Consider the following 72,089-nt stretch of genomic DNA (forward strand, 5'->3'; position numbering starts at 1 on the left):
CGGAGGCCATGGAATGCCCAGGTGGCACAAACCCCCCCCCCCCCCCAAATGACCCCATTTTGGAAAGTAGACACCCCAAGCTATTTGCTGAGAGGCATGGTGAGTATTTTGCAGCTCTCATTTGTTTTTGAAAATGAAGAAAGACAAGAAAAAAACATTTTTTTTTTCTTTTTTCAATTTTCAAAACTTTGTGACAAAAAGTGAGGTCTGCAAAATACTCACTATACCTCTCAGCAAATAGCTTTGGGTGTCTACTTTCCAAAATGGGGTCATTTGGGGGGGTTTTGTGCCACCTGGGCATTCCATGGCCTCTGAAACTGTGATAGGCAGTGAAGAGTGAAATCAAAAATTCACGCCCTTAGAAAGCCTGAAGGCGGTGCTTGGTTTTCGGGGTCCCGTACGCGGCTAGGCTCCCAAAAAGCCTCACACATGTGGTATCCCCGTACTCAGGAGAAGCAGCAGAATGTATTTTGGGGTGTAATTTCACATATTTCCATGGCATGTTTGAGCAATATATCATTTAGTGACAACTTTGTGCAAAAAAAAAAAAAAAAATTGTCTCTTTCCCGCAACTTGTGTCGCAATATAAAATATTCCATGGACTCGACATGCCTCTCAGCAAATAGCTTGGGGTGTCTACTTTACAAAATGGGGTCATTTAGGGGGGTTTTGAACTGTCCTGGCATTTTATGCACAACATTTAGAAGCTTATGTCACACATCACCCACTCTTCTAACCACTTGAAGACAAAGCCCTTTCTGACACTTATTGTTTACATGAAAAAGTTTTTTTTTTTTGCAAAAAAATTACTTTGAACCCCCAAACATTATATATTTTTTTTAAAGCAAATGCCCTACAGATTAAAATGGTGGGTGTTTCATTTTTTTTTTTCACACAGTATTTGCGCAGCGATTTTTCAAACGCATTTTTTTGGGAAAAAACACACTTTTTTAAATTTTAATGCACTAAAACACACTATATTGCCCAAATGTTTGATGAAATAAAAAAGATGATCCTAGGCCGAGTACATGGATACCAAACATGACATGCTTTAAAATTGCGCACAAACGTGCAGTGGCAACAAAATAAATAAATTTTTAAAAGCCTTTAAAAGCCTTTACAGGTTACCACTTTAGATTTACAGAGGAGGTCTACTGCAAAAATTACTGCCCTCGATCTGACCTTCGCGGTGATACCTCACATGCATGGTGCAATTGCTGTTTACATTTGACGACAGACCGCTGCTTGCGTTCGCCTTAGCGCGAGAGTAGGGGGCGACAGGGGTGCTTTTTTTTTTTTTTTTTTTTATTATTTTTTTGCTTTTTTTATCTTATTTTTAAACTGTTCCTTTCATTTTTTTTTTTTTTTTAATCATTTTTATTGTTATCTCGGGGAATGTAAATATCCCCTATGATAGCAATAGGTAGTGACTGGTACTCTTTTTTGAAAAAATTGGGGTCTATTAGACCCTAGATCTCTCCTCTGCTCTCAAAGCATCTGACCACACCAAGATCGGTGTGATAAAATGCTTCCCCAATTTCCCAATGGCGCTATTTACATCCGGCGAAATCTAAGTCATAAAATGCTCGTAGCTTCCGGTTTCTTAGGCCATAGAGATGTTTGGAGCCACTCTGGTCTCTGATCAGCTCTATGGTCAGCTGGCTGAATCACCGGCTGCATTCTCAGGTTCCCTGTTGAGACAGGAGAGCCAGAGAAAAACACGGAAGACGGTGGGGGGGGGCATTCCCTCCCATTGCTTGTAAAAGCAGTCTAGAGGCTAATTAGCTGCTAGGATTGCTTTTACATGAAAGCCGACCGCTGGCTAAAAAGAATGATACCAAGATGATACCTAAACCTGCAGGCATCATTCTGGTATAACCACTCAAATTCGTGAATGGCGTACCTGAAGACAAAAAAATGGTTAATAAAGCACAGTAAACGGTAAAGTATAAAAAATTGCATACCTGAAAAGCAAACATGATAAAACATAATAACAATAAAACATTGCAGAATAGAATACAGTAAAAAAGAGCAGAACAATAGAGAGAGAATAGAGAGAGAGAGAACAATGAAACGACAACTATTTTTTTTTATTTTTGTTTGTGTTTTTTTTTTTTTACACTTTTTTTTGTAACTGTAACTTTTATAACTGTAACCGGTTCCAGGTTCGGGTCTCTCAAAATGCGATGGCATCTTGGGAGACCCTGTGAAAGTGTGTCTAGTCTGTGCAATGCTGTACCCTACGCTAATACTAATGGTAGCGTTCAAAACATTCACCAATGCAAAGACCAGGATTGTCAGGACAGGAGGGACAATAATAGCGGGTGTCACGTCTATATCCGCGCTTGCTGCAGACACAACATCTTTTTTGGGGGGGTTCGTTGGGTAGGGGTACTCGGGAGGACATATAAATGCCTCTCATGCAGCCGACTGCATTTGGTTGGGGATGTAAATGGGGGAAGTACGGGCGCTGCAGAAGCGGTGGGTTCCCAATTAGGATTGGCGAATGCAGCAGGAAGGGCATTATGGGCACGACGGGCCCGTGTTTGTCTTTTTGGTGGCAGTGGGACACTACTTGTGCTTGCCACCTCACCAGCTTGAACTGCACTTATGGGACTCGCCACGTCACCAAGTGTTACTGCAGTGCTGGTTTGACTACGACCGGGGTGTACTAGGCCGCTGGTGCTTGCCAGTTCACCAAAACGCTACAAAAAAAAGTGACAGTGATCGATCGATACTGCACTTGGGTGGGCTGGGCCGGGCGGAGGGGCAAAACGCAGGTGCTAGCAGGTATCTGGGCTGATCCCACTAACACTGCGTTTTTGGGAACCCTAAACTGCTGGGGACGCTAGTATAGATCTGATCGGATCAGATATTGATCCGATCAGATACTATACCACTAAGGGAGGCGTATGCTGCGTGTGTGGGTGTTAGCGGTACTGGCGCTAACCTGACGCTGCCTGGGGCTGGTGCTTGCCAGTTCACCAAAATGCTACCAAAAAAACTGTTAGCGATCGCAGGGATCAGGCCTGACTCTGCGAACGCTGCAGTTATGCTTTTAGTGTTTTGTAAGTGACAGTGATCGATCGATACTGCACTTGGGTGGGCTGGGTTGGGCCGGGCGGAGGGGAAAAACGCAGGTGCTAGCAGGTATCTGGGCTGATCCCGCTAACACTGCGTTTTTGGGAACCCTAAACTGCTGGGGACGCTAGTATAGATCTGATCGGATCAGATATTGATGCGTTCAGATACTATACCACTAAGGGAGGTGTACGGTGCGTGTACGGTGCGTGCGTGGGTGTTCGCGGTACTGGCGCTAATCTGACGCTGCCTGGGGCGACGCAGATCACCGCCGGGCAATCAGGGGGCTAAACCTTTATTCGGTAATAAACGGCGGGTGCCCTGACACTATAAAAAATAAACGAACTAACCAGCGTCACCCGTAACAGTTATACGGTGATCAGTGGTGAAAGGGTTAACTAGGGGGCAATCAAGGGGTTAAAACATTTATTAGATAGTATATGGGGGTCCCTGTCGCTATAAAACGCTGACAGCGAACCTAAATATTTACGTTCCTAACTAGCGTCACCAGTGACACTAATACAGCGATCAGAAAAATGATCGCTTAGCGACACTGGCGACAGGGGGTGATCAAGGGGTTAAAACTTTATATGGGGGGGTTAGGGGGGTACCCTAGACCTACAGGGGGCCTAACACTCACTGTCCTACCACTGCTAGCTGTCACAAACTGACACTATGCAGTAGTCAGGAAAAAAATAAAAAAATAAAAAAAATAAAACCTGCTTGGTGTCAGTTTGTGACTGGGGGGGTGATTGGGGGGGATCGGGGGGGCGATCGGGGGGGATCGGGGGTGTTTAGTGTGCCTGGTATGTTCTACTGTGTTGTGTGTGAGTGTTGGTGCACTTACATGTCGTCTCTCCTCGGCGCTGGAACGGAAACTGCCCAGCCGAGGAGAGATGACATCACATCCTCTGCCTCTGTGTACTATAGGTACAGAGGCAGGGGATGTTTCTCATTGGCTGGGAGCGATCGCGAGGGGGGGGCCACGATCGGATGATCTCCCCCTCGTCTCTCATCGCTTCCAACCAAATGCCGACCGCCGATGGCACCGGGGGGGGGGTCCGATTGGACCCCCCGCCCGCGGGAAGGCAATCACGTACCAGGTACGTGATTTTGCCTGCCCGTGCCGCTCTGCTCACGTATATAGGCGTGAGGCGGTCGGCAAGTGGTTAAAACATGTCCCCCAGGGCAGGACCCGGACCCCTATAACCATTGCATGCCCAATTACTTGCATACAGTATAAGCCTTCAAAATGGGCACTTTTGATTTTTGATGTTCAGGTCCCATTGACTTTAATGGGGTTCGTTATTCGGGTCCGAACTTTCGCGGTGTTTGAAAGTTCTGGTGAAAACTGAACAGGGGTCTGTTCGGTCCATGCCTAGTCCCAAATAATAAAGTGCATGTGCATGTGCATCAAAAAGTAATGAGATGTAAAGATCACATGCTCAAAAAAACAGTTTTTGAAAGTTGTGAACACAATTGTTTCCACCATCCAGGCATCCACCAGGAGTGTGCCCTAGCAGCTCTAGACAACAGGTCTAGTGGCGCTTTGGTATACAAATCCTTAATTGCAGTTTACGTTCCACTCTCCTCTCCTCTCCTCGCCTGCATTGAAATCCACAGCTGGTCTGACAAGGCTTTAATATATAGATCCTTTATGGCAAATCACATTCCACTCCACTCTCCTCTCGTAAAAGCGCCACTAGACCTGTTGTGGTCTTTGTTTAGGGTGAGCTGCTAGCATATAAACAAGGAAAAATAAAACATTCCAAATTGTGCTTCACCAATGGGATATTAGGGTTAGTCACTCCTTGATTTCTACCTCTCTGAACTCCATATCAGATCTCATGGATACCACTCACTTCTCTCCACACCACGCCCCAACACCAATTAAAGAAAAACCTTAGACACAGTAGGGAGCAATGATGAAAATTCAGCTACAGTGACCCCCTGTGGTGGGATAACTATTACACGACATAACTGAACCAGAACTTACAGCAGACTTGCAGAATGTTTGCAAAGAAAGTTGATCTGGAGTCATGTAATGCAGACTTGCTGCAATTGTGCAACAAACTTGTGAAGCTTGGCAAGTCTAGCAATAGCTTAGGAAGTCATTTTCAAACTTGCAACACAATTACTTGCTATCAGGGCAGGTACAAGGGGTGAGCGGGAGGGGTGGCTGCCCTGGGCGGCATGTGGGAGGAGTGTGGGAGGGGGCGCTGGGTTTCCGGCAGCAGCATGCAGAGCAATCTGGGCAGAAAATATTTAGGTTTTGGCTTCACTCAGTTCTACAGCCTGCCCAAAAAGTGGGCTGAGGATGCATCCATACATATTGCTTACCTCCTCTCTACAGCGGCAACCACATCCTGGCACAGAGGGAGAAGAATTCTCTCTCCCGGGCTTGATTTCTCATCAGTCTGGCTGGCTGGATCGGGCTGTGACACTGAGAGCTCCTCTACAGGTGGACAGAGCAAGATGATAACACAACAGTGTAGTCCCGATCATTGCTTACCGCCCCCTGCATACATCACACAACTCTCCCAACATGAAGATCTCACAGGATGGATGTCAGTTTTCCTCCATATGAGCCCTCACTGCTCTGCCTTCCAAACTGTACCTGGCCCTGCTGTAAACCTGCCCTGTACTTTGCAGAGCAGATTTACTTAATAAAAAGAACAATTCTTGTGAATATAGTGGGACTTTTCAGTTGTTAATGTTCTCTGCTTGTGTATGGGGAGGGGATCCAGTGCTTAACTAACTCCCCCAAGCTGTTTCCCATCCTGAACAAAGGATATGTCTCACTAACAGCAGTGTACTTACTATATCATTTGCCTGATATAAGCTGGGTGCAATGAAAAAAAATACCTGTACCTATTAGCCCAGCCTCCTGTCAGTCTATTTAGCCCTCCTCTGCTCTGTCAGCCCCACATTCCCAGCAAAGAGCTGAGGTGTTAGCATAAAGCTCTGTACATGTGCAGACTGGGGATAAAGGCTGGGGAAACATTATTTCAGCAAGCTGCAAATGCCATAGACGTTGTTGGGAATCAGAGCCTCCTGCGTGCCAGAGTCTCCTGCGTGTCAGAGTCTCCTGCATGTCAGAGCCCCTCTGTGTGTCAGAGCCCCTCTGTGTGTCAGAGCCCCCCTGAGTGTCAGAGCCCCCTTGCATGTCAGAGCCCCCTGTGTATCAGAGCCCCCCTGTGTATCAGAGCGTGTCCTCCTCATTTTCTTTCCCAAGTTGACTTTAGACAGCAGAGCAGAAAGTAGAGGAGTCCAGTCTGCTGAAGTGTGGAGAATGTGTGATCCTGTTTTTCATAGGCTAGTGAGTTTGGCTTCAACTTGTTAGTGTTGCTAAATCTGCTAGTACATCTAACACTACCCTCCTTCCCAGACTGACCATGCTGCTATCGGCTGTGCCTTCTGTGCTCCTTTATCCAGATTGGGGGCACTCTAATACAGGATGTGTGCCACTGGCTAGATCACCAGGTTAAAACAGAGGGAAAAAGCCTAAAATAAAACGAATGCAGACACCACATCTAATGGTTGTTAAGCTGCAATATATAACATCTTGGGTTTTATACCAGTCCTCAGTTCATGCACACTAAAATATTGTAGATATTCTGAACAAGCACTAAGAGAAGTGGACCCTCCCTACCCTAAAAAAAACTTTAGATCTTCTGAACCCCATTTCCACAATCATAAAAAAGTATTTTTTTCTTTTTTTGTATTCTTGAGCTCTGCATCACTTGCTACTGAACCCTTGCACTGTAAATCTTTTTAAGCCATACTCAATAGTCAGCAAAGTGAAAGCCACACCCAATTGTTGCCGCTCAACGCACTTTATCCTCTAGAAGCCGGGCCCAACTTATGATCCTGCACACAAGCCCACTGCTTTTATAAAATACCCCTGTTGCTGATTCCTATACTCTGTACATTATTTATGCTCTTGACCCTTGCACTTTGTAATTTATCCAGTCCTGACTTTGCATTCTATAGGTAGGTATAATGATCAAGTGTGGTTATCAGACCAGACAGAAGATGATTGGTCATACCCAACCTGGGGGGGCGCGCAATTTGGTATGTTCGTCCTGGGAGCTGGGTGACCTTGCCCAGCACTGCTTGATATCTGGGATACTCAGGTGGATAATACTAGTCCTAAGTGATATTAAACTGTGGTAATAAATATTTTTGTAACATACGCAATTAATAAACACATAAATCAAAGTGCTTAAAGTGGGGGTCCACCTAAACCGCCAAAAAAAAAAATATTAAAAGCCAGCAGCTACAAATACTGCAGCTGCTGACTTTTAATACATGGCCACTTACCTGTCCCAGGATCCAGCGATGTCGGCAGGCGACGCCGAGAACCCGCTCGGTTCTCGGCAGCTGCCGCCGCCATCCTAGGTGAGGGAATCAGGAAGTGAAGCGTTGCGGCTTCACTTCCCGGTTCCCTACTGCGCATGCGCGAGTCGCGCTGCGCGTCCCAAGTGGTCCCCGCTCTCTCCTGGGAGCTGTGTGTTTCCCAGGAGACAGCACGGAGGGACAGGAAGAGGCATAGACTCCCATGGGAGTCTATGCTGGAAGTGGGTGCAAATACCTGTCTTAGACAGGTATCTGCACCCCCCCTCCCCCCTGAAAGGTGTCAAATGTGACACCGGAGGGGGGGAGGGTTCCGAAAAGCGGAAGTTCCATTTTTGTGTGGAACTCCGCTTTAAAAAACATAAAGTGCATCAAATAGTTAAAAGCAGTGGCATCACTAGGGGGTGGCTACTGGGGCTATAGCCCCGAATCTGGGGCCCATAGCCCCCGAGTCTCTTACCTAGGGTTGGCTCCAGGGTCCATCTGCTCAGCTGGTGGCCAGGGGAGGAACATGACTAGTTAATGTTATCAGGCACAAGGTCTTATCTATATTTAGCAGTTCCAACAATTTAATCATTGTCCCGACGTCCACTTCTGTACCAATCTGCCGAAGAACTGTAATTGTCGGGAACAGCAGCCCCCCATGTAAGGGGGGCTCTCTGGGGGGACCCTGATGTAATGAGAGGGGCTTTGCTGTAAGTGGGGATCCACACTCAGATATGTAACAATATTTTATATATATATACACACACATACATACACAAAGTTACATACACACAGTTACATACACACACATGTATATTATATACATGTGTATGCCCACCCAAGCGTGTGATTTTCTTTACTTTTCTGCTATGGGCTCTAGCCCCAGATCTTTTGTAGACCTAGCAACGCCCCTGGTTAAAAGTATTTCAAATAAAGTTAATTGTGTTCTTATACATGATTATTCTTGACTCTTCAGTATGACAAATCATTTATACTATCACCACCATTAGCATTTGCACTCAATGTGCTCTGATGGAATATCACTCACCAGACTGTCTTGACCTCTTTAACTAAAAAGAAGGTCAATACTTGTTTGAATTCCGGGTTTCTATAGTTCCTCACAGATGTAACACAGTTGTCATGGATCCAATACTTGACTCCTCCACTCTGTTATGCCACCATAAACCAAAAGAAATTATATAGAGTGATGCCACTCAAGCCTTGGACCCAGTGTGCGTTCCACCTGCCAGTATGGGACCGGATGATCGGTAGGGTGACCACATTTCCAAACTGCCATTCAGGGACACCCACCTCGCCCCCCCCCAAAAAAATTCCAAAAATTAGCCTGTGCTGTAACGAATCACAGTGCAGTCGGGGTGGCGGGTGCGCGCTCTACCCAGAAGCAGTGGCGGCTCGTCCATTAGGGGTGCCCGAGCGTCACCCCCTCTCTCCACGCCACCCCTATATGCTTAATGGATAGATGCATGAATCTATCCACGGCTGCCGCGGCCATCTCCTATTCATGCGTCCGACCCCTTTCAGGGCACCGGGTGCATGAATTACAGCTCGGGTCACAAAGAATGCAACCGGAGCCCACCCAGGTGTGTTACAACAGCAAATGAATATTCGCTGTTGAAACACTGATTCTCAATCCGGCTAATTAAAAGCAGATGTGAGACCTGTTTACCGATTGGCCGAAAAGAGAAGACTCCCGATTGGCCGCCGAGGAGGGGAGAGGAAACGAAAGCTGCCACCATGGAAAAAGCAGGAGAACGGGAGGCTGCCGAGCAGGGGAAGCTGCCGACGATGGGGTAAGTGCTACCAACCGACGAGGGGGGGGTGGCATACTGTTTACCGTTCCCCCCCAAAAAAATTTTCCACCAAAAAAGGCCGCCGCATCGCCACTTTACTCACTGACAGTACTTGTCCTGGCCGGCCAAGACCTGTTTTACCTTGTTCCACCGCTGGCTCTACACTGATTAAACACAAAAGGTGGGAATTATTATTTCTCTAATCACAAGCAGGGGAGGGGTATTGTGCCTCTCCAGACATTCCCGGCCAGTACAAGTACTGTCAGTGAGTAAAGCGGCGATGTGACGGCCTTTTTTTGGGGCATCAGATCGCCCCAGGGGGAGCTGTGTCAGTTTCATTCCGGGACACTGCATTATACTGGAATGAAGGTTCCCGGGACAGACCTGCAAAATCCGGGACTGTCCCAGGCAATCCGGGACACGTGGTAACCCTAATGTTCGGGACCAGATGATCAGGACCAGTCATCATCAGGTTAATATTTTATGCAATCTGTAGCAGTTCATTATTTGTTGGATATTTGAAACACCTCCCACAATTAACATCCTCTAAAGCACCATCCCAGATAGCAACAATAACTTGCCACACATTTGTGGCAATATTGAATTGTAAGTCTTGTGAACTTGTTGCACATCTTCCCTGGCAAGTTGTGTACATTTGCAGAGTACTTGAAGCACAAGTTCTAGTTGACACTTTTTCAATTTGTAGCAAATAATTTGCATGGTAAGTGTCTAGCAAGAGCAAAGTTGCAGTGGTAAGTCTACAGCAAGAGCCCCGCAAGTCTATAGCCAGAGTTATGCAAGTCTCCATTTTTGGCAAGAAAAAAGAAGCAAGCAGCACAAATCTATAATCCCACAATCTGGTGATAGTGAACCTACTGCTATTAACCTAATCCTTTACTGTACACATGTAAAATACATTCAATCCAACAATCATATAATGATAAACTCTGTGTCATTGCATAAAATAATTCATCTATCATACAAAAATTATTTATTTGTTTCTATGAAACAAACAATTAAAGTGCAAATGCTGTTAAAAAAAAAAGTGCAAAAGAAAAAACTGTGTGCTGACACAGTAAACAAAAAGTGCTTAGTGCAAGAAAATATTATTCATTAGTAAAGTGCATGCATCAAAAATTCAAAATATTTGCTGTCCATTTTGCAATTCCAGGAAAAATCCAAGATTATCACTTTCTTGGATTTTTCCTGGGATTGCAAAATGGACTGCAAATATTTTGAACACATATTAATTTTTCATGCATGCACTTTACTAATAAATTATATTTTCTTACACTAAGCACTTTTTGTTCACTGTGTCAGCACACAGTTTTTTTCTTTTGCTTTTTTTTTTTAACAACAGCTTTGCACTTGGTTTGTTTCATAGAAAGATAGATGAATTATTTTATGCAATGACACAGAGTTTATCATTATACATGATTGTTGGATTGAATGCATTTCACATATGTACAGTAATGCCCTGTACACACGATAGGATTTTCTGATGGAAAATGTGTGATAGGACCTTGTTGTCGGAAATTCCGACCGTGTGTAGGCTCCATCACACATTTTCCATAGGAATTTCTGACACACAAAGTTTGAGAGCTGGCTATAAAATTTTCCGACAACAAAATTCGTAAAATCCAAAATTCCGATCGTGTGTACACAATTCCGACGCACAAAGTGCCACACATGCTCGGAATCAAGCAGAAGAGCAGCACTGGCTATTGAATTTCATTTTTCTCAGCTCGTCGTACGTGTTGTATATCACCGCGTTCTTGACACTCAGAATTTCCGACCAACTCTGTGTGACCGTGTGTATGCAAGAGAAGTTTGAGCCCACATCCGTCAGAAAAAATCCCATGGATTTTGTTGTCGGAAAATCCTATCGTGTGTACAGGGCATTAGGGATTAGGTTAATAGCAGTAGGTTCACTGTCACCAGATTGTGGGATTATAGATTTGCACTGCTTGCTTCATTTTTCTTGCCAATTAACTGGTGATCATAGGCATGCGCAGGGGGTGTGCCAGGTGTGCTTGGACACATCCTAATCACCCCAAGTGCATTAGCATTATCTCTCTGTGTGCAGGCAGGGAGATGGGAAATATCTCCCTCTGACCAGTTCTGCCATTCATCAAGTGCTACCATACTTCTTTCACTGTACTGGTTCAACCATAAGAGTGTGTGTCTGTATGTGCATGTATATATCACACACACACATATATACACACACACGTGTGTTTGATCTTTGAGGTGCGCACCCTAATGCAATAGGCTACACACACCTATGCTGGTAATTCATTGGTACTTAGGTGGCAGCAATCTTATTTAATCCCTCAATCTTCCATTAATCGCTTTGGCACTAGTTTTTCTTGACGTTTGTCCAAGTGTTTGTTTTTATCGGGTCTTTTCACTAATAAGTGGAGAGGTGAATTGTCAGAAAAATTGCAAAATCTAAGCCAAAGTGGCTGAATTTGAAAAAAAAAAAAAAAAAAAAAAAGCTCTCATTGAAATATTTTTAGTTCAGCTTTTTTGGCCTATATTTTACCATTTCCCTAAAAAATGTACCTTGGTTCACTGAATAGTGAATTAAGACAAAACTGATCTTTATAAAAACATTTATTAAAATATTTGGGTAAAATCAATACATAACACTTATGCCCCGTACACACGGTCGGATTTTCTGACGGAAAATGTGTGATAGGATCTTGTTGTCGGAAATTCCGACCATGTGTAGGCTCCATCACACATTTTCCATCGGATTTTCCAACACACAAAGTTTGAGAGCAGGCTATAAAATTTTCAGACAACAAAATCCGTTGTCGGAATTTCCGATCGTGTGTACACAAATCCGATGCACAAAGTGCCACGCATGCTCAGAATAAATAAAGAGATGAAAGCTATTGGCCACTGCCCCGTTTAAAGCCCCGACATACGTGTTTTACGTCACCGCGTTCAGAACGATCGGATTTTCCGACAACTTTGTGTAACCGTGTGTATGCAAGACAAGTTTGAGCCAACATCCGTCGGAAAAAATCCTAGGATTTTGTTGTCGGAATGTTCGATCAATGTCTGACCGTATGTACGGGGCATTAAGCCTCGTACACAAGATTGGATTGTTGGCCAACAAAACCGTGGAATTTTGTCTGAAGGGCGTTGGCCCAAACTTGTCTTGCATACACACGGTCACACAATAGTTGGCCAACAATTATGAACGTAGTGAAGTACTAGATGTACTACGTGGTTTTTCAGCTCTTTAGCACCACCCTTTGGGCTCCTTCTGCTAATTTCATGTTTGTAGAAGTTTGGTGAGTGTTGATTTGCGCTTTTCTTTTCCCGTTTTTCATTTAGCGCTTTTCAGTTTGCGCTTTTCATTTTGTGCTTTTCAGTTTGTTTTTGAAAGGCCTTTTGTCAACCAGACATGTTGCAGAATCGGAGGAGATAACATGTTATTTATTAGTCTGATTGTGTGTACGCTTTAGTTATTTTGTTTATTAGGGTGAACATTTAACAAAACATAAAAAAGAACATTTATAATATGAAAAAGACAGGGCCATAGATAATTTTTTTTCTGGGGGGGGTTCAGGTCTTTTAAACTCAAAGGCATCATTTACACTTTTATGTTGGTGGAGGAACGGTAAAAACATGTGACAGCGGAGTGGGGCCATGAGGCTTTGCAATGCAGCGCAGCAAAAATTATCCCCATTCAACTGAATAGAACGCAATGCACGCAGTTGTGGTGCGGTAGTGTACTCATTAGTACAGCAAGCTCCTCCTAAGCTTCATAGTTTTTTTTTGTTCAGCCTGCTGGGTTGAACTAAAAAAAATTACTGTGTGAACCAGGCTTTAGATCTCATTCATATGTTCTAAATGGCAATGGAATGGCAAATATACCATGAAAACCTTTAGCCAGGAACCCAGATGTTCCAATTTTTGTCAGCTGCTCAGCCTGTTCCCTTGAGTGATGGGCTGAAAAGAGCCACTGCTGTTATCATGTATCTGCACATCCAGTGGTCCCCATGTTTAAGCTCCGGGGGACAAAGCAAAACACATTGGGGTGTGGCCTGGTGGGAACCCGGGCTGAGGTAGTCTCTCTCGTCACTGCTACATTACCATAGGACTTTGTGGATGTGCGGCAACAGGGTTTTTTATTTCTCTATTCCCTTCAGTGACTACAAGAGCTGGGATGAGCTCCATTCCTTGTCCTGTAGCACATTCGGTATCATCTACATCACTCCCCACATCAATTAAGCCTGAGCGACACACTAACAAACTGTGGGTCACAGTGGTTACCTGCTGTTGGGGACAAATTTCTCACCCTGGATGCAGAGAGATTTTATCCAAGGGCAAAAATGTATCCCTACCTGCAGGTAACCACTGGATGTGCAGATACAGGTGGATACATGTTTACAGCAGCAGACAGCCTTGGCTCTTTTCAGCCCATTACTCAGGTGTACAGGATGAGCAGATATTGGAACATCTGAGATTCCGGGTGCAAATATTTGCAGCAGACTTGCTGCACCATGGTCATGTAGGATGTATGATTGAGAGACCCAAGACTGGATTTTAGCTAACCTTACTGTGCAAGTTGAGCAGGTGCAAGGGGCAACATATTGTGGTAGGCAGTTTATTTAATCCTTAAAAACCTGTGTCCTAAGAAATTTTATGAAATGTTTTAAGAGATTAAAAATATACAGTTGCAATAAAAAGTGTGAACCCTTTTGGAATGATATGTATTTCTGCACATATTGGTCATAAAATGTGATCTGATCTTCATCTAAGTCACAACAATAGACAATCACAGTCTGCTTAAACTAATAACACACAAATAATTAAATGTTACCATGTTTTTATTGAACATACCATGTAAACATTCACAGTGCAGGTGGAAAAAGTATAAACCCCTAGACTAATGAGATCTCCAAGGGCTAATTGGAGTGAGGTGTCAGCCAACTGGAGTCCAATCAATGAGATGGGATTGGAGGTGTTGGTTACAGCTGCCCTGCCCTATAAAAAACACACACCAGTTCTGGGTTTGCTTTTCACAAGAAGCATTACCTGATGTGAATGATGCCTCGCACAAAAGAGCTCTCAGAAGACCTACGATTAAGAATTGTTGACTTGCATAAAGCTGGAAAGGGTTATAATTGTATCTCCAAAAGCCTTGCTGTTCATCAGTCCACGGTAAAACAAATTGTCTTTAAATGGAGAAAGTTCAGCACTGCTGCTACTTTCCCTAGGAGTGGGCATCCTGTAAAGATGACTGCAAGACCACAGCGCAGACTGCTCAATGAGGTGAAGAAGAATTCTAGAGTGTCAGCTAAAGACTTACAAAAGTCTCTGACATATGCTAACATCCCTGTTAGCGAATCTACGATACGTAAAACACTAAACAAGAATGGATTTCATGGGAGGATACCACAGAGGAAGCCACTGCTGTCCAAAAAAAACATTGCTGCACGTTTACAGTTTGCACAAGAGCACCTGGATGTTCCACAGCAGTACTGGCAAAATATTCTGTGGACAGATGAAACCAAAGTTCAGTTGTTTGGAAGAAACACACAACACTATGTGTGGAGAAAAAGAGGCACAGCACACCAACATTAAAACCTCATCCCAACTATGAAGTATGGTGGTGGGGGCATCATGGTTTGGGGCTGCTTTGCTGCGTCAGGGCCTGGACAGATTTCTATCATCGAAGGAAAAATGAATTCGCAAGTTTATCAAGACATTTTGCAGGAGAACTTAAGTCCACCAGCTGAAGCTCAACAGATGATGGGTGTTGCAACAGGACAACGACCCAAAGCATAGAAGTAAATCAACAGAATGGCTTAAACAGAAGAAAATACGCCTTCTGGAGTGGCCCAGTCAGAGTCCTGACCTCAACCCAATTGAGATGCTGTGCCATGACCTCAAGAAAGCGATTCACACCAGACATCCCAAGAATATTGCTGAACTGAAACAGTTCTGTAAAGAGGAATGGTCAAGAATTACTCCTGACCGTTGTGCACGTCTGATCTGCAACTACAGGAAAAGTTTGGTTGAAGTTATTGCTGCCAAAGGAAGTGCAACCAGTTATTAAATCCAAGGTTCACATACTTTTTCCACCTGCACTGTGAATGTTTACATGATGTGTTTAATAAAAACATGGTAACATTTAATTCTTTGTGTGTTATTAGTTTAAGAAGACTGTGATTGTCTATTGTTGTGACTTAGATGAAGATCAGATCACATTTTATGACCAATTTGTGCAGAAATCCATATCATTCCAAAAGGGTTCACATACTTTTTATTGCAACTGTATATACTGTATATTGTGTACTGCCTACCACAGGATGGTGCCCTTTGCTCCTGGTCAATATGGTTGGCTTTTATTCAGTCTTAAACTGTAGTAAACCCAGCTTTTGAACTCATACTTACAAGTAAGGTTAATTGGCTTCTGTCCAAAATTGGCCCTAGTATATGAATGTGAGTTGGGGACCTTGGATTGTGGGCTCCTTGAGGGTAGGGACCGATGTGAGTGTGCAATGTATGTGTGGAGCGCAGCGTAAATTGACGGCACTATATGGGTATCTTAAATAGGGTTAAATAGGGATAATTGTAGACACGCACCCACACTCACTCAGGTTGAATTGGATGGACTGGTGTCTTTATTCAACCTTACTAACTATGTAACTATGTAATCTCCTGTAAACTTCTCTACAAGAAAACTCCCCCTTCTCCAAAAGTAAACCCACCCCCCTTTCCTTAACCCCCCACCAAAAGAAACTCCCCCAGGCTGGTATTCTCACTTTCAAAATAGACAATTGATGCCTCCCCACTTACCAGACCTCAGAATCAGCACGGCACAGAAGCAGGAAAACTTCTGCATTCCCAGTCTCCTTTCGGCTGTGTCATATGATACCTCAAGGTGTCCAGGAGTTCCCTCAACCATGCACTGTCAATTGCCTGCATCTGAGACCTCGCAGTAATTTCATGCTTTTCAGGGGGACCCCTTATTAAACTGAGGGAATGGGGCACAATAGAAGGGGGGCTGGCTGCTGCAATCTGAAACTCTGATTGCTTCTACTGAGCTAAAGCTGAGGCTAAACAGCAGGGACACTGTCTGGGCATTTCGCTAGGATGCTCTGGGGGGGGTGTTGAACTCCCCTGACCCCCCCCCCTTATTTATGCCCCTGAAAAAAGATCATTCTCAAAACAATAAAAATGATACAATAAAGAAAAACACACAAAACAAAAATTGCAGTAATATGTGATAATATGCAATGCTATGTGAAACAGTGATAAAGGGCACTAATTCAAGAAGCTAAACAGCAAAAAGACAAATATGCATAAATGACTATCCCTAATTTAAAAAAAAAATACAATAATATGTGATAGTATGTGAAACAATGATAAAAGTGCCTGAATCAACTATATAATTTAAAATAAGTCCCAAATAATAAAGTGCATGTGCATTAATATTTAACTGAACCAGAACTTGCAGCAGACTTGCAGAATGTTTGCAAAGAAAGTTGATCTGGAGTCATGCAATGCAGACTTGCTGCAATTGTGCAACAAACTTGTGAAGCTTGGCAAGTCTAGCAAGATCTTAGCAAGTCATTTTTAAACTTGCAGCACAATTACTTGCTATCTGGGATACCGGCTCCAATTACCCAAGCAGATGGATTATAACAATAAAAATTTCATAAAACATGTAGTATACAGTGCCTTGAAAAAGTATTCATACCCCTTGAAATTTTCCACATTTTTTTATGTTACAACTAAAAACGTAAATGTATTTTATTGGGATTTTATGCGATAGACCAACACAAAGTGGCACAAAATTGTGATGTGGAAGGAAAATGATAAATGGTTCAACATTTTTTACAAATACATATCTGAAAAGTGTGGCATGCATTTCTATTCAGCCCCTCTGAGTCAATACTTTGTAGAACCACCTTTAGCTGCAAATACAGCTACAAGTTATTTTCGGGTATGTTTCTACCAGCTTTGCACATTTAGAGAGTGACATTTTTGCCCATTCTTCTTTGCAAAATAACTCAAGCTTTGTCAGATTGGATGGAGAGCGTCTGTGAACAGCAATTTTCAAGTCTTGCCACAGATTCTCAATTAGATTTAGGTTTGGACTTTGACTGGGCCATTCTAAGACATGAATACTAGGGATGAGCCGAACACCCCCCGGTTCGGTTCGCACCAGAACCTGCGAACGGACCGAAAGTTCGCACGAACGTTAGAACCCCATTGACGTCTATGGGACTCGAACGTTCGAAATCAAAAGTGCTCATTTTAAAGGCTAATTTGCATGGTATTGTCCTAAAAAGGGCTTGGGGACCCGGGTCCTATCCCAGGGGACATGTATCAATGCAAAAAAAACTTTTAAAAACGGCCGTTTTTTCGGGAGCAGTGATTTTAATGATGCTTAAAGTAAAAAAAAAAGTGAAATATTCCTTTAAATATCGTACCTGGGGGGTGTCTATAGTATGCCTGTAAAGTGACGCGTGTTTCCCGTGTTTAGAACAGTCCCTGCACCAAATGTAATTTTTAAAGGAAAAAATCTCATTTAAAACTGCTTGCGGGTTTAATGTAATGTCTGGTCATGGCAATATGGATGAAAATCAGTGAGACAAACGGCATGGGTACCCCCCAGTCCATTACCAGGCCCTTTGGGTCTTGTATGGATATTAAGGGGAACCCCGCACCCAAATTAAAATAAGGAAAGGTGTGGGGCCACCAGGCCCTATATACTCTGAACAGCAGTATACAGGCGGTGCAAACAAGACAGGGACTGTAGGTTTGTTGTTAAGTAGAATCTGTTTGTAATTTTGAACGGGTACATTTTTAACGTGTTTAGCTCCAGCCAAAAAATCTTTTTTAAGCTTTTTGGAAAACATAGGGAAGGGCTATCACCCCTGTGACATTTGTTTTGCTGTCTTTCCTCCTCTTCAGAAGATTTCACCTCACTTTTTGTCCCAATGAAAAATGTTTTTTGAAAATTTGGGTTTTTTGGTGGAACAAGGATTGGAAAGCATCAGTGGAAAGGAGAATTTTTTTTCCCATATTAACTCTTACAGGAGAGAATTTCCCTTCCTAGGGGTAGATTTCATCTCACTTCCTGTTGTCTCCTTCCGTTTGCAAGTAGGAGTCGTTTGTAAGTTAGATGTTTGAAAGTAGGGTCCTGCCCTATATACTCAGCAGAAATTTGGGCCTTAGGTGTTGCTGTGGCCACAACACTGTAAGCCCTCACAGGGCCCTGCTGTGAAATATTAGATCAAGAATTGTAATTACATGCCCCTGTTGAACAGGAGCTGAAAAATTAGGCCTTAGGCACTGGTGCTGGTGCCACAACACTGCAACCCCTTACAGACACTCTAGTTGGAACGCAGGAACGAGCCCTGCTGCAAAGTATTGCATCAAAAATTGTAATTACACGCCCCTGTTAGACAGGGGCAGAAAAATTGGGCCTTAGGCACTGGTGCTGGTGCCACAACACTGCAACCCCTCACAGACACTCTAGTTGGAACGCAGGAACGAGCCCTGCTGCAAAGTATTGCATCAAAAATTTAGGGTCGTCGTCCTGTTGAAAGGTGAACCTCTGCCCCAGTCTCAAGTCTTTTGCAGACTCTAACAGGTTTTCTTCTAATGCCGCGTGCACACGAGCGGACTTTACGGCAGTATTACCGGATTTCGTCGGACAATTCGATCGTGTGTGGGCTCCAGCGGACTTTGTTTTCTCAAAAGTTGGACGGACTTAGATTTGAAACATGTTTCAAATCTATCCGACGGACTCGAGTCCGGTCGAAAAGTCTGCTCGTCTGTATGCTAGTTCGACAGACAAAAAGCCACGCTAGGGCAGCTATCGGCTACTGGCTATGAACTTTCTTGTTTTAGTCCGGTCGTACGTCATCACGTACGAATTTGTCGGACTTTGTTTGATTGTGTGTAGGCAAGTCCGTTCATTCAGAAAGTCCGTCGTAAAGTCCGTCGAAAAGTCCGCCGGGCAAAGTCTGCCGTAAAGTCCGCTCGTGTTTACGCGGCATAAGATTGCCCTGCATCTAGCTCCATCCATCTTCCCATCAACTCTGACCAGCTTCCCTGTCCCTGCTGAAGAAAAGCATCCCCACAACATTATGCTGCCACCACCATGTTTCACGGTGGGGATGGTGTGTTTAGGGTGATTTTGCATTTTGCTTTTAGGCTAAAAAGTTACATTTTGGTCTCATCTGACCAGAGCACATTCTTTCACATGTTTGCTGTGTTCCCCACATGGCTTCTTGCAAACTGCCAACGGGACTTCTTATGGCTTTCTTTCAACAATGACGTTCTTCTTGCCGCTCTTCCATAAAGGTCAGATTTGTTTAGCCTAATAGTTGTCCTGTGGACAGATTCTCCCACCTGAGCTGTGGATCTCTGCAGCTCCTCCAGCGTTACCATGGGCCTCTTGGCTGCTTCTCTGATTAATGCTCTCCTTGCCCAGCCTGTCAGTTTAGGTGGATGGCCATGTCTTGGTAGGTTTGCAGTTGTGCCATACTGATGATGGATTGAACAGTGCTCCATGAGATGTTCAAAGTTTGGGATATTTTTTTATAACATAACCCTGCTTTAAACTTCTCCACAACTTTATCCCTGACTTTTCTGGTGTGTTCCTTGGCTTTCATGATGCTGTTTGTTTACTAAGGTTCTCTAACAAACTTCTGAGGGCTTCACAGAATGGCTGTATTGATATTGAGATTAAATTACACACAGGTGGACTCTATTCACTAATTAGGTGACTTATGAAGGCAATTGGTTCCACTAGATTTTAGTTAGGGGTATCAAAGAAAAGAGGGCTGAATACAAGATGGCCGCACTTTCCAGATATTTTTTAAAAAATTTGAAAAACATTTATCGTTTTCCTTCCACTTCACAATTATGTGCCACTTTGTGTTGGTCTATCACATAAAATCCCAATAAAATACATTTACATTTTTGGTTGTAACATGACGAAATGTGGAAAATGTCATACATATTTTGTATGCATTAAATAAGTATTTGTATTTGGACAGTAGTTGAATAAGGGGCCAAAAAAATGATCGTGCACAGGTTACTTGTCCGATTGCCTGCATTGCCGAACTATGTGTTCAAAAGATTTTGTTGAAATATCTATCAGCATTCTGCACACTTAAGGTGTGTCAGATGCATGGTCCCCTGCTGTGTGGTTTGGTTCCTTCTGCTGGCCCATGTTTCCTGTAGTAATTAATTGGCTGGTAGAAGAAACCACATAGCACAGCAGGGAACACCAACATTCCACACTGCCAACAGTGTCAAATACAGAAAGTCTTAGAGCAAGCTTCACCCGAGCCAAGTTTGGTGGTATGGGCAGCAGGGCAAGTAAATAATAAAGGTTTGCTTAGAATCGAGACCTGTATTTCATGTTTTAAAGATAGCCAAAGAGCAACTAAAATTGCCTGTAGGCATTAGGTGGCCATTGGGATGCCTTCAGACCTGCAACTTAATATGCTAGGGGGGGGAATAGACTGGTGGAGCTGGACTCAGTAATTTCGATTCCACCCAAATAAGGAGAGTGCTAGAAGAGTCTGCTGGAGGTAAATTTGCAAATCCAACAAAGAGATAGTTATGTTCCTTTATCTCTGAAGGTTTGACAGTATTTTACACAATTATCAGAATGTCATATGTAGATGACAATAACCCTGCAATTTGTCCATTTTCTAATCGAAATCGATACATTTTTATAACTTTGTTATCATTTACAGTTTTTCACATCCTACTCTTGTTAATGAATAACAGTGGGAAATAGGTGTAAAACATGTCCCTTTAGGTATATATATTGGGACAGCAGAAGCTCATCAGTACAGAAGACCAGAGAGGCACCATGTACACCTTCTTCATTCTTCTGCTCACCATCTGGCGGGCTCAAGCTGTCACTTTGGTAAGTCCTAACAGAGATTAAACTATATTAACCACTGCCATCATTTTAGGGAAAGGTTTTTTGCAAAAGCATTGTATTATTTTCTTTATTCTTTAGGAAACACAAACAGCAGTTCATATGCAAAATGTGCAGCCAATGTAATTGATTTTCATCTTAAGTTTTTTCTCAGTAAACATATTTAAGGAAGGACTGTAGCCTTGCATTTAATAAAAATATGTGCTGCAACACTTAAAGCTGAATTCCAGGCAAACAGCTAAATGGGAAAATGAAATATTTAGAAAGGAACAGTTTTACCTGTCAAAGGATTTGTATTTCTGTCCACTCAGTCCTGAGATTTACACATCTCTGAAAAACAGCACTGCTCTATCTGGCAAGGCAAAAGACCTGCTTTTTCTCTCCTAAAGTTTATGATCACTTACAGGTCTTGTCCCTCATGCAGGCTGTGGCTGCTTTCATCATAGTGGGATGAGAAGATCGGGCAGAGGGCAAGCCTGTAGTTTGTCAATCAGCAGCTGGCCATACCAAGCACTACTGCATTGGCAGAACTGACTATGCTGCTGAATCCCTTCCACTTGGGCTGCAGTGTCTGGGAGGGGAAGCATGTGAGATAAAAATGAAGGAAGATTTGATTGACTCAAGAGATCTGTTTTCAATTTATGGGGCTGTCACACAAGAGCCTTTAGATATATTTTAAGAGTTGGCATACACCGGCATTTGTGCTTTTCTCTTACATCAATTTGTGAATCTTTTTTCACAGCTATGGAAGGCAATATCATAATTTTTCATTGTAGTATGTATGCAATATATTGCTTTTGGTTTTTGCCTTCCTACAAAGTCAATACAAAGGTATCTCAGAGTCATATTAAAATTTGAAGGCAAATGTACCTTTAATTTACCTGAAATGTTACCATTTGTCTGTGCTTGATTTACTTCTAATCCTAAAGCTCCTTTACACTATCATGTACATCCACTAATTATTGCAATTAAAAATCCCTGTATATTGACAGCATTAGAAAATATTTCAAGATGAATGAAATAATTCTCTGGCTATAGTGTTCAGCTGGTTAGATACATTCTGTATTAGAGCTCATGTAACGTTTTCAGGTATTTTTTCTTTATATTCCTGTGCCATGATAATTAGGATTTCAACAGATTTTCACTTGGAATTGCCTCAGTGCAAAGGTTATGACTGTTTATCCATTTCTGAGAATTTAGGTGCAGTGCATAGAACTCTTTTTTTTTAAGGCTGAACACCAGGGACACAAAAAAATGCCCCTGCAATGGGTTTCCTCACACACACACACTAAAAGGCATAAGTGCTCTTTTTCTCTTTTTCTGCCTAGGGTAACAGTGAAAAGCGCCTACTTTATTCTTGATCCCTCGACAGCCACCACTCACCTCTTTGCTATGGCTTGTGGAAGGATCCCCTGACGTCTTCAGTTACAATGCCAGACTGATGGTCCTGCATTGTAGGTGATGATGGCTCAGCTGTGTAAAGTGCTGAAGAGCAGAGGCTGTGGGGGATCGGTTGCATGGAAGGAGAAGCCCGTAAGATCGAGGATTAATATAGGTAAATGTGCTTTTTACTGGTACTCTAGGCAAAAATTAGTATGTGACTCTTGTGTGAGGGGAGCCCCACTGGAAGAGCAAATTTTGTAATTTCCCTGGATTTCACCTTTACATTTAGTTGGAACATGTTCTACTGCAAACCATTTATTCTCTCATCTCTATGCATTTTGCCTGCACTGAAAATACATGACAAAGCATCTGGTGTGAACTAAAAGGCAATACCAGTGTATTTAATATATTGTTGTAGTTAGTTGAGATAGAAATATTAGAACCCCTTCTAATGATTCTATTTTATTACTTTTTGTGTTTATCTGTCAGAGCAATGTATGGATTAGTAATGTGTATGTTTGTCTTTTACAAGACGCAGAGTTTGATCTCTGAATCTGGATCTGGATTCCTAGATGAGAATGGAGTCTGTTACTGCACCGTCAACCTCCCAGATACCACCTTCCCGGCTGACCGCTTTGAGAAGCTGGAGATATCAAACCGTAACCTGACAATCACTGTGGAGAAGGAAATTACTAAGGTATGAATACCATATCTGCTATATATAAGGAGAGACTATAGATTAAACACCTCAATACAGGGCACTTACAACCCCTTCCTGCCCAGGCCATTTATCAGCTTTCAGCGCTGTCACACTTTGAATGACAATTGCGCAGTCATGCTACACTGTAAACATGTAAAATTTTTATCATTTTCTTCACACAAATAGAGCTTTCTTTTGGTGGTATTTAATCACTCCTGGGTTTTTTATTTTTTCCTAAAAGAAAAAAGACCAAAAATTTTGAAAAAAAAAAGTTTTTCTTAGTTTCTGTCAGTAAATTTTGTAAATAAGTAATTTTTCTCCTTCACCGATGGGCGCTGATGAGGCAGCACTGATGGGCACTGATAAGCTGCACTGATGGGCACTGATGAGGTGGCACTTATGGGAACTGATGAGGCGGCACTTATGGGCACTGATTAGGTGGCACTGATGATGAGGCACGAATATGCCGCACTTATGGGCACTGATAGGTGGCACTGATATGTGGCACTGATGAACACTGATAGGCGGCACTGATGGGTGGCACTGGTGGGCACTGGGCACAGATAGGCGGCACTGATGCACACAGGTAGGGGGCACTGGTGGGCAAGGATAGGCAGCACGGATGGGCGGCACAGATGGGCGGCACTGATGGGCATTGATGGGTGGCATTTATGGGTGGCATTGATGAGCAGCAGTGATGAGCATTGATGGGCAGCAGTGATGGGCATTGATGGGCAGCACTGATAGCCAGCACTGACTGGCATCACTAATGGCCACTGATTGCTGGCACTTGTGGGCACTGATTGCTGGCACTTGTGGGCACAGATTGGTGGCAATTGTGGGCACTGGTTGGCACTGATTGCTGGCAGTGGTGGGCACACACTTCTGGCACTAGTGGGCACTTAATTGTAATCAGGGCACTGATGATCAGTGCCCTGATTACATCCCTAGCTGTCCCCTGTGAGGAGATGCCACTGATTGGCTCTCCTCACACTCTGTCAGTGTGAGGCAAGGAGCACCGATTAAAGGCATCTCAGTGTTTACATGTGACCAGCTGTGATTGGACACAGTCGATCGCATGGTTAAAGAGCCGCGGCCACGATCACCGCAATGCGCGCCCCCGGAGGTGCATGAGTGCGGTCTCTCTGGAAGGGCATCATATGACATCCACCCAGAATGAGAGCCGCACCGCCCAGCCATCATTTGACGGCGGGCGGGAAGTGGCTAACATACCTCATAACTTTCTGAGATGAGAAACGACACACCCCTACAATGCACCATGCCATGAAGAATTGTTATGCAAAAAATTATTGGTTAACCCACAAGTGATTATTTTCACCACTGATTTTTCTTTATGCCAGCATTTAAAATGAACATTTGCAGTAATTTAGTGTTTGGATATACAGTAAGGTTTGCTACAATATAACACTTCTAGCACATTTATTTATAAAGGTCTATACATCAGACCAAAAGGAGGGACACATGAGGAAGAAAGAGGGACAGGGGAACGTGGTTCCAAAAGTGGGACAGTCCCTCCGAAATCAGAGACAGTTGGGAGATATGGATTAGCAACTCTAGAAAGTCCACAGGAATTTATAGAGGACATTTTCAGCCTAATTCTTATTTATAAAAATGGTGAAGAAAACCTGCGCTAATGAGCAAGACACAGTAAATAAAAATTGCTTAAATTCACAAAATGCAGCTGCAACAAAATACTTCAAATATCCATAAAGTAAAAAACATATAAATTAAAATTTGTGCGCTAGCGAAATATATAATGAGGTAGTACAATTAGGAAGCTCCTTGGGGTAATACCCGGAGCTACAATGTGTTTAAATCCCAACACAGAGAAATGACAAAACAGCAAATAAAGATTGTGCATTAAATCATATCTCCATAGAAAACAACAAATAAAGATTGTGCATTAAATCATATCTCCATAGAAAATAAAAAAATAAAGAAATATGAAAAAATTATTAAAAAGAGGTGAAAGTTCTGAAGATGCGATTGATCGTTTAATCATTTAAAGGACACCACATTCAGTCCATGAAAAACAAGTTAGCAAAAACCAAAATATGTAAAGAAGAAAAAAAGCCGTTCCTTTGGTGTGTCACATCAAGGTAGAAAGGTGAAAAGGTGCAGAAACACTTCCAAGCCACCATTGATTGCAGGAGAGGAGTAATGGATGTGCCCTTACCCCATTTGTTGGACCTCCTCTATGGCGAGGTCATACGGGCTTGCAGATATAACCCTCTGCAGGGACAGATAGAATATTGATGTCCGGGTCTTGTTTACGAGCAGCACCGACTCCGAGCTGATCCGACTGCTGCAGCATCAGAAGGGAGACTCAGGGTTCGGAGGATCCATAAGTAAGAAAAGAAGGGGAAAACTCCAATGGTGTAGTAATAATATTAGGGATTTATTAATTAAATAAACCGAAGGTATGTATACAAAAGTTCCAGTATACAAATCATTAAATCTAAAAAGCCGGCATAAAAACAAAGGCTGAACGCCCGTGCAAACAAGGAACACGTGATGGCAAGCACTGCGAGGCCACACCCTACATGTTTCATCATACGTGACGTCTTCTAGCGTGCCCCGTAGAAGACGTCACGTTTGACGAAACATGTAGGGCGTGGCCTCGCAGTGCTTGCCATCACGTGTTCCTTGTTTGCACGGGCGTTCAGCCTTTGTTTTTATGCCGGCTTTTTAGATTTAATGATTTTTATACTGGAACTTTTGTATACATACCTTCGGTTTATTTAATTAATAAATCCCTAATATTATTACTACACCATTGGAGTTTTCCCCTTCTTTTCTTACTTATGGATCCTCCGAACCCTGAGTCTCCCTTCTGATGCTGCAGCAGTCGGATCAGCTCGGAGTCGGTGGTGCTCGTAAACAAGACCCGGACATCAATATTCTATCTGTCCCTGCAGAGGGTTATATCTGCAAGCCCGTATGACCTCGCCATAGAGGAGGTCCAACAAATGGGGTAAGGGCACATCCATTACTCCTCTCCTGCAATCAATGGTGGCTTGGAAGTGTTTCTGCACCTTTTCACCTTTCTACCTTGATGTGACACACCAAAGGAACGGCTTTTTTTCTTCTTCACATATTTTGGTTTTTGCTAACTTGTTTTTCATGGACTGAATGTGGTGTCCTTTAAATGATTGAGCGATCAATCGCATCTTCAGAACTTTCACCTCTTTTTAATAATTTTTTCATATTTCTTTATTTTTTTATTTTCTATGGAGATATGATTTAATGCACAATCTTTATTTGTTGTTTTCTATGGAGATATGATTTAATGCACAATCTTTATTTGCTGTTTTGTCATTTCTCTGTGTTGGGATTTAAACACATTGTAGCTCCGGGTATTACCCCAAGGAGCTTCCTAATTGTACTACCTCATTATATATTTCGCTAGCGCACAAATTTTAATTGATATAATTCTTATTTATGTAACTTTAAAGAATTTTTAAAAAGCACATATAATTGTTTGTCCGAATACAATTTTGATGGGAATTTAACATGTTTTTCTTTTACATTCAGTACATCATATACAGGCTTATAGATTCTCCATGTAGGGGTTTCATGCTAAGTAACTGCTGGGTGAAAAGTGACTTACAGAATAAGCTACGTAGACAATAAAACATTTTCCAAAATTCATGAAGCTACATGAGGCATCTTGACAATAATCTCACAATACTTTTCGCAAGAACAGAAACTCGTATTCAAAACATTTAATTCACATACCAAAAGAATGCATAGGATTTTTTACATGAAAAAATTATTTATTTGTTGTGTATCAGCGTTCTATTTCTTTAAGCATTGTTTTAGCTCCTCCTAAAATGGCTCTAGTCTCTGATCTCTTCAATAGATGCCTCACAGAATCTCTCTCTATGTATAGTTACATAGTTAGTCAGGCTGAAAAAAGATACTAGTCCTTCCAGTAAGTTGAACCAATACAGCATCACCAATCAGGTTCAAAATTTCATGGAAGGTTTGAATGTAATTGGTGGCCATGAGGCTTTCTGCCTAGACTATGCAGGAGGGGGGTACAATTATTTTTTCAAAGACATAAAGGAAGCTAAATTGAACGTAGGTAATCAATGTTCTACTTATTGTCATGATCTTGGTCTGAAATTCGTTTCTTCAGTATTCTGAGCCACTGATCCTGATCAATATGGATGTAAGGTGCGTATACATATTTCTGGGTAACTCTTCCTACAATCTGGATAAAGGGTGCCAGCTGTTGGGTGAAGGTGGCATTGTGCAGAGACTGAAAAGAAAATTATTCTAAGGTGTGAAGGGACTTTGAGGCCACCATGTGACCATGAACTGGTCTCTTCTTTCTGGGGAGAACCCAGCTGTTGGACAAGTACTCTTGACATCTTAAGAGAGAGATCTTCAAAGATTTTATTTAGCATCAATAGTAGATTGCAAGACCAACTAGAAAGCAGCTGATGTGACAAGCTTGTGCCTGATCCAGTAAGATATGTCAACAGCACACACTACAAGCGCCCAGTAAATAACTTTGCACTTTATCTCAATATTGTGGGTGTGCTGATGACATAACTTATCCATGTACTATACCAAGACTAGCTGGGAAATGTTGCAGCACCCTGATCACCGTCAATACCAGTATGGTATAAGTTAATGTCCTGTCACTCTGCCTTGATTGGGTATTAGTACAGTTTAAAAGAAAGCAAAGACATGACTTTGTATTTAATTCAGCAGAGCCATAAAAGTACTTGTGCAGGTGGGATGTGAAGTGTAAGTGAGCGTGGTCAGGGAATTGGAAGAGGACCAGAGTACAGTGTCAGATTGCCACCATAAATTCTAAGGTGGCTGCATTGAGTGGATGATGTCTCTCTCATCTCTGGCACCTGAGAAAGTAGTAATGAATGGGAAAAAGAAGGCAAGAGACCTCCAGTGAGATTCTGAGACCAATGTGTAAAGGAAGAGGGGCACTGGCTATTTGTGACTCTGAAGCTTCTGGTTTGGACTCTGAAGTGATCAGACAAAGTTGTGGATATACTTAAGCTTAAAGCTTTGATTTTATTTTTATAAAAATAACAAACATGTCTAGACTTACCTGCTCTGTGCAATGGTTTTTGCACAGAGCAGCCCCGATCCTCTTCTTCTGGAGTCCCCCACGGGTGCTTAAGGCTCCTCCTCTACTTTCCATGGGAGCACCCGTGCGTGCTTGCCCCTGAGTCCCCGCTGCTGTGTCCACTGCCCCCAGCTCCCATGTCACAGCTTTTTATTGACCGCAGCAGGAGCCAATGGTTCCTGCTGCTATCAATCTATCCAATGAGGAGAGCGACAGCAACTGGAGCATGCATAGAATGTATTAAGGTGAAAAACTTTGAGACTTTACAACCACTTAAAATGTTTGTGATGATTCCATTCACTGCATCTAAGGCCCTTTGAGGTCAGCCCCTGCCGGCCATCTCTTACAGCCACTGCCTTTCCTTATCTGCATACTTGCTCTACTTAGGTGACTTAAAGTATTGAAGAGGCAGCTAGACAATAAGGATTTTGAGAAAAGTTCAGCAATGGCAGGCTCCATAGTACCTCCATAGTGCTCACATTACAAGAGGCAGTGTTATTTTTCCATCTGATCACTGAGCAGGATCCTGGCTGTAGGAAGGAAATCGTGACTCCTCACAATTCTACTTTTATCTCAAATATCTTCAGTCCTGATAAATTCCTAAAGCTTTACCTTTTTCAGTCACCTAAATATAAAAGTCCCATCTAGGAGCAGATACTACAAGGTCCCTCCTATCCTCCTATGACATTTGCTCATCAATATTTCCTCCTCAAAAGCACTCTTATTATACAGGGCAAAACCTGAAATACGTAAACTTAGCTTCTTAGAAGAGGTGATCCCTAGATTTAGGTGGTGTGGCATTTTGACTGAATCTCATACATTTGGATATCCAGAACAGAATTAAAATTTCAGTGTTATTTTTTGGTTTGCCAATATAGGTGTAATGTGACCTCCAAAGGACCAGTCAGAGACTATAGAAAAAATCTCCTCTTATATAGAAATAGATTGTTGCTTAAAGGAAAAGTGTAGTAAAAATAGAGTGTGGGAGGTATAGCATCAGCAATTTACAGCGGTGAACTGCAGTGAGCAACATTGCAGGTTGTCAAGGCTGTTGCCGCCTGCCAGGGCCAAACTTTGAGCAAATTCTTATGCCCCGTACACACGATCGGACTTTCAGACAACAAAACCGTGGATTTTTTTCCGAAGGATGTTGGCTCAAACTTGTCTTGCATACACACGGTCACACAAATGTTGGCCCAAAATTCTGAACGTGAGAACGCGGTGACGTACAACACGTACGACGAGCCGAGAAAAAGGAAGTTCAATTGCCAGTGCGGTGCCTTCTGCTTGATTCAGAGCATGCGTGAACTTTTGTGCTATGGACTTGTGTACACACTTCTGGAAATTTGAGAACCTGCTCTCAAACATTTGTTGGCGGAAAGTCCGACAGCAAATGTTCTATGGAGCATACACACGGTCGGACTTTCCGACAACAAGCTCACATCCAACATTTGTTGTCGGAAAGTCCGATCACGTGTATGTGGCATTACTATTTCTGGTACAGTCCTTGGAATGCGTGGCTCATGCTGTTTGTGCGCCTATACCTTATTTGCTAGTTACTTTCCTGCCCCAGGGCTACTGCCTCCTGCTGGGCCTAGACTGTGAGTGATATGTTATTATCTCTGGCAAAATCTTTGACATTGAAAGTGGCGTAAACTATCTATTATACTGCTTCTGGCCATATTCCCACTATCTGTTGTCAGAGCTTGCCAAAGCTTCCAAGCAGCCAAAAAAACATTGGTATACATTATTTCCAGGGATGCTATGATCTGCTTTTTGCCAATTTTTAAAAATTTTTTACAACATCATCTTGTGAGGCAGCTGTCATGGACTCCCAGACCAATTTGCACAATTCAACGTCATTTGTTGCTCTGTATTGCACCCTTTTTGAAACCTGGTTCCTAATGATATCAGTGGGACTTACGCTTTGGAAGTTCAAATTTTCGGAGGCTTGCAATTTATTAACCTTTTCCCATCTGCGCTATAGCCGAATAACGGCTACAGCGCAAACCTACAATGCCAGGAAGCCATCAATAGACGTCCTCCCCTTTGCACGCTGTTATCACCGAGTCATTGAGATCCCGGCCCCTTACCATGTGATCAGCTGTCAGCCAATGACAGCTGATCACGTGATGTAAACAGAAGATCAGTAATCTTTTTTTTTCTCCTCACGCTATTAGCGTGAGGAGAAAAAAAAAGACCGATCCCCGGCTTCTGTGTAAGGGACATTGGTCCCGAAGAGGAAGAGGCACAGCCGCCTCATCTGTGCCACCCAGTACCGCCTGCCAGTGCCACCTGCCAGTGCCCACACAGTGCATATCAGTGCCCACCAGTGTAAATCAGTGCCACCAATCAGTGCCAACTATCAATGCCCAGGAATGTCACCTACCAATGCTCACCAGTGGTACCAATCAATGCCTCATCAGTACCACTTAGCAGTGCTGCCTATCAGTGTCACCTACCAGTGCCCATCACTGTCCATCACTACCACCCATCAGTGCCCATCACTGCCACCTATCAGTGCCAGCTATCAGTGCCCTTCAGTGCCACCAATCAATGCCCTTCAGTGCCTGTCAGTGCCACTCCTTAGTGCCCGTTAGTGCCACCCCTCAGTGCCACCTCTCAGTGCCCACCGGTGCCGCCCATCAGTGCCCAAAAGTGCCGCTTATAAGTGCCCATCAGTGCCGCCTTATCAGTGCCTATCAATGCAGTCTATCGGTGCCCATCAGTGCAGCCTATCAGTGCCCATCAGTGCAGCCTTTTCAGCGTACATCAATGAAGGAGAAAAATTACCTGTTTGCAAAATCGTATAAGAAAATATAAAACGGTTTTGTATTTTCTTTCAAAATTTTCGGTCTTTTTTCATTTTTTTAACAAAAAAAAAATCCCAGAGGTGATCAAATACCACCAAAAGAAAGCTCTATTTGTGTGTAAAAAATGATAAAATTTAATTTGAGTACAGTGTTACATGACCGCGCAATTATCATTCAAAATGTGACAGCGCTGAAAGCTGAATATTGGTCTGGGCAGGAGGGGGGTTTAAGTACCCAGTAAGCAAGTGGTTAAAAAGTTTGGTCAAATCAGAAACGAGCATAGTTCACTCATCCTTGCTAATCAAGGGAAGCAAGTTTCAGAGCCATAAAGAAGAGGGTTCACGTTACAATTTTTGAAGTCTTACTGTATATAGCAAATTGTAATTTATGTTTGTTGCTCTTTTATTTACTCTACCAAATAAGTGAGACACGACTAGATAAATAGGGTTTTACTGATTTACTGAATTTACTGAAAAAAATAATAAGCCACTGGTAGGATCATTTTCATTACAATATTTGCATACATCTCTCTTGGGTATGATTTAACATAACCAGGGGAGTTTTGGACTGGGAAATAAGAGGTTGAAGGGATATATTGGGCTGATGGTCCTGAGGGGAGGTACTTCACTATTCAGTCAGAGTGGGAACCACAATCAGTGACACATGCTGGACATTATGTAGCTAATTTTTCCCTGTTTAGACCTGTGATCACAGCATCTGGCAGAGGGAATTCTACCAACACTGATTCACTTTGCAGTTTTGATATTTCATGGGATCAAATACCCAACACCACAAAGGAAGCTAATCCTGAAAGCTGTGGAAAGATGGGTCAATGAACATTTATGAATATTAACCTTTCACCATGTCCACTATTCACTGGTACACACATTATGACACACTTTGTCTGATAGATATTCCTCAGTCTACTGAAATCTAGCATTAAAGGGCCAATTAGTTAAAGTTGCCTCCCAGGCCAAAGGTTCTCAGTCCTCCCTTAAAGAAAAGTAGGTCCAAAGCTTTTTTGGCTTACTTCTCCTTTTACCCATTTTCAGCTGACAACGAGCTAAAGCCCGAACTCTGGAAAGATTCCAACCATATTGTCAGGATCTGCCCAGATGCCTGATCGGCAACTGGCTCAGCTTCTCAGCATGCCATCGATAGCTTGACCCAGCTGCTCTTGCCCCTCCACACCCTGGTGCTCCAGTGAGCCTTGGAGGGGCAGAGCAGAGAGACTTGACTGACAGTCATTGCTTTCTGCTCACTGATAGGGATGAGCCGAACACCCTCTGGTTCGGTTCGCACCAGACCCTGTGAACGGACCGAAAGTTCGCACGAACGTTAGAATCCCATTGACGTCTATGGGACTCGAACGTTCGAAATCAAAAGTGCTCATTTTAAAGGCTAATTTGCATGGTATTGTCCTAAAAAGGGTTTGGGGACCCGGGTCCTACCCCAGGGGACATGTATCAATGCAAAAAAAACTTTTAAAAACGGCCGTTTTTTCAGGAGCAGTGATTTTAATGATGCTTAAAGTAAAAAAAAAAAAAGTGAAATATTCCTTTAAATATCGTACCTGGGGGGTGTCTATAGTATTCCTGTAAAGTGGCGCGTGTTTCCCGTGTTTAGAACAGTCCCTGCACCAAATGTCATTTTTAAAGGAAAAAATCTCATTTAAAACTGCTTGCGGGTTTAATGTAATGTCCGGTCCTGGCAATATGGATGAAAATCAGTGAGACAAACACCATGGGTACCCCCCAGTCCATTACCAGGCCCTTTGGGTCTTGTATGGATATTAAGGGGAACCCCGCACCCAAATTAAAATAAGGAAAGGTGTGGGGCCACCAGACCCTATATACTCTGAACAGCAGTATACAGGCAGTGCAAACAAGACAGGGACTGTAGGTTTGTTGTTAAGTAAAATCTGTTTGTCATTTTGAACGGGTACATTTTTAACGTGTTTAGCTCCAGCCAAAAAATCTTTTTTAAGCTTTTTGGAAAACATAGGGAAGGGTTATCACCTCTGTAACATTTGTTTTGCTGTCTTTCCTCCTCTTTAGAAGATTTCACCTCACTTTTTGTCCCAATGACAAATGCTTTTTGAGAATTTTTTTTTTTTTTGTGGAACAAGGATTGGAAAGCATGGAAAGCATCAGTGGAAAGGAGAAATGTTTTTCCCATATTAACTCTTACAGGAGAGAATTTCCCTTCCTAGGGGTAGATTTCATCTCACTTCCTGTTGTCTCCTTCCGTTTGCAAGTAGGAGTCGTTTGTAAGTTAGATTTTGAAAGTAGGGTCCTGCCCTATATACTCAGCAGAGATTTGGGCCTTAGGTGTTGTTGTGGCCACAACACTGTAAGCCCTCACAGGGCCCTGCTGTGAAATATTAGATCAAGAATTGTAATTACATGCCCCTGTTGAACAGGGGCAGAAAAACTGGGCCTTTGGTGGTGGTGGTGGTGGTGCTGGTGCCACAACACTGTAAGTCCTCACTCGCTCTTGGTGGGTGCAGAAATGGGCCCTGCTGTGAAATATTAGATCAAGAATTGTAATTACATGCCCCTGTTGAACAGGGGCAGAAAAACTGGGCCTTTGGTGGTGGTGGTGCTGGTGCCACAACACTGTAAGTCCTCACTCGCTCTTGGTGGGTGCAGAAATGGGCCCTGCTGCAAAGTATTGCATCAAAAATTGTAATTACACGCCCCTGTTAAACAGGGGCAGAAAAATTGGGCCTTAGGCACTGGTGCTGGTGCCACAACACTGCAACCCCTCACAGACACTCTAGTTGGAACGCAGGAACGAGCCCTGCTGCAAAGTATTGCATCAAAAATTGTAATTACACGCCCCTGTTAAACAGGGGCTGAAAAATTGTGCCTTAGGCACTGGTGGTGGCGCCCAGAACCAAAAATGTTCTTACAAGCTATCAGCGTGATGATTGAGGAGGAAGAGGATAATTACTCAGGGATAGTCACTCAGCATCAGCATAGACAGTCTTTGAAGGGATCTGAGATTTCAAAAAAAATTATTCGGTTACATCAGCATCAGGTGCTTGGTAGCTGGTGGTGATGCAAGACTGATTCATTTTTATGAAGGTCAGTCAATCGACCGAGTCGGTGGACAGACGCACCCTGTGATCGGTTACCACGCCTTCAGCAGCACTGAATGTGCGTTCCGAAAGAACGCTGGATGCAGGACAGGGCAGTAGCTCAATTGCATACTGTGCAAGCTCTGGCCAGTGATCCATCCTCAAGACCCAGTAACCCAGAGGATTTTAGGTGGGAAAGGTGTCCAAGTCTGATCTTGCCCCTAGGTATTCCTGCACCATGTAAAACAGACGCTGGCGATGGTTGCTGGAACCGATCATACCTTGGGGCTGCGGACCAAAAAATTGTCTGAACGCATCGGTAAGACGGCCACCTTCTCCACCGCTCCTTCTTTGACTGACCGAAGCCTCAGCAACACGTTGTCCAGAAACAGGAGTTTGTAACCTCCCAGTCTCTGGGAACGCGTTGCACAGACCTTTCTGCAAGGCCTCCCGAAGATGTTTCATCCTCTGCTCCCTCTGCGATGGCAAGATAAGGTCCGCAACCTTACCCTTGTAACGTGGATCAAGGAGGGTTGCCAGCCAATATTGGTCCTTCTCCTTGATACCACGAATACGAGGATTCCTCCGCAGGCTTTGCAGGATCAGGGAGGCCATGCAGCGTAGGTTTGCTGAGGCATTCGGTCCGGAGTCCTCTGGGTCACTAAGGACGACATGGTCCGCAGCCACCTCCTCCCAGCCACGTACAAGTCCATGTGTTTCTTGGGACTGATCCCTTAAAGACTGCTGCTGATGCTGAGTGCCAGGCTCCACCTCCATACTGACACAATCTTCCTCCTCCTCCTCCTCCTCCTCCACCTCCTCTTCCTGTGTGATCGGCGGGCACGCAGGAACACTGTCTGGATAAAGGGGGCCTTGAGAGCTAAGGAAGTCCTCCTCTTCCTGCCTCTGTTCTGCCTCAAGTGCCCTGTCCATTATTCCACGCAGCGTGTGCTCCAACAGGTGGGCAAGGGGGACAGTGTCACTGATGCATGCACTGTCACTGTTCACCATCCTCGTGGCCTCCTCAAATGGTGACAGGACAGCGCATGCATCCCTGATCATGGCCCACTGGTGTGGGGAAAAAAAAAGCTCCCCTGACCCTGTCCTGGTGCCATAGTCGCACAGGTACTCATTGATGACCCTCTGCTGCGTGTGCAGCCGCTGCAGCATGGCCAATGTTGAGTTCCACCTGGTGGGCATGTCACAGATTAGGCGGTTCTTGGGCAGGTTAAACTCCTTTTGGAGGTCCGTCAGCTGAGCACTGGCATTATATGACCGGCGGAAATGCACACAGACTTTCCTGGCCTGCCTCAGGACATCCTGTAAGCCCGGGTACCTGCCCAAGAACCGCTGCACCACCAAGTTAAGGACGTGAGCCAAACAGGGCACATGGGTCATTTGTCCCTGTCGGAGGGCAGAGAGGAGGTTGGTGCCATTGTCGCAAACCACCATTCCTGCCTTAAGTTGGCATTGCGTCAACCACCTCTGAACCTGCCCCTGCAGAGCTGACAGAACCTCTGCCCCAGTGTGGCTCCTGTCCCCCAAGCACACCAGCTCAAGCACCGCATGGCATCTTTTGGCCTGCGTACTTGCGTAGCCCCTTGAACGGCTACGGAGCACCGCTGGTTCCGAGGACAAAGCACAGGAAGAGGCCATGGAGGAAGAAGAAGAGGAGGGGGTGGAGGAGAGAGGTGTGTCACAATCATTAGCATTTTGGAGGCGTGGTGGCGGAACAACCTCCAACACTACTGCAACTTGTCCTGCATCCTTCCCAGCTGCCAGCAGAGTCACCCAATGCGCCGTGAAACTTAGGTAACGTCCCTGTCCATGCCTGCTGGACCATGAGTCAGCGGTAATATGCACCTTACCGCTGATCGCCCTGTCCAGCGAGGCATGGACATTGCCTTCCACATGCCAGTAGAGAGCCGGAATCGCCTTCCGTGAGAAAAATTGGCGTTTGGGTACCTGCCACTGAGGAACCGCACATTCCACAAACTCACGGAAGGGGGCAGAGTCTACCAACTGAAAAGGCAGCAGTTGAAGTCCTTCTTGGCCTTCCAGACATACTAATGGCCTGTAGCTGCACTAATCTGGGATATATATATATATATATATGTATGTACTGATACTGCAGCTAGCAAAATCAACTGCCTGCCTGTTGTATGAGAACACCACCAACCTTCTACAGGTAGCTTTAGCTGAACACTGTGAGGTGGACGCACCCCACTAACTTGTAGGTTTAGCTGAACACTGTGAGCAGGACGCACTGTACTAACTGTAAATAGTCTAGCTGCCTGACTGGGTACTAATAGGATCAAAAGAACACCAGCAATTTTCTTCAGGTATCTGTATTTACTGTAACAAGACAAGCCTGCCTGTCAGTAAGAAGATAACAGGAACAGATCTAGCTGAACACTGTGAGCAGGACGCACCTCACTAGCTTGTAGGTTTAGCTGAACACTGTGAGGTGGACGCACCCCACTAACTAGTAGGTTTAGCTGAACACTGTGAGCAGGACGCACCCCACTAACTTGTAGTTTTAGCTGAACACTGTGAGCAGGACGCACTGCACTAACTGTAAATAGTCTAGCTGCCTGACTGTGGTACTAATAGGATCAAAAGAACACCAGCAATTTTCTTCAGGTAGCTTTATATACTGTAACAAGACAAGCCTGCCTGTTAGTAAGAAGATAACAGGAACGGATCTAGCTGAACACTGTGAGCAGGACGCACCCCACTAGCTTGTAGGTTTAGCTGAACACTGTGAGGTGGACGCACCCCACTAACTTGTAGGTTTAGCTGAACACTGTGAGCAGGACGCACCCCACTAACTTGTAGGTTTAGCAGAACACTGTGAGCAGGACACACTGCACTAACTGTAAATAGTCTAGCTGCCTGACTGTGGTACTAATAGGATCAAAAGAACACCAGCAATTTTCTTCAGGTAGCTTTATATACTGTAACAAGACAAGCCTGCCTGTCAGTAAGAAGATAACAGGAACGGATCTAGCTGAACACTGTGAGCAGGACGCACCCCACTAGCTTGTAGGTTTAGCTGAACACTGTGAGGTGGATGCACCCCACTAACTTGTAGGTTTAGCTGAACACTGTGAGCAGGACGCACCCCACTAACTTGTAGATTTAGCAGAACACTGTGAGCAGGACGCACTGCACTAACTGTAAATAGTCTAGCTGCCTGACTGTGGTACTAATAGGATCAAAAGAACACCAGCAATTTTCTTCAGGTAGCTTTATATACTGTAACAAGACAGGCCTGCCTGTCAGTAAGAAGATAACAGGAACGGATCTAGCTGAACACTGTGAGCAGGACGCACTGCACTAACTGTAAATAGTCTAGCCGCCTGACTGTGGTACTAATAGGATCAAAAGAACACCAGTAATTTTCTTCAGGTAGCTGTAAATACTGTAACAAGACAAGCCTGCCTGTCAGTAAGAAGATAACAGGAACGGATTTAGCTGAACACTGTGAGCAGGACGCACTGCACTAACTGTAAATAGTCTAGCTGCCTGACTGTGGTACTAATAGGATCAAAAGAACACCAGTAATTTTCTTTAGGTAGCTGTAAATACTGTAACAAGACAAGCCTGCCTGTCAGTAGGAAGATAACAGGAACGGATCTAGCTAAACTGAATACAGTGTATATATATATATATATATATATATATATGCAACACCTGGGATGCATATATATACACAATACACTGTAAGTGCAGCTAACTGACTGACTGTCCTGCCTAATCTAGCTAACTCAAATGAAATGACACTGTCTCTCTCTCTCTCTATCTCTCAGCACACTGGAACACACTGCACAGGGCCGCCGTGCAGGTGGCCTTATATAGTGTGGGGCGTGTACTAAATCTCCTGAGCCATAATTGGCCAAAGCCTCCTTGGCTTTGGCCAATTACGGCTCTCTGTTCAGGCGGCGCTGTGATTGGCCAAGCATACGGGTCATAGTGCATGCTTGGCCAATCATCAGCCAGCAATGCACTGCGATGCCGCAGTGAATTATGGGCCGTGACGCGCCACACGAATTTGGCGCGAACGGCCCATATCGTTCGCAATTCGGCGAACGACCGAACAGCCGATGTTCGAGTCGAACATGGGTTCGACTCGAACACGAAGCTCATCCCTACTCACTGAAGGCTAAGAAATGAGCCATTAGTGGTCTTTTGATTGCTCAGTTCTCAGTCTTAGAAGTGGCAAGGAACAGATGAAGCATCGTACCAATGCTGCATCCACCTAGATAAGTATACAGTAATTTTTTTTTTTAAATCCCAAACTTCTCTTTGAAAATACCACAGGAGATTGATTATCATCATGGCTGCAGTAAGGTGAATTCAGACTTTAGCACCTAAAAAAAATCACAACAACCAATTCATAATGTTATTGACGAGACTGCAGGAGGACCATAGAGAGTTGCATTCTCCAACTTGCAGACCACATACTAATTCCAGGAATGAAGCGTAAAGTGCATCAGCCAAAACTTTTAGGCTTCATGCACACTGTATGATATTGATGCTTTTTTCTCCTACAGGGGTTTAGCAGCCGCAAAAAAGTGTCAAAAAGCTGCTTTTTGCATGTGCGTTAATATGCCTTCCTATGTCTGGCATTAATACATTCTATTGGCAAGAATCCTGGCCATTCCAATGCATTAATGCGGGAATGCGACTGCAGTTAACACACGTTAAGGTACTTTTGAGTGTTTTTTTATGCTCAAAAGCTCCTACCTAGAATGCACAAGTGATAGCGTTTTCTGCCTGTAAACTTCTGCCACTAAATCCTAAAAATGCATATTGTGTGCATGGACACATAGGCTAACAGGGGAGTTTAAAGACAGAGAAAATAAAAAGCTCAAACACCTGTAAAAGAAGCTTTTTTGGGCTGCAGTGTACATGAGCCCTTAAAGAAGTATGTTTTTTTTTGTTGTTTTAAGATTCATACTTACCTAGGTGGATGCAGCATCGGACTGATGCTGCATCTGTCCCCCGCCGCCTCTTCACTGAGAACCGAGCCACCGAACACGATGGCTCGGTTCTCTTAGCTCCCCGAGCGGAGAACTGCTGCCTGTCGGTCAGCAGCTCTCCTGCTCTGCTCCTCCATGCTCATTGGAGTGCTGAGCTGTGGAGGGGCAGGGAGCTAATAGGCTAAGACTGCCATCAGTCCAGGCAGCTGGCGGATCCAGACTTCCTAACTGGGGATGACACGGTGCCTGGACTGATCTTGGTGACATCAGCGTAGAGCAGACTTCAGCCTGCTCTCTGCTGAAAACGGGTCACAGGAGTGCAAAATGAATTGCACTCCTGTGACCCATAGGAGAAGCCCAGACAAACAAACTAAGGCTGGACTTCTCCTTTAATTTTGTTCTGGTAAAAGTGAGAAAGGTTTAAATATGTTAGATTTTTATTGATGTGTGTTTTGTGGGAGATGTATTCTCACTTCCTGTTAAAGGGGGCCATAGAAAACAACCTGATGAGAAATTTCCACCCTTCCCCACTCTATCCAAATCTTATTAAATAGTTAGTGTTAGGTATTAATTATTTCCTACGTTATCAAAAATGAAGAAAGGTTTGTTTTCAGATATATTTTCAGCAGACCATAAGGTATACTGACAGTAATACATACAGGTGTGATATCTCTGTACAGATCTACATCTATCAGAGTACATTGACCGTGTACATAGAGCAACTGAAGAACCTGTCCAAACGTGTGGAGATCATGGAGAACGGAGGTCACTCCTACACTGAACTGGACTTTGAGCTCATCAAGTTGGAGATCAAAGAGATGGAGATCCTCATAGTGCAGCTGAAAGAGTCATTTAATGGCTCCAGTGTCATCATAGAGACTCTCTACCAGGAGGTAAGACAAAACTATGTATTCTCACCAGTGGTGTGCCATCAGAGCAGCCCTAAACTATCAGAATCATTGATCTATGTAATATATTATATTATAATATATTTTTTCCATGAATGTGCATTCAATCATTCCCAATAGTCTATATTCTTCATTACTTTTCTCTTGGTTGCACTGCTATTAGTAGTGTATGTTTATGTTAGAGCTTTTATCCAATTATATTTCAGCCATGATAGCCATCATGTGTTGCCAGGGTCAAATAAATCTGACTTGAGGTACAGTACTGGCGCCTGTAGCTTACAGTAAATGACAATGAAACATTAGCTTTAACCAATCAGATTTTTAGTTGGCGACTTTGGGACCATCTAGCAGGTGCACAATAACTTATGCCAGAAATATGAATGGACAGACTTAGCTTTCATCTTTAGCATCCATGGAAATAGAAAAGTTATTAGAGTAAATTAAACACACAAAACGCACATTGAACTCTTTTTGAGGGAACGAAAAAAAGAAAGATGGATTTTGTGTACAAATAATAGTAGTTTTGGTGAGTATAATGCATTTTATTTACATTTTTTTAATATAGTCAACCCTACCTAATGCAGGCCCTGTTTTTTCTGTCTCCCGGGTTTTTTTTTGTGCTGAATTTTTAAGGGTGCTTGTCCCTTTAAAGAAATAAAGAACTAAAAAAAATGTGTAATTAAATGGCACAATAAAAACACTAAGTATCACCATTTACAATAAAACCATAGTGATTGTGCATAAATAATCTGTGCAGAAATAATTCAATAATTCGATTGCAAAGATTTAGTGATTAAGAACCAGTCCCAATATTAAAGTCCAAAAATTGTGAAGTAATAGGGAAATAACTAGACATGTGCACACTGAAATATTTTGTTTCGAAATTTCGTTTTCGTCCGAAAAATACATTTATTTAGTTACTCCCGAAATTCGTTTTTATTTATTTAGTTTTTCGTTAAAAATTGCATTCGTCCGAAAATCCAAATTGAGGTTGAATCTGTCATTGAAGGCTTATGATGTCTGTCGAATGTTCAAAGAAGATTCGATGGAGCAGCTAAACTGTACGACGCCGTATAGTTTACCTGCTCCGTCGAATCTTCTTAGAACTTTCAACAGACACCATAAGCCAAAGTACGTGTGTACTTAGTTCTAGCTATTTTACTGCTCCTCCTCTTTGGTTACAATCAGCCAATAACATTCATCATCATCATTATTTTTATTTATCTTTTCTCCCCTACGTCGAATCTTTTCTCCCCTACGTTGAATCTTTTCTCCCCTACGTCTAATCTTTTCTCCCCTCGGTCGAATCTTTTCTCCCCTACGTTGAATCTTTTCTCTCTATGTTGAATCTTTTCTCTCTATGTAGAATAATCTTGGACTAATAGAGTTAAGGTTAGGCGCATTCGACCACAGGTTTGATGGACACAGATTGTTATTGTCAGCATCATGTCGAATCTCCTATCTATATCGAACTGTTGTAGCAACGAAAACGAAAATCAAGCATTTGTTTATGTGGGATCTTTCGTTTTTCGGATTCTGCATTTTCGTTATCGTTTGTTAAAACGATAATGAAAATACCTGAAATTCGGACAAAAATGCATTCGGACGAAAACGAATGCACATGTCTAGAAATAACCCAAGGAATCCCTCTGGTAACAAATATAGTGAAAAAGTTTATTTCCCAGCGCAGGAAAACTACTCAAGTGCTACGATGCTGAGATAGGGCAATCATTCAAGGCAGCTTACTGAACTCATAGATCTCAACACAGAAGCTATAAAAGCGCTTGTAAAAATGTGTCCTCCAGCCAGGTTAGACTACTATCCATCCACTATGGATCAAACCCCCAGAGCTCCATATCAAAAGCAGTTCACAGCCACAGTTATCAATTATGGAGATAGAAAAAAGTGAAGCTTCATGGTGCAGTAAACCTCTATAACATTTATTAGTTGGACAATTGCACTTACAGTTCAGCAGTAGGAATGTAACAGTGTATCAAACACAATACAGGCTTCAAGCACCGCTGCGCGGGTCCCGGCAGTGTCTATACCCAATATTGTCACTTAATCAGCTCCACCTGACATGTTTCTCCCGAAAGGGCGTCTTCATATTTCCTGCCCTTTTTTATAACTATTTTATAGGTCATCACTGAAGACCTAGATGTGTAATGGCCTTTTACTTTTCTTAAATTGTGCAATTCACTAAGTGCAATGCTACCTTAGTGCTTAAAGAGAACCTGTCCTCAGATCTTTTAATTCAACAAAAATCATTTATCCCACATATGTGCATTTAACATATCTTATGCCTGTTATTTTAAAGTGCAAATATAAATTGTGCAGACATCCAAAAGCCCCAAGATTGCTGCTGAGTGCCACCATCTTGGATGTGATGTCAGCAACCCCAGCTAACTCAGACAGGGCCACAATTAGATATTGTTGGGTCCCATACAGCCTGCCTGACAGGCTATATAGTGCCCTCTCTGTCCCCTTCCCCTGCTGCTGAACTGGTTGGGCCAGAGGAACTTTTAATTAAGTGCTAGGAACCACAGACCCAGGAGTTACTGTGCATGTGCTCAAATGTATTTGAAGAGTCCTCTCTCTGCCCCCAGGACCCCTGCTGAACTGATAGGGCCTGGCCAAATACAGAAGGACCAGCTCTCTACCCTTCTATCCCTGGACTCAGAACTGTTAATCAAGTGACACTCTATATTCCCCTTTGCTCCTTCCCTGACTGCTACATACAAGTTTATGTAGGGAGGTAAGGGGAGGAGCAGTGAAGGGCAGAGGAGGTGGACCAGCACAGAACGTATTCCCAGAGAAGGAGAGTGCTATGACCAAGGAGGGAGGGGCTGTGCAAAGGAATTTTACCCCCGGGGTTAATTTTCACCCCTTTCTTACCTGGTTTTCTGGGCAGAACTATAATAGCATACTTACCCACCCAGCAAATCCAGCCCAGTCCAGCTACAACCCGGGTCCTGCACCATCGTCTTGTTTGTGAGGCTAGCTGTCTCTTCCAGATCCTAACAGCTGGCTCTCTGCTGATGCTGATGATGATTATGCATGAGCCGTGTGCTATACATAGCCCCATAGACTCCTGGGATTCAGGATGTGGCTATCTCTGGAAAGTTTCAGATGAGGGAACATCATTCGAAAAAGCCAGAAGCACTATGCTGCACTCCACTGAAAATACTGGATATATTCCAACCAAAAAAAAGATAATTTGAATAAAGAGATCCCCCACCACTTTTACCCTATTCCCCCCTTTTATTACCTCCTTATATCCTCACACCCCTTTCTAACAAAATTACTATGGTTTATATCATATGCTGAGTAATTTGGTGTTCTAAGTTTGAGATTTTTTTCTTGTTCAAAGATGTTATTGAGATTTTTATGAAAACAGAATCATAACAGCTGCTACCCATATATCCAGTGAAGTGACTGGCCTCAGGTGATACACAGAGATTAAATAAATCCTCCTACATAAGTTGTATATGTTTATCTGCAGCTGTTTGTCCACTACATCCAATCAAAGTGCAGCATTTACACAGGATCCCTCAGCTTTGAAAAACAGGGGGGCGGGGAGCTGAAGTTACATCAGTGAGGAGAGCTCTGAGACCTGATTGGAGGAAAGGGACACACCCCCTTCACACAGCTCACAGGAACAGAGCTGAGGCTGTCAATTACAGGCTGTGTCCTCCCCATGCCCCCCCCCCCCCATGTTTAGTTCCAAAACTGTTCTACCAGCTTGTCTGTATTTTCTTTGTAGATCCGTAACATTTCCATCATAGTGAACCAGTTGAAAATCTATGATAAGAACAACGTGCTGGTGATCAGACGGGAGCTTGAGGCTCTGAAGAAAAGCCTGGAGGATTGTGAGAAGAACAATACAAAACCAAGCTATCCTTCCCTTCCTTCACCTGATATTGGTAGGTTAAAAGAAAGACCTAATTGAAAGGATAAGTCCACCCTAAAACTAAAATCCCTGCATCTACAGACATCCACAATAATCCAACACTAACCTACCTAGCCCTGTAAAGAAGAAATCAGTATACATACCTTTTTTAAAGCTGATCCGATCCGGTCTTCAGTGGCAGAAGCTCTGCTGAGGACACAACCGACAACAGCTGTGAAATGAATGGGGAGGGACTTCATCCATAGACTTACTATGGGGCTTCCGCTGTCGGATGTGTCCTCTGCACCCGCCTACACAGAGAAGCCGCAGCTGACAGCTCAGCGTGGGATCGGGTAGGATCGGCAAAAAGGTATGTATACTGATTTCTTCTTTACAGAGCTAGATAGGTTAGTCTTAGCTTGTGGATGTCTGTAGCGATTTTAGTGTTAGGGTGGACTTCTACTTTGAGTTCACAAAAGTTATTTAGATTGTAAGTTCTAACAAGCAGGTACCTCTGATTCCTCTTGTATTGATTTGTGTTGTAACTAACTGTACTGTCTGCCTCTATTTTGCAAAGTGCTGCCCAACCTGTTGGCACTATATTGATCTTGTATAATAATAATATTTACCAAATTTAAAACAATATACAGCATCCATGGGCACTGCTCACATTTTTGCATTCTTGGTGTACTGTATGCGAACCTGTCATGTGGGAAACTGCGTTTGCTGTTCTCTCCATATAAAACAAATCTAGGTACCCTGGCTATCATGCAGAAGCTCTGCTTTCAATATTTTGAGTCACTGCCCTGCAAAAATTATAAGGATAATGGGGGGGGGGGATTCCATAAAGCTGCTTCACCACTTTTCTGGCATAAATCCCTTGTTACTGTATTGCACCAAATTTATGAAGTATTTGTGACACTTTTGGTTTTGACAGCGACTTGTGCACTGAATTCAGGTAGTTCTTAAATGTGCCACTTTTACATTGTGTCTCATTGAATGCGCCAAATGTAAAAGTAGGACTAATTGAGACCAACTCTCTTTTGGTGTACAGTTAGAAAACCTCTCTCTGACAGATTTTGTGCAAGTATTTTGAGTGCATTCTAAAAGTGACACAGCACGAGCCTAATTCAAGTACAAGTTCTAGACAGAAAAAAGGACAAGGATTCCCCACTAGGGCTTTTAAGGCCTAAGTATAGCAAAATACAGGATTCTTATGTTAAAAAATAGTAGTACAAATTTTATTGAAAACAATGTTAGGGAGAATACGGCTAATATTTATACAGCATGAACAGAAAAAACAAGGTATACAAGAACAGTACTGTACATTGTCAATACATAAAAAGTCATACATACAGGGTATGCTTCTGAAAAGAAAGCTTTCTTTCTGGAACCAGACCCTGTGTTCATGGCATATTACCATCTCTCTCTCCCTGGCTAGTACTGCTATGTGCTGACTATCTTTACAGATATTATCTTCGGGACTCCCGACCCAATGCCAGCCTGCGATTCTGGGTTGCCATTGTCAGGTTTTTCCCAGGCACTGATATAGGGTCATTTTCAGTGGCGGCCGCTCATACAGGGCACGGGGGCGCTGCCCCCCTAATCCATGCGCCCGTCCCCTATTCTCAATGCAGGACGCTGGATGCATGAATGTCAATTTATTTTAATTTTTTTAAGCATATGATTAGAGCCTGAGGCTCTATTTGGCTTCAAAAAGGGTGGGCTTGGGGCGCAGATAACCCCATACCATAGATGGGTACCAACCATGTTAACCCCATACCACAGATGTGTACCATCCATGTTATATATATGCATATAACATCCATATTCTCCTCCTCCAAAGACCCAACCACTGCCACAGCACGAAAGGGGTAAAACCTTACCCTTGCGTGCACCTCCACACCCTCAATGCTCGCTGTACATCTTTCTGCGCCCCTGGGAGATGGGCCCAGACCTACATGGAGCGTGCCCAGTGAACGACTCAGGAAGTCCTGCCACACCTGCAAGTCCTCTCCGTGCTCACTGTTGAGACTCACAAATTAAGCAAAATTTAGCTTCCCAACGATTGTAACTGACGCAACTGTAACTTGCGCCTTCCAATGGTCCCACGCACTTCTGTCTTGAGATTTTCCAGCTTGTCCGTCGGCAATCGACATTCCATTCCCATCAAATCCACTTCAATTCCCAGGAAAACAATGGTATACGTGGGGCCCTCTGTTTTTGAGTGCTAGCGGGACCCCGAAATTCCACTATATGTTGCAATGTCCCCACCAAGACAGCGCAAATGTTGGAACCCGATGGGCCAATGCATAGGATGTCATCCAGATAGTGAATGACCAAGTTGATCCCAGAGACGTCCCGTACTACCCATTCCAAAAAGGAACTGAACGTGTCGAAGAAAGCGCATGAGATGGAGCATCCCATCGGGAGACAACGCTCCACCTAGTATGCCACATTTCATGTACTGCCCAGCAGATGGAAACTGTCTGGATGAACTGGCAAAGCCGGAAAGCTGATTCAATATCTGCTTTCGACATCAGTGACCCCTGCCCATAACGACAAACCCATGATCTTGATGCATCAAAAGAAGTATATGTTACCGCACACTTCGAATCATTAACCGACCCACCCTTCGGAAAAGAAAGGTCGTGAATCAATCTGAACTTGTTTGGCTCTTTTTTGGGAACTACTCCTAATGGAGAGATCACCAGGTCTGGAAATGGACCCGTATTAAAAGGGGCCAGACATCCTCCCCAGACTTACCTCTTTCCCAAGCTTTTTGAAACCACGGTCGGATGCAGCAGGGCCGAATGTAAATTCTTCGCTATGGGTGGTCATAGATGAGCATGGCATTTTGAAACTGCTCGAGAAACCCGATTCCCACAACTGAGCCGCTTTTCGGTCGGGGTACCTACTGAGGAAAGGAAGCATCGCCCCAAACCTACACGTGCCCTCATTGAACTGCCAACAGAAACCCCATCTTTTTTCTGTTGGTTATCCCGAGGCTGCGGTACCTGCGACCCCTGCCTAAAAAAAAAAAAAAAAAAGGAAAACTGATTAAGAGCTTGCGCCGCTGTCGTAGGCTTCATCCACAGGCCAATATCCTTGTGATCCCAGCGCAGTGACGGTCGGGCGGCCATTCGTTTTCGACACTGTCTGTCGTACCGCAGCCATGCCCCACCGCCATCCGTCCGACGAGCCTTTCCTCTGGCATCAATCTGTCCAGATTGAATTTCTCTAGCGGCAATAATGTGAAGATCTCCCTCTGTTTTTTAGCTGGGCCCCAGGGAGCCCTCAAAATAGACATAAACCTCACTTCTTGCGGAGTCCACCAACCTGACCGAATCCGCTTTCTTCTCCGTTGCCTCTCCATGTCTATCAGGAGCCAAAACGTTGGCCGGTACGTGGGGATGATAGACTACTGCCATCCCTGTTCCCGCTGACGTTGCCAGTGAATTGCTTGCAACCCTGGTAGCGACTGCATCCAGCGGTGTAGCCATCGTAGCACGCTCCTTACCTATGTGGTGGGGCCCAGTGCTGGCAACGAACTGTCTTTGTGTTCGGCTCAAAGCGCTGAACCAGGTCCCTCAAACCCGACAATAAAACCTGCATGTCTGTCCTACCCGCAATTTTTCCTGCGTCCCTGGGCTGTTCTGCGTGGGGCCTATCACCACCTGCCCCTGATGAACTACCCTCACTTGGGGAACCCCGCTTTCTACCCTGATCCAACAACTGTTTTAATAAAGAAGAAACAGATAAGGAAGAATTGCACTTACCGGGCTGCCAAGGACTGGGCCCACCAGCCGCCACTCCGGAATCCACCGCTGCCGGATGTCCCTGGTCCTCGTCCCTCTCTGACCCGGACAGTTCTCCCTCCGATCTGTCGCTGTTCTCCTCCGGCCGAACGGCCACCGTCTCACTGTCACAGCGCTCCTCATGGTCCTCCCTCTGTTCAACGCGGGACCTCTGGCCAGCATCCGGAGACACGGCTCCCTTTCGTTGGGCCGACTGGCTGCTCTGACCTTCTCCTGCAACCCTGGCCGTCCGCTCTTGGCATCTGCGAGGAGCAGGGGGGGGTCGGAGCCATGTGCTGTACTGGGCTCCCCATCCCTGCTCTCCTGCCTCTGCACTGTGTCCTTCTTAAGACCCCATTCCTGGATCTGGTCACTGGGGGGTGGAGGTTCTCTCCCTCTCATATGCTGCTGCATATTGCCCCTGACCACCAGGAGAGGTGTCAGGGCTGAAGCGCTGCTGCGGTAGTGACCGCTGAGTGCGTGGAGCCACTGGTCCCCCCGTTCGGCGCTGCTCTCACCTCATTTTTAATGGCTGCTATCTGTGCCTGCAGCCAGTCTGTGCCTTGTGCCGCCGCCGCTCGTAGCTTTGCCCTGAAGTATCCATCGCTGCCATTGCAGTGTTCATAGCCAGGGGACAGAGAGTGGTGAGAGAGCGTGTGGAATCTTCTCTTCCGCTGCTCACCAGTGACGTCACTCCCCCTCCTTCCTCCTAGCATACTAGCCCGAGCGCCTCCCCCACTCCGGCCACTCCCCCTTTCTTAAAGGGGACAAATTTTTCTTACAAGAAGCATGACTGTGCTGTCCACACCTGTCATGCCGTCCCTACGCCAATCCTTTTCTCTCCTTCTGCTCTGGGACTCTCTGTTTCATCACCAACATCCTCATATGACTGCAGCCTCATCCTAGTCTCCCTCTGAAGGACAGCCTGACTGTCTTGCCACTATGAGGTTTTTAAGTCCTGTGACACCTTGCTGTGCTTTGTGCCATTTCCTTCCGACCATTGTTTACCACGGTCCTTCTCAGAAGTTCCTCAAACCTCAGGAAATCTTCCCCAGAATTACCCTCCCGAACCTGTAGGGGGCCTAATTCTGCTGTACCCTTTACCTCTTCTAAGTCAATCCTACCATTCCCTATCTCATTACAAGGAGGAAGTTGGAAAGATTCCAGCTGTTCTATGGTGGTGTGAGTCTACATCTCCCTCACTAGAAAGAGCCTGGTGGATATCGGCAGTAGGCAACCGATGATCCTGTGGTTATGTGAGTAAATGACCCCAGTGCTGAAGAGTAGTGACTGTGTATAGCTTTTAAACTCTGGAAGGAGTACTAGTCACCATCAGCTTAGAGATGCTGTGGGACATTCATTCCGTGTGCACAGTGCAGCCAGAAAGTTAAGGAGTCCTCAAGGTATACAGTTCTACAGTTTATCTGGGTATCCCAAGCTCCCTCTCTAATCTAAGTTCAACATTCCCAATAAAAATGCAAAAAGACGTTGGAGACGTTCACGTTGGAGCCAGTGGAAGAATGAAGAAAATGCTGTGTGCCTGGCTTTGTGTGCTCTATGGGTGAAATAGGACCAAATTCACCAGTGGTTCTTATAGGGGTACACTACATCAAAAAATAAATAAATTATATATATATATATATATATATATATATATATATATATATATATATATATATATATATATATATTGGTAGGGTAGGTCTTCTTGCAAAAGCCCACTTGAGTGTGAGTCTAAAATCCTGTATTAAAAAGCTTTTGCAGAGCAATTTGAAATTTTCCCTCTTTCACAAAATAACATTTATAAAAACCATACAGAAGTGACAGAGGAGTTACAATAACACTCAATCATCCTCTTTTCACCCATATGCATCACCATTCATGGCTAACCAATATAATCCATAAATAGAATATGTTTGTACCGGTATTTTATCAGACTGATTTACCTACAGATATTGTAAGCCTCGGAGGCAGTGGCGGCCCGTCCATAGGGGGCGCCCGGGCGCCGCCCCCCAAAGCTAGTGACAAAAAAAAAGGGCCCTTAAAAAAAAAATGTAAAAAGTTCTTTAAATTCACTGTGCTCGGGCGCCGGCCACATTGCACTATGGAAGCGTCATGCCAATGCAATCCCGTGATTGAAGGCGAGACGCTACATTTGTGGGGTTTTGTGTTGCTTTGTGGCGCAAAGATAAGCGCCTCTTCACTCTCATTGGGTCAGTCTTCTGTCTGTCTGCCTAACTGACCATTAGTACCGCCATAGGATATGGGTGGTGCTTTAACCCGGGCGGCCATGTCACTTTTGGTTTCCGTGCCAGTGGGAAGTCGACCCCATGAAGCAAGAATCAAGGTAATGTGATCTGACACTCTGTCAGTGTCTGTCCCTCCACATACCTTGTAATGTTCCTTGTAATACCTTGTAATGTTCTCATCCTGTGATGATGATCTGTGATCGGATGGTGGAGGGAGGGGGGAGGGGGGTGCCCTGCTTCTTCTGTGCCTGGGAAATAACCTCCATTCACCCAGCAATCTGCCAGTGGTGTATTTTGGTTTTGTGCTGCTCTAGGCCTGGCTAAACTCATGCACCCCCCTAATTTAAATACGACCCACCCCTTCCTGCCGAGGCTACACCCCTTCCTGTTTAAGACCCACTCTATCATCTGTAAACCAAACCCCTTCCTCTTTAGGCTCATTTGGCACCTTTCAGGGGGGAGGGGGGAACGGGTACCTGTTTTTGACAGGTACCATTCCCCACTCCTGGGAGACTGCGCTGCCCCCTCTGAAGTTCGGCCCCCCTCCTCCTTCCTCCACTGGGCCATTCAGAAAGTGCAATGCTCTTCGCACACGTGCAGTAGTGAACCCTCCGGTTTCCCTTACCATGAATGATGGTGGCAAAACCCGAGAGCCAATCCGAAAATCGGCTGAGGTGTCGACATCGCGGTCCTAATATTAAAAGTCAGCAGCTACAGTATTTGTAGCTTCTGAGTTTTAATGTTTTCACAGGGTGGGGGCGGGACTCCTCTTTAATGAGTTTGCATTGATTTCAGCATTGATGGAGCACTTTATTGCAATATCATGATCTGCATATTAATGCACTTTCACTAAATGTGGGCTGTATAATGGGTTTGCATTGATTTTAGCATGCACGGAGCACTTTGCACATGCCAGTGGCAGCTGGTGCTCAAAATTTTTTTTGGGGGGGGGGGCGCAAACAAACTAAAAAATTCAGAAAAAAATACATCAATTGCAGCCTCACTGTGCCCCATCAAACGCAGCCACTGTATCATCAAATGCAGCCACTGTGCCCATCAATTGTAGCCACTGTGCCCATCAAATGCTGCCACTGTGCCCATCAATTGTAGCCATTGTGCCCATCAATTGTATCCACTGTGCCATCAAACGCAGCCACTGTGCCCAATCAACTGCAGCCACTGTGCCCTCAAACACAGCCACTGTGCCCATCAATTGCAGCCACTGTGCCCTATCAAAACGCAGCCACTGTGCCCTATCAAACGCAGCCACTGTGCCCCATCAAAAACAGCCACTGTGCCCCATCAAACACAGCCACTGTGCCTTCAAACGCAGCCACTGTGCCCTCAAACGCAGCCACTGTGCCCATCAAATGCTACCACTGTGCCCATCAGTTGTAGCCACTGTGCCCCCAAACGCAGCCACTGTGCCCATCAACTGCAGCCACTGTGCAATCAATTGCAGCCACTGTGCCATCAATTGCAGCCACTGTGCCATAAATTGCAGCCACTGTGCCCTATCAAATGCAGCCACTGTGCCCTATCAAACGCAGCCACTGTGCCCCATCAAACGCAGCCACTGTGCCCATCAAATGCTGTCACTGTGCCCATCAATTGTAGCCACTGTGCCCTCAAACGCAGTCACTGTGCCCATCAAATGCTGCCACTGTGCCCATCAATTGTAGCCACTGTGCCCTCAAATGCAGCCACTGTACAAATCAATTGCTGCCACTGTGCCCATCAATTGCAGCCACTGTGCCCATCAATTGTAGCCACTGTGCCCTCAAACGCAGTCACTGTGCCCATCAAATGCTGCCACTGTGCCCATAAATTGTAGCCACTGTGCCCTCAAATGCAGCCACTGTGTCAATCAATTGCTGCCACTGTGCCCATCAATTGCAGCCACTGTGCCCATCAATTGTAGCCACTGTGCCCTGAAACGCAGCCACTGTGCCCATCATTTGCAGCCACTGTGCCCATCAATTGTAGCCACTGTGCCCTGAAACGCAGCCACAGTGCCCATCAAATGCTGCCACTGTGCCCATCGATTGTAGCCACTGTGCCCATCAATTGTAGCCACTGTGCCATCAAATGCCAACACTGTGCCCCATAACACTGATATAATGTATTAAATAATTGTACCTGCTGTCCTGGGGGTTTCCTTCCTGCTCCTCTCTCTCTCCTTCCTCCTGATGTCACTGCCAGACCCCGCCCCAGTGCCGAGAAGAAGATTCAAGGAGGGCAGTGCGGAGGAGGGTAGGCAGAGCATAAGGCTCTACCTCCGTCAGTCACCGGCCGCTTATGGGGGAGTGAGTCACATGCGGCCCCCCCCCCCCGCATGAGAGAAAGTCCCCACCCGTCTTCCCGATTCCCGGCTCCCGCGGCCGCCCCCGCACACATGCAGCCCACAGCGGCTGCCTTGCTGTAGCGGTGCCGCTGTGTATGGGTGTGATTGGCAGAGGGTGGAGGGACATGACACGCCCCTCCACCTTCTGCCAAGCACGCCCATGCACAGCGGCGCCGCTACAGCAAGGCGGCCGCCGTGGGCTGCATGTGTGCAGGGGGCGGTCACAGGAGGCAGGAATCGAGTGGGAGGACTGTCTCTTATGCAGGGGGGTGCTTTCTTTGCCGCCCCCCGCAAATTGCCGCCCTAGGCCTATGCCTTGTTGGCCTAGGTCAAAACACTGCCCTGGTCCCAGCACTGTGTCCAGCTACAGCCATCGTATACAGTATCCTCACTTTCAACAGGTCTCTATCTATCTCTCTCTTCTTGCTCTATCTATCTATCTATCTATCTATCTATCTATCTATCTATCTATCTATCTATCTATCTATCTATCTATCTATTTATCTATCTATCTACCTGCCTATCGATCTGTCTGCTTATTGATCTGTCTGTGTACCTATCTGCCTGCCAAATCAATCTGCCTGCCTATCGATCTGTCTGTCTGTGTACCTATTGATCTGTCTGCTTATCGATCTGTCTGTCTGTGTACCTATCTGCCTGCCTATTGATCTATCTGTCTGTGTACCTATCTGCCTGCCTATTGATCTGTCTGTCTGTGTACCTATCGGTCTGTCTGTCTGCCTATAGATCTGCCTGCCTATCACTCTGTCTGTATGTCTGTCCGTCTGTCTGTCTGCCTATCGATCTGTCTATCTATCGATCTGCCTATCAATCTGTCTGCCTATCGATCTGTCTGTCTGTGTACCGATCTGCCTGTCTATCGATCTGTCTGTGTACCTATCGGTCTGTCTGTCTGCCTATAGATCTGCCTGCCTATCGATCTGTCTGTCTGTCTGTCTGTCTGTTTACCTATCGATCTGTCTGTGTACCTTCGATCTGTCTGTATACCTATCGATCTGCCTGCCTATCGATCTGCCTATCGATCTGTCTGTGTACCTATCAATCTGTCTGTGTACCTATCGATCTGCTGCCTATCGATCTGCCTATCGATCTGTCTGCCTATCAATGTGTCTGTCTGTCTGTGTACCTATCGATCTGTCTGTGTACCTATCGATCTGCCTGCCTATCGATCTGCCTATCGATATGTCTGTCTGTCTGTGTACCTATCTGCCTGTCTATCGATCTGCCTGTCTATTGATCTGTCTGCCTATCGATCTGTCTGCCTGTCTGTGTACCTATCTGCCTATCAATCTGTCTGTCTGTAGGCCCTATCAAGGGCGAGTGACGGGGGGGTGTTGTTGGTCGGGGCTATGTTTGCGCCCCCCAAAAAAATTAAGCACCAGCCACCACTGCTCGGAAGCAACACCTTGTCAAATGTCTGGCATAACACAGCATTCTTAGCAAAGTCCTAGCTGACTCAGATTTTACATTTTGCTGCATATGTATTTTGTTTACCTGTTTAAATATTTATATCCATCTGTTCCTTTTGCAGGTACTTGTGAAGATGGACAAATCATCAACAACATCAGTGAACCATTTGTAGTTCAACTAAACTGGAGGGGGGGCAGTTATTTGTATGGAGGATGGGGGAGAGATTCACTACTAGGCGCTGATCAGAATCTCCAGTGGGTGGCTCCTCTAAAAACTGATGGAAGGACTATGGATTATCTGGCCCCCTACGATTTATATACTGATCTCACACTTTATTCAGGTCGAACACCAAAGTCATTTTCATCATCTGAATATGGTCAAGGTGGTGGAATGATCGTGTACAATAGGGCGTTGTACTATAACTGCTATAACACCGCGAACATCTGTAAATACGACTTGAATAAAAATGTGATCACCCGAGCGACTCTCCCTGGTGCCACAAACAACAACAGGTTCACCTACTCACAAACTGCTTATCAGGACATTGACTTCTCAGCTGATGAAGAGGGTCTTTGGGTCATTTATGCAACTGAGGAGAATTTTGGAAATATTGTTATCAGTAAACTTAATGATACTACTCTTGCAGTACTGCAGACCTGGAACACCAACCAGCACAAACCTGGCGTCAGCAATGCTTTCATGGTGTGCGGGGTCTTGTATGCCACTCGAGGCATCAGCACAAAGCAAGAGGAGATCTTCTACATGTATGATACCAAAACTAATGAGGAAGGGAAGTTGAGTGTCCCATTCATTAAGCGAAGGGAGAACATACAAAGTCTGTCCTACAATCCTAATGATCACAGGCTCTACTTGTATAATAATGGCTTCCTGGTCCATTATGACCTCTCTTTCACTTCACTATCTAAACCAAAATCTAAAATTATATATACCAAAATAAACCCGATCCAAACCAAATAGATAAACCAAAATAAAATGAATACAAGCGACTCCATGTTATGTATGTCAGATATTGTAGGACATCCATTTTCTTTAACTATGATCACCCCAGACCAATCATAAGAAAAAAGTTATCAATGTGTGAAGATTCCCAGATTCTGACAGTCCCTAGAAAATCAAAACACATGGGAATATCACTGATTATTATGCAAGCGAATATTTAATCTCTGTTAACATTTGTTCTGAATGAAATTAAATGATAACTGAATTCTATGTAATTTCTCATTAAATAAAAGCAAATAAATAAACACTTTAGCATGGCATATGGTGTAAATGAATTTTTGTTGTTTCTTCTTAAATGCTGAAATTTGCTACCTCAACCTAAGCTGTTCATCAAAACTTTGAGTTTCAACTGACCTGAGATTGGGCCTCAATGTGGAAATTCAGGGGGAACTTTTTTTCTACTGTAAAAAGAGCAGAGAAAAGTACTGTATATATAGAACCTCTGTCAGATTGTTATTGCTTCCCTGTTCCCATTAAGGAGATTTTCTGTCCAAGAGTGAGAGGAAATCTCTCCAAAGTGAAGGGAAATTCCACCTTTATTATTTGACACCTGAACAAGTGTCCCCATTGGGTTTCTTTCTAGCCATGTTCTGGGGACAGTTTTTAGATTTCCCTTCACTTTCTGTCTCAGTGACAATAATTATAGGACAGAAAGTGGGAGTTAATCTCAATAGTTCACATAAAGTATATTACTAAAAGTATTAGGACACCTGCTTTTACATGCACATTAACTTTAATGGCATCCCAGTCTTATGCCCTGTACACACGGTCGGACATTGATCGGACATTCCGACAACAAAATCCTAGGATTTTTTTCGACGGATGTTGGCTCAAACTTGTCTTGCATACACACGGTCACACAAAGTTGTCGGAAAATTCGATCATTCTGAACGCGGTGACGTAAAACACGTACGTCGGGACTATAAACGGGGCAGTGGCCAATAGCTTTCATCTCTTTATTTATTCTGAGCATGCATGGCACTTTGTGCGTCGGATTTGTGTACACACGATCGGAATTGCTGACAACGGATTTTGTTGTCGGAAAATTTTATATCCTGCTCTCAAACTTTGTGTGTTGGAAAATCCGATGGAAAATGTGTGATGGAGCCCACACACGATCGGAATTTCCGACAACAAGGTCCTATCACACATTTTCCATCGGAAAATCCGACCGTGTGTACGGGGCATTAGTTTGTAGGGTTCAATATTGGGTTGGCCAACCATTTGCAACTATAACAGCTTCAACTCTTCTGGGAAGGCTGTCCACAAGGTTTAGGAGTGTGTCTATGGGAATATTTCACCATTCTTCCAGAAGCGCATTTGTGAGGTCAGGCATTGATGTTGGTTGAGAAGGTCTGGCACATAGTCTCCACTATAATCCATCCCAAAGGTGTTCTGTCGGGCTGAGGTCAGGACTCTGTGCAGGCCAGTCAGGTTCCTCAAATCCCAAACTCGCTCATCCATGTCTTTATGGACCTTGCTTTGTGCACTGGTGGGCAGTCATGTTGGAACAGGAAGGGGCCACCCCCAAACTGTTCACGCAAAGTTGGGAGCAGACATTTGTCCAAAATGTCTTGGTATGCTGACACTTTAAGAGTTCTCTTGACTGGAACTAAGGGACCAAGCCCAACCCCTGAAAAACAACCCCACACCATAATCCCCCCTCCACCAAATGATTTGGACCAGTGCACAAGCAAGGTCCAGAAAGACATGGATGAGTGAGTTTGGGGAACTTGACTGGCCTGCACAGAGTCCTGTCCTCAACCCAATAGAACACCTTTGGGATGAATTAGAGCAGAGGCTGCGAGCCAGGCCTCCTCCTCCAACATCAGTGCCTGGCCTCACAAATGCACTTCTGGAAGAATGGTAAAACATTCCCATAGACACACGCCTAAACCTTGTAGACAGCCTTCCCAGAAGAGTTGAAGCTGTTATAGCTGCCAAGGGTGGGCCAACTCATTATTGAACCCTATGGACTAAGACCGGATGCCACTAAAATTCATGTGCGTGTAAAGTCAGGTGTCCCAATACTTTTGGTCATATTTATCTGGACTGCGCTTGGCCAATTACTGAGACTGCTGCACCAAAATTTTCTTGAATAACAGGATACATGGTAATAATGAAATGTGTGAAAAAAAATATTAAACCAAAAAACGTAATACACTCAAAATCCTCAAAGTGACAAGTGCTTAAAAGACTGTATTTAATTGCATCTGCACTTTATATAAGTTTCAATGGGATCACTTTAGGGTGACAGTAGGTGTCTTTTAAGTACTTGTCAATTTGTGGATTTTGTGTATTCATTTTTTTTATTTCAATTGAGTTGGCCCACCCTTGGCAGCTATACACTTTGTATGAATGTGTAAGAACCAGTGCGCAAGAACCCAATGTATACAGGGAGCTATGGAACTGACGGTAAAATACCCGATGGAGAGCTGCCAACATAGATAGGTTCACTCAGTTCCCCCAAAAAAGATATTCAATAGAGATATGTGGCGCTACTCCATCAATCAGTACAAAATATCAATAATCCAAAATCGCAACTAAAATGAACTAAGCTGTAAGGATAAAATAAGCAAAAGTGGGGCTCCACCTAATAAAATACCAGAAACAATATTTAAAGCCTCAAAATATCACCATGCATGAATATAACAAAGACAAAATTCCTGCAATGCAGATAACCAGCAATCGAATGCTCAAAATAATAAATAATCTCAGTGCTCAATAAATAAATGTCAACTACCCATCTTCAAGTGGCAAAAAATATGTGAATATAAAACGCTGACTTCCCAGACTGAAAAGCTCCAAAGACCAACACACAGATGGCGTCCAATGTCTCACAGACAATGGCTGGAGATCAAATCATTTCTGGTGCTAGATAACAAAATATATAAATCATCAACGTGAACTACAAAGTGAATGTAATAGCATACAGTGCAAAAAAAGATAGTTATACGGTCAGCAAAAATTCCCATCTGATCTACAATATGAAAGTAAATCCCATAATAATGTTGCAGTCATATCTAAATCCAATCCATAATTAATAATAATTGAAAATACTTGTGAAAACAATAAAAATTAAATAATACCATATAATTAAATGAATAGAAATAAATAAAAATCAAATGTAATAGGACAAGTAATCCCACAGAAGAGACACTGTCCCAAATGGTGACAATAGTGCAATTAGTCCATATAGAAAGTGCAGTAGTGATGAGTGACTTCCAAAAAAAACAGTCTTTAAATATGGTGCAAAATGTGCAGTGACTGGTGTTTTTTCTTCTATGCACATTCTAGTGCATCTCTCAAGTGTTTCCCCCAGCCTCTCACCTCCAGCAGCGGCCCCCAATGGGCCAAGTAAAGCGGATAAGTATTCTAGGAGAGGATGTATTTTCTGCAGTGTTTCTTTGGTAACAAATAAATCCGTCTCTCTGCAACTTTTCCCGCAGCTCCCAGCACTCACAGCAGTCCCAGCAGTTTGTTTAAAAACAAAGGAGAGGTCTCATGGTGCAGTATGAAATACCCGTTTATTCAAAAAATATAGCAACTTACATTAAAATTAGCAGCGATCAGTAGATGTGTATGGCTTCCGGGTTCGGCCGTCCCCGAGAAGCGTAGGCACCTGACTCCTCCTACCCTGACGCGTTGCGTCACACCACGTGACTTTATCAAAGGGATATACACTTTGTATATATTGAGACAGCGCACTTTTACTTTTCATTATTAACGTGTATCCCAATACTTTTGGTAATATAGTGAATGTCAATAAAGTTTATGGTTATAACACTTCTCCACAGCAAAATGATCAAATAAAGTTTTGCTGGCATTTTACTACAGTGACAACTAGGGATGGTGCCGATGTTCGAGTTGAAAGTAAGTGGTCGCCCATTCGGCAAATACCGAACATTATGGGGCATTCGCAGAAAATTTGAGCACCGCGGACCGCCCCATAATGCACTGCGAGATCGCAGCGTATTGATGTCTGATGATTGGCCAAAGCATGCACCTGACCTACATGCTTTGGCCAATCATAGCGCGCTCTGCTGTGAGAGCCATGATTGGCCAAAGGCAGGGTACCTTTAGGCAATCATGGCTCAGGGGGCTAACTCCACGCCCCACACGATATAAGGCTGCTTACACGGCGGCTGTATATAGCGTAATGAATGACAGAAGGTTAGCTAGAGGCAGGTTAGTTATGCCACGTACACACGAGCGGACTTTACGGCAGACTTGGTCCGGCGGACTTTTCGACGGACTTTTGGGAAAAAAAGTGCGCTGGAGCCCACACACGATCGAATTACCCAACGGACTCTGGCATTAGTGGCACGCAGGCAGTTTAATATATATATATATATATATATAGATAGATAGATATCTATCTATATAGATATCTATATATACTCTGCAATCAGTGTAGACTATATATACAGTGCAGGCAGTCTAGTATATACAGTATCTCACAAAAGTGAGTACACCCCTCACATTTTTATAAATATTTTATTACAGTAAAACCTTGATTTGAGAGTAACTTGGTTTGAGAGCATTTTGCAAGACAAGCAAAATTTTTAAATACACTTTGAATTGATATACAAGCGATGTGTTGGGGGGGCGTGGCTTCGGCATGGCGGCGTGAGGACGCTTGTACCGTGAGCTCCTGGCCGGCGGCACCCGTGCAGCATACCAACGACACGATACCCCACATCACCGGCATCTACCAGCACTACAGACGGCTTGGAGACCGAACCGCCGCTAACGGCACATTACCCGCGGGATGGATCGCTGTTTAAAACAGCTTAAACTGTCCGCCTCTACCTCGGCGGTATCCAAGATGGCACCGACCAGTCATGTGATGGGGGATCCCCAGGGAGAGACGATCACCTGTGGAGGCTCGCAGCGGCAGGGAGAAAACTTCACGATGCCGCCATACTCCCCCATCAGTGACCTATCTCCCTGCCTGCCAAGATCGCTGGTAGTATCGCCTGGTGTGGAAGAAGAGCTGCCCAGCTCCATACAGACCTCTCCATACACCTCTCCCTGCCACGCTACCTCTGGCTTCAGCACAGCAAACATCTCACAGCTACAGGACACAGTGAGTACCCCAGCTACATCATCCCAGCAGTTAGAGCCTGTATTCATTGCTGATCCTACCCACAAGCTATGGACACTATTACAGCAGCTCCCCACCAGAGATGATTTTGAATCACTAGCCTCTAGAATGGAGATGGCCATGAGGGGAGAGATACAGTCTGTTAAACAGGAAGTTGCAGTGCTAGATACACACATTACAGCAGTGGAGCAGGAACAGGGAGCAGTGTCCCAGAATATACAAGTTGTGCAGTCTTCACACTCTGAAATTAATGACCAATTTCTCCAGCTACAACTACTCCTAGACGATTTAGAGAATCACAGTCGCAGACAGAACATACGCCTGAGGGGAATTCCTGAGTCCATCACACAATCTGAGCGCCGCGAGTCGGTGACCTCCATTTTTCCTTGTCAAAAGAAGTTTATTGAGTATACAATGTTATAAAGATACATAAAGTAAGTTTACAAGGATCTATAAAGTAAGCTCATTGTTTTACAGTAGGGTTTATATAGGTAAATATCATGAAATTTCAAATATTAAACATTGGGTTCACGTAAACCTAAATTAAAGATATTTATCATTTCCTTAGTTACTTTTGTAGGTATTTAAATGATTTATACCTACTATACATATTGTTTACAAGTAGAGTGTATATAGGTCAAATAAATTCTGACAATGAGCTTTAATCGTAAGGTGGAGAAAAGGAAAGAGAAAGAAGAAAAAGGGTTGAAAGGTAGAGGTATGGTCCACAAGGTTGTCCCGCTCGTCAGTTTATTATTCTTTTTAGTTCTCTTTGAAGCCTTAGAATGGGTGTCTCTGTAAGTCATTTAATCTGTTACCATGGCAACAGGACAGAGTCATTGAAGTTTGACAGGAACTGTTGTTTTATCCAAGGATGCCAAAGTATTTCAAATTTTGGAATTTGATTTTGATCGATGGCTACCATCTTAGCATGGGACATTGTATTATTCATTCTGTGAATTGTTTCTGCTAGTACCAATGTAGGAGATTTCCATGCCTTGGCCACTGTTTGTTTTGCAGCCGTTATTAGTTGGATCATAAGTTTGAATTGAGAAAGTGTTAACCATTCCGGTTTTAGATTAAGTAAAGTTAAATATGGATCTGGTTGTATTATTTTTTTAAATATTTTAGATGCAATCACGAAGACTTCCTTCCAGAAGGTTTGGATTACTGGGCACGTCCACCACATGTGTAAATATGTGCCTATTTCTGGGCATCCTCGAAAACAAAGAGCTGAGGTATTAGGTGAATATTTTGCCACTCTAGCGGGTACAAGGTACCAGCGAGCTAGGACTTTATAATTTGTCTCCAGTGCTAAGATGTTGGGTGAAGATGACTTAGATGTGAGCCATATGTTAGACCAGTCCGTGTCTTCTAAAGTTCGTCCCAGGTCCTCCTCCCACCTCTGAACGTAAGAGGGTCTATTAAGATTTGCTACTCCATATAATTGATTATAAAGTGATGAAATTTTACCTTTAGCAAATGGATCTTTTGTGCAGATTGATTCAAAAATGGATAATTGGGATAATGGTGTATCCCCCTTTAGGAATGGTGTATAGAAATTTTTGATTTGGAGATATCTAAATATCTCAGAGTTTGGTAGATCATATTTTTCTCTAAGCGATGGGAATGAAAGGAATGATTTAGATGCTATGAAGTCATTTAGTGTCTGAATGCCTGATGTTGTCCAAGCTTTAAAAGAATTTGGGTAGATCCATGCCGGATAAAAGGCCGGATTTCTGATAAAAGAAAGGAGAGGATTGTGTGGAGATTGTAACTGATATTTGGTTTTTAGTTTATCCCAGAGAGATAAGAAGTGTCTAGTTATGGGATTATGAATTTTAAAGCGGTCTTTAGGATCAAGCCATAATAAATTTGATATTAATAGAGGGTCATTTTCTGAAGCCTCTATAAATACCCATAATGGGATTTCCTGTTTTGCATGGTATTTGGACAGACTGGCCAAATGTGCTGCTCTGTAGTAGTTAGTAAAATTAGGGTATCCCAGGCCTCCTTTATTTTTGGGAAGATGTAGTGTGTGTATAGGTATACGTGGTTTAGAAGAGCCCCATATAAACGAAGTTGCTCTTTTTTTGTACTATTCTCAAAAAATAGGAAGGAATTGGAATAGGGAGGACTCTGAATAGATAAAGCAATTTGGGTAGAATAGTCATTTTGATTGCACTAATCTTCCCTATCCAGGATAAAGGAAGTTGCGACCATTGTTTTATTAGATTTGTGATCTGTCTTAATACAGGAGGATAATTGGTTGAGAATAAGTCAGAATGAGATGCTGTTAAATGAATTCCAAGATATGGGATTGATTTTTCTGCCCATGTGAATGGGAGTGCAGCCCTAGCCGGGATCAATTCCATGTTTGTGAGTGAAATATTAAGCACTAGGCATTTCTTAGGATTAATCATAAGGCCGGATAGGGCTGCAAATCCATCAAGAGCTGGTATTAAGTTAGGACCAGAGACCTGTGGTGATGATAGAAAAAGTAATATATCGTCTGCAAATATACATAGTTTGTGTGTAATACCTCCTACTTCAATGCCAGTTATAGTTTGGTTTGTTCTGATGTATTGGGCCATGGGTTCGAGTATAAGGGCAAATAATAAGGGAGATAATGGGCAACCCTGTCGGGTACCTCTTTCGATATTAAAGGCTTCGGATTTGTATCTAGCATATTTTATATAGGCTTTGGGTTTATTATATAATGCTTTGATCCATGTTAAAAAGTGGGGTCCAAAACCCCATTTTTGTAATGAATATTGCATATATTGCCAGGATACTGTGTCAAATGCCCTCTTAATATCGAGAGATAGAAAACATAAAGGGATTTTCCGTTTTTTAGCAATATGTGCCAATAACACTGCCCTGCGTATATTATCGCCTGCCTGTCTATTTGGCATGAAGCCTACTTGATCTCTATGTATTAATTTTCCTATAATGCTATTGAGGCGTTTTGCTATTATTTTTGCTAATAATTTAATATCGAGGTTTAACAGAGAGATAGGCTGATAATTCACATAGGAAGTATCATCAGAAAGGGGTTTTGGGATCATACAAACAATTGCCATTAGTGTTTCTTGCCGAAAAGAATGTCCATCTAGAAGTTTGTTAAAAGTTTCAGTGAGAATGGGAGAGAGTATTTCTGAAAATGTTTTATAGTATAAAGCCGAGTAGCCGTCTGGGCCTGGTCTTTTGTTAAGTTTTAGGTCTTTTATGGCGTTAGCAACTTCATCTATAGTTATAGGCTCATCCAAACTGCTTTTTTGATTCTGAGATAACTCAGGTAAGGTTATTTTTGAGAAGAAGGATTCAGCCTCTGTAGGATTAAATTCATTGTTTGTCTTGTATAAAGTTGCGAGATGTGAGTGAAATTTATGGACTATTTTAAATGGATTACAAGTGTAAACATTTTTTGATAATTTCAAACGTATTGGTTTGAAAGATTTATTAGTTGAATTTAATGCCCGAGCCAAATATGTACCTGGTTTGTTTGTATTCATGTAAAAATTGTGTTTGGAGCGTTTGAGGGATTTATCAACTGACTCAGTGAGAAATAGATCGTATTCCAATCTAGATTTTTCCAGATGAGATTTTGTACTCTGAGATGGATTATCTTGAAATGATACGTAGGCTGCATTAAAATTGAGTTCTAGTTTTTTTGCTAGATTTTTGCGTTCCCGTTTAAATAGTGCCATTTGTCTTTGTATTGTACCACGCAAGACAGGCTTATGAGCTTCCCACAGTGTTATTGGGGAGATGTCTGTTGTGTTATTAATTGATATGTATTCCTTTAAAGCTTGTTCAATGGCCATCTGATGTAGTGGGTGTTTGAGCATTATGTCCGGTAAGTACCACGTTGGGTCATGCGCTTTTGGTATGGCTGAGGCTATAGTAGTGTCTACTGCATTATGGTCAGACCACGGAATCGGAATTATATCTGATGCAATAATTTCTGGTATCATTCCTATTGTTAGAAAAATATGATCTATTCTGGTGAAGGTTTGATGAGGGTGCGAGAAATAAGTGAATTTCTTTTTCATTGGGTTACTTTCTCTCCACGAATCTACCAGATTGTATTTGGAAAGAAGTTGAGAAAAAGGTAATCTAGAGGTTATTTTGGATGGTGTAAAAGGTGATTTATCTAGAAATGGGAGGAGGACCTGGTTCGAATCCCCACACATTATCACTGTTCCTATTTTGTGTGTATTAATCACTTGTAATATATGTGAGAGGAATGGTGTAGGTTGTTTGTTAGGAGCGTAGTAGGAAAGCACCGTGATTGCTGTATCCATTATATAACCCATGAGTATCAGGTATCTACCTTCTGGGTCTTTAATTTCTGATGATAAGGTGAATGGTGTGGATCGGTGAAATGCAATTAGAGTTCCCCTTTGCTTGGTACAGGCAGAAGCCGTGTAAATTTGTTGATAAAAAGGAGAAATATATTTTGGAGTAGAATCTTTGGTGAAGTGTGTTTCTTGGAGGCATACTATGTGAGCCTTCTTGTTATGGAAAGTACGGAAGGCTTTGGTCCTTTTTTGAGGGACATTTATTCCCTGAACATTCAGGGAAAGTATATTCAGTGGTGCCATGGCAATAGATCAAATAGTTTTGACTTACTTTTTGTTATGCAGAGCTGACTGCGCAGATCAACCTGTGTGGACTGAAGAGATGAAAAGATAGGAAAGAAACCAGTGAATTCTGGAGTAAAGAGTAAACAAAAAACATATGAGATTAGATGATACATTGTATAAATTATTTTTTGCAAGTAATCACAATTTACCCGTGAAAGAGAATAAATATCTCTCTCAGGGGAATAAGTGCCTTCGTCATACTCCCACATAATATGGTTGGGAGAATGAGGAGGGCTAATGGGGGTACACGGATCTTCCGCTTACAGGAGAGAAGTGCTATGTCAAAAGACATCAAAATGATGTTTCATTAATTGGAGTGCAGAATATAGTTTTTGTTGAAATTATTTATTCCAGGGTGGTTGTATATGGTTAGTCTTGCCCTAGGCTAAATAATTCAGTTAGAAAGGTACTGTTAATAACTTTGGTATTGATGAAGATAGTTTGAATTATTTTGGGATTTTAACCCTTTTAGAGTAAACAATTACATATTTTATTCATATGTAACTGTTTAGATATGTTAACTCATAAAATTGAGGTTGTATTGCTTCAGATTAGAATAAACAAAAACATAGTTCTAGGAACTAGTTAGGTAATAATATATTTGTTTTAAGAAAAGAAAGAAAAAGCTTCCATTACTTCTGGATTATTGAACATATTTGTCCTAAAAAGTAATAAATCTATTGTTATTACCTGATAATATATAACTGAACAAGAATTTCCTTATTTCACTTATATATTCTAAGGCTATATGAATCAGAAGTAATAAGAAATATAACTGGAATGTAACATGATCCCACACAGTGTGTGACTATCAGAATGCAGTTACATTCAGTTATAAATATAGGTTTTTTATAGAGAACCATCTCTTAGTGTAATAAATGAAGAGATATCAGGAATTAGGATGTCAGTCCATTGAATCTTCTTGGTCCATGGATGATGTGGCATAACGGCCTCTTTTGTGAGAATGATGATTCCCATTTTGTTCTGAAATTTTCTGGGTGCTGCCTGAAGGTGAAGATGATGCCATTCTTCTGCGTGTGGGAGTGTTGCTGCTTGTGGGTTCTGTCAGATTTAATTTTAAAAGGGTTTGTTGTAGTTCATCTGCTGATCTGCTTCTGTAAATTGTACCTTGGTAGTTAAATCTGACTGAAAAGGGGAAGCCCCATTGATACATAATGTTGTGGCGTTGCAGTTCCATTAGTTGGGGTTTCATGGATCGACTTTTAGTAATAGTAAGTTGAGATAGGTCAGCAAAAAATTGATAATTGTGTCCTTGAAAATTAAGTTCCTTTTTTTCTCTTGCAGCAATTAGTATTTGTTCTTTCGTTCTGTAATAATGAAATTTTGTGATTATATAACGTGGGGGTCCATCTTTCTTTTTGGCTGTGAGGGCTCTGTGTACTCTGTCCAGTTCTAAACGTTCAATAGGGATATCTGGCTTTAGTTCTTGTAATAGAGCAGTAATAGTAGATTGCAGGTCTGTCACAGTTTCAGGTATTCCCCTTATGCGCAAGTTTGAACGTCTGGCTCTATTTTCGTAATCTTCGAGCTTAGTTTGAAGTATTAAATTCTCTTCTTTTAATTGTTCCAATTCTGTTATATTTTCTTGGGTTGTAATTTCAATTTCATCCATTTTTATTTCTAAGGCTGCGGTGCGGTTTCCCAGCTCTCTTATTTCTTTGGTTAGGCTTTTTGTTATTTGGTCTGAGGTTTGTTTTAAAGCCTTATGAAGCATCTTTTCAAATTGTAATAATATTACTGGGGATACTGAGGAGGCTTGTGGAGAAGTTTGTGAGAGGATTTGTTCTGTATCTGACTCAAATGGAGAGTCTTGCTGTGACATTTTCTGTCTGTGAGAGCGCCCTGATGCTGTATCTTGTGAGGTGACTGGAGCTGCTTCAGCTGCAGTGAGTGCCTGTGAGCTCTTTGTGAGGTGATTTTTATTTCTGCCACGGTTTCCTCCCAGTACCATATTTCCTGCCCAAACTTTCACAGTTTGTTCCCTGGGGCAAAAAGGTTCAAATGGATACCTTTTGAGCCTGCAGGCTCCGCTTTGTCCTTCTCTTCTCTCCTCAGCGGTGTGGAGCTCTAACAATGCATGTCTGCTCCGCTAGGCTCCACCCAGCGCTCGGTGACCTCCATTTTTAACCGTTACTTAGATCGCCCGCGAGACACGGCTATTACCATAGACCGCGTCCACAGAACTCTCGGCCCTAACCCGAACTTACCGAACAGACCCAGGGATGTCCTCTGCTGCCTGCATTCTTTTAGCCTCAAAGAAGAAATCTTGCGACAGGCATGGCAGGTGGGCGTTTTGGAGTTCGATGGCGCAGGCCATCCACCTGCTCCCAGATATTTCCAGGAGAACTCTGATGATGAGAAGAGCGCTTAAACCACTTCTAGACGGCATCGGTGAGAAGGGTCTCACATACAAATGGGGCCACCCGTTCCACCTTACTGTCCGTAAGGGTGTGGATGCCTTTGCCCTGTGTCACCCCTCAGAGCTTCCACACCTGTTCACTTTCGCTGGGATGAACCCAGTCGCTGTCCCCAACTGGCTCCTGGTGAATGTGCAGTCGTACCCACAACGTCGGCCCTCGGATGGAAGACAACAAAGGGTCTGGGCCTACCGTCGATCACAGAGGCCCCTCACAGGCACCCCAAGATCCAGCCTCTTGAATCCGAAGAAATGAGTAATCGGCAGTCCCCTCTTGTCGAGGGTGTGTTCACCCCTCGCTGCATCGAAGCACTTTTACCCCTGCTTGGGGGTTGGGGGCCCCCCCCTTTTTTTTTTTTTCTTCGTTGCTTTGTTTTTTTCTATTATCGAAGGAGGGCCCAACCGCTCCACAGTCGGTTTCACCGGAGCTCACCAGTCCCCCTTAATGCCTTGAGCCACTCTGAGACATACCTGACTTCCCCAAACAAACACTCCTCTGGACTCCCCGCACAAACAGTGTACACTGCGTTGCTCAGGAGTCACGGAGAGGGGGTCTTCTGGGAGGGGGGTAATTTTTTTTTTCTTTTCTCCCCCATTCCCCCCCCCCTTTTTTTTTTTTTTCTTCTTTCAGCCTGGAGTACAGCAGCCGGACCCATCGACAGAGGAAGCCCGAGGACTTGTCCAATGCTACGGGGATGGGGAAAGTACTTGATTCAACAGTTAATTTACATGAGCTCATTCCCTACTGTTTTATACTGTTAGATTGCTTTTTGTTTGCTTCTTCCTATGGGCGTGTGGGGGTAGGTGTCGGATTCGTGTTCCCACATCGCCTCCACTCACCCGCTCTGTTAGGTCACAGGTATAACCACAGCATTTATGGGGTACATTTACCTTTTTGACGATTCACTGGTCTCCTTGGGGGCTCCAATGCCCATTAACGTTGGACCGCTTACAAAGGGCCCCATATAGGGAGACACTCTCTGAACTGCCGCAGAGAGTGGGTCGGGTTTCTTTCCAGGTGGGCCTAGGCTGGCAGGGATGGTCCCCTGGTGAGACACGAAAGTGGTAAACCCGGTGCCAAACGCAGGGGAGACTAGGAAGTGTCTCTAGAGCTGGAGTACTGTTAATCTTCTTACTCTCTCCGTGCGCTACTTGGTGTACTGGGCCCGATTCTATGGCATTAGATAACCTTTAATTGTTAACTTTTCAGTATTAATTTTGCTGATTGTACATGTTTATATGTTCGGTTCTCCAATATTAGATCTACAATGACTGTTTTGCAATAAAAAATGCCGCGCTGGAGCAATAAATTAATTAAATAAATAAAATAAAATAAAATAAAATAAAATAAAGCAGCAGTAAACAGTGTGACAACACAAACAACAGTAAAAAAAAAATAAACTGCGCTAAATGTCCTTTAGTTGGTAATGACATGAATAGTCAATGATGTAGTCCAAATGTCACTTTGGGTGAAAGGAAAAAAACACTCTAGATCTTCCAAGTGCCACCATATGTATGGAAATATTCACAATCCAGAAGATCACAAAAAATATATTGCCCTTACCAGAGCGCCAAATATAGTAAGCGGATTTATTTATTTATTATTTATTTCAGGTACTTATATAGCGCCGTCAATTTACGCAGCGCTTTACATATACATTGTACATTCACATCAGTCCCTACCCTCAAGGAGCTTACAATCTAAGGTCCTAACTAACATTTATACATACTGGGGACAATTTAGACAGGATCCAATTAACCTACCAGCATGTCTTTGGAGTGTGGGAGGAAACGGGAGTACCCGGAGGAAACCCACGCAGGCACAGGGAGAACATGCAAACTCCAGGCAGGTAGTGTCGTGGTTGGGATTCGAACCAGCGACCCTTCTTACTGCTAGGCGAGAGTGCTACCACTACACCACTGTGCTGCCCGGATGGCTTAAAACCCAGCCGGGGCCTCTGGATAAGGACCGATCAGCTCTATCAGATTTCAGGCGTGATACCCTCAATACAATACCGAAAAAGAAACAAAAAAACTTGCCATAGTATAATATTGTTTTGCAATGAAACATGGGCATGCACCTGACACCAACACCCTTTTGTGCATTTAAAAACGAAGGTGATATCCCACCACCACAGCTGTTGAGTGTGCTTACCAGCTCACAAACTTTACATTCATTGGACTCTATGTGGCACTGGGAAATTGATGGCTGTATCAGGAAATCCTTATCCGTAGTATACGACCCAAAAATGAGATAAATGGACCATAGTGTAATACAGTCTAAAAATGCTTTAATGAATAAAGTAGTGCACTTACAGACGAAAATTCGCATGGGATATATAAAAACGCCGGCTGGCATGACTGTTTTACCTTTCATGTTGGTAATGATATTTCATTGATATGCGAGTGTTGCTGCGGGGGTTCCAATGACTGGGACTCTGCGCTTGACCGTGCCCTACCTCCTCCCACAGTAGGAACACTCTGCCCTGGTGGCAGCAGCTCTCCTGTACGGAGTTACACCTCTTGATAGACCCCATACCTTTTTTCATATCTTTCTTCTTCTTCTCTATACTTTTGATTCTCTCACTTCCCTCAACTCCCCCTTTTTTGTCCACTTCCGCCTTCCCCCCTCTTCTTCTCATTCCTTTTCTATCCCCTCTCACCACCTAGGGAGCAGACACTCTACCATTATGGCTCTCAAATTCCTATCTTGGAACATTAACGGATTGAATGCTCCTGAGAAGTGGACCAGCTGTCTGTCTGAACTCTGGAGACATAGAGCGCACGTAGTTTTTCTCCAAGAGACTCATTTTCGGGCAGACAAGGTCCCGAGGCTTACTAACAAGTACTTTCCGGTGGCCTACCATAGTACTTCTACTTCCTCTAAATCCAAGGGGACAAGTATTCCACTATCCAAATCTCTACTCTGGCAGTTCCTGGATGAAATCCGGGATCAAGAGGGCAGGTTCCTGCTTTTGAAGGGCAAAATCGATTCTCGCACATTTACTCTTGCAAATTTCTACTTACCTAACACGAATCAAGCTCAGGTCTTAGGAACTTTCCTAACAAAGTTGGAGCCCTTCCATGAGGGAACGCTAGTCCTGGGGGGAGACTTTAACTTCACCTTAGATCCATCTAAGGACTCATCTGCCCAATCATCATCCCTACATCAAGGTGCGAGACGAGCTCTGAAAGACCTGCTGCATGACCATCAATTGGTTGATATATGGAGAATTTTCCATCCCCAAGAACGAGATTTCTCCTTCTATTCTCCGACCCACAGATCCTACTCCAGGATTGATTATTTCCTAATATAACACTCCGCAATTTCCTTAGCCTCCAAAGCAGAGATAGGCCAGATAACACTATCTGACCATGCTCCAGTTTTCCTAGACCTCACTCTCCCATGCTCACACTCAAAGACACCATCTTGGCGTCTGAATGAAACACTTCTCAAGGACCCTGAAACAGTGGCGGAGATCAGCAGAGAACTTCGCTCCTATTTTGAAAACAACATTGGCTCCATGTCTAACCCTCTCTCAGTGTGGTCAGCACATAAATGCTACATTAGGGGGATCTTCATAAAAATTGGCCATGCGGCCAAGCAACGCTGCGCCAAAACTCTGACAGACCTTTTGACAAAACTTCACGTTTTGGAGAAGCAACATAAAGTTTGCCCTGTCCATACATCGGAAGCAGAGTTACTTCGGACTAGAGAGGCAATCAGAGAGCATTCCCTTTACAAGGCCAAACATATCCTGTTCAAGGCTCGCCGCTCTTTTTATGAGTATGGAGATAAATGTGGTCGTTTGTTGGCCAATGCATTAAGAACTAAACGCACACAATCATACATCCCTGCTCTCTTGACCCCATCAGGGTCCAAGATTCATGCTTCCACGGACCTAGCAGCCGCCTTTCGAGAATTCTATTCAAAGCTTTATAATTTAGATGCAGCACAGGCCGTTGGATCTTCGGCCCCCTCCCTCTCAAACATTCGGGAATACCTCCAAGAGGCCAAACTCCCTTCTCTTACGGAAGCCAAACGGGAACTACTATCCCAACCTCTCCACATAGATGAGCTTGCAAATGCCTTGACGGATACACAGCCGGGGAAGGCCCCCGATCCTGATGGCTTTACGCTCCTGTACTACAGGGCATTTCAGACACAGCTGGCCCGCCATTTCATCACAGCCTTCAATGCCATACTCGAAGGACATACCGTTCCCCCTGACATGCTGCGAGCTTCTATTTCTGTTCTTCCTAAGTCCGGGAAGGACCCACTGCTGTGCTCCAGCTACAGGCCCATTTCTCTTCTAAATTGCGACATCAAACTCCTCACGAAAATCATAGCCTCGAGGCTCATAGCCTCTAATGCAACGCCTGGTTGCGCTTGACCAGGTGGGCTTCATTCAGACGCGAGAAGCGAGAGATAACACCATCCGGACATTAAACGTCATAGAGAAGGCTAGGCGATCCAACACCCCTCTTTTACTCCTATCCACCGATGCCGAAAAGGCTTTTGGAATGCCGAAGTCTATCCTAGACTGAATCTCTGCCTTCTATTCCAAACCCACAGCCACAGTAAGGGTGAACGGGGTGAACTCGGACATCTTTGCGATTTCCAATGGTACCAGGCTGGGGTGCCCCCTTTCCCCTCTATTATTTGTCCTTTCCCTAGAGCCATTTCTTCGCCATGTAAAAGACAACCCAAATATCAGTGGTGTCCATTCTGACCACTATCAACACAAAGTAGCAGCGTATGCGGACGATCTTTTATTTTATATCACTAAACCTATAACATCCCTGCCTTCGTTGTTACAAGAATTGAAACGCTATGGAAATCTCTCCAACCTCAAAGTTAACCTCCAAAAGTCAGAAGCTCTGAATATTTCGGTACCAGACCGTACACTGACAGGCATTCGTCCCTTCTTCCCGTTTAAATGGGCCACCCGTTCTATTCAATACTTAGGTACCAGAATACCTGCAAATACAAAGGACATTT

General features: G+C 43.7%; 1 pseudogene; it reads left to right on the top strand.

Annotated features, from left to right (window-relative positions):
* Positions 1–21,036: 21,036 nt before the first annotated feature.
* Positions 21,037–54,852, top strand: LOC141107168 (olfactomedin-4-like; annotated as a pseudogene).
* Positions 54,853–72,089: the final 17,237 nt, after the last annotated feature.

Source organism: Aquarana catesbeiana, linkage group LG09 (assembly GCF_042186555.1).
Source record: "Aquarana catesbeiana isolate 2022-GZ linkage group LG09, ASM4218655v1, whole genome shotgun sequence".
Classification (NCBI taxonomy): Eukaryota; Metazoa; Chordata; class Amphibia; order Anura; family Ranidae; genus Aquarana; species Aquarana catesbeiana.